This window comes from Cricetulus griseus, chromosome 7 (assembly GCF_003668045.3).
Source record: "Cricetulus griseus strain 17A/GY chromosome 7, alternate assembly CriGri-PICRH-1.0, whole genome shotgun sequence".
In the NCBI taxonomy this organism is placed as follows: domain Eukaryota; kingdom Metazoa; phylum Chordata; class Mammalia; order Rodentia; family Cricetidae; genus Cricetulus; species Cricetulus griseus.
Window position 1 is genome coordinate 69441824 of NC_048600.1, and position 72089 is coordinate 69513912.

The 72089-nt window shown below is 46.9% G+C and overlaps 1 protein-coding gene across 1 annotated transcript; it reads right to left on the bottom strand.

Moving 5' to 3' along the window:
* Window positions 1-713: 713 nt before the first annotated feature.
* Fat2 (FAT atypical cadherin 2) lies at window positions 714-59578 on the bottom strand. Its single transcript, XM_027427455.2, has 23 exons — window positions 56320-59578; window positions 49782-50096; window positions 45661-45719; window positions 44583-44894; window positions 41195-41405; window positions 38700-38839; window positions 36933-37214; window positions 35060-35270; window positions 27733-31791; window positions 25468-25664; window positions 22783-22936; window positions 19918-20151; window positions 17281-17664; window positions 16422-16636; window positions 15402-15539; window positions 14806-14949; window positions 13738-13935; window positions 10206-11016; window positions 6716-6861; window positions 5403-5844; window positions 5011-5164; window positions 2102-2556; window positions 714-1246 (listed from the first exon to the last, which is right to left on the bottom strand). Exons 1-23 carry the CDS (start codon window positions 59576-59578, stop codon window positions 714-716), a joined length of 13053 nt encoding a protein of 4350 aa, XP_027283256.1.
* Window positions 59579-72089: the final 12511 nt, after the last annotated feature.

Below are 72089 nucleotides of genomic sequence, written 5' to 3' on the forward strand. Positions count from 1 at the left end.
ATTCTTCAATGCAGAAGGTTCCGGGCAAGATCCCACTGGCAGAGGTGGAACAAGTCCTTCTGAAGCTTCAGCAAAAAGACTTCTGGGAAATGGAGGGACAAGTGACTCATCTCCCAAGAATGCTATTGCTCCCAGTGCCGGAATGGTGATGACATGAGACACCTGGCGTAGATGTCCCAAATGCATGCACAAAGCCGATACTCAGGTGACTGGAGTACTTGCTGGAGGGCTGCTCACCCTTCAGTCCCTTCGAAGGTCACTGCATGGATCTCAGAAGATCCTGGGTCTTCCCTCCACAGCAGATGCATGCATGGTTGCCTGTTGAGCACAACCTGCCTGCCGAACAATGGGCCTGTGAGAAGCTCCAAGAATGTGGCCCAAATATGCTGAACCAGTGGTTGGATCTCTTTCTTGATGGGGCTGGGAGACCGCCAACCTGAGGGATTGCCCTCCGAGGTCTCATCCCAGCATGCACCCGTCTGGGCATCCCCTCTTTCCTGCGGCCCTACTGCTGTGTTTACAGCTCTACCCTCAGCTTCTCCTCCACCCTTAAGGACAAGCTGGGGACCCGAAGAGCACATTTGAAGAGATGGCCATCTGGACTGGGGATGTGGTGGCTTTCTTCTTTCTCCCAGCCACACCCAACTTACTCCTCATGAGACTAGAAGACAGTGCAGGGCCTGGGACTTGTGCCTTCCTCTGAGAGCCGGAAACTAGAACATGACTTCCTCACAACTCCCATAGTCACTCTCTACCATGTCTGAACCCTCATAATTGGGGGGTGCTCGAGGTTGGCTCCGGTTTGTGGCAGGCCCACCGTTCACCTCACAGTCAGCATAGGAGGGCCCGGCTCTGCTGAGGCGCATGCTCACCCCCTTATAGCCCCCTTCTGCCAGGCAGGGCCCACCTCCTCCCTGGCGGAACTGTGAGTGGTAGTAGCTGATGGCTGTGTACTCATTGAGACAGGGGGCGAGCAGATGTTCCCGGGGACTCGGGGGCCGTGGAGGCATCAGGTCCTCCAGGTTCTGGTTGCTATAACGGGGTGGGAGGGGTGCCCGCTTGTTTTCCAGTTCCAGGGGGAAAGGGAAGCCCCCATAGAGGCCGGTGGGATCTGGCATTACAGCAGGGCTGACATGTCGGTGAGGAGAGGGTGGCAGAGGACCCTGCATTGCTTCGGAGTGTGGGTATTCCCAATGTTCCTTCCGGGAGTAAGTTGGGGGCCAGACCGCAGCTCCACCTGGATATACTGAAAGAAAACAGTAAGACTTGGTGAGTCTGTGTTTCCATGATGGTCATTCCAGAGAGCTGTACAGGGGCTATCAATGACTTGACATTTGGTAGGGATTACCCAGGGAGCTGGTGGGCTTGTGACTGATCTGTGCATCTTGTCTCTGGAAGCTTGAATGGATCTACAATGCAGTGAGGGCAAATTGAAGCCTTGAGGTTAAACTCAAAGCCAGTCCTTCTTGCAAATCTCTACTGCCAACCTGTGTCAGTGAGAATGGAGGACTAGAGAAAAATGGACAGTTCTATGCCATCTACACTGCTCTTGGACAGCTGCCACTCTTCCCAAGACCCATGGAGAGTTTAATTTCTGAACTGAAGGAAACAAGTATACGGTGTGGACTTGACAATGGCATAGTGTCTGTCACAGGGGGTGGTGGAATGAGAGGAGGCTCAGAAGGAGTCCCTATCTCTGCCACTGAGAGCAACTTATTTCATCGGTATGCCCTCAGTGCCATACCATGACCACACCTGCTGTAACTACTGGGAAGCACACCAGATACATAGAAAGTGCTCCACAAATCCACCCCCTTCTGAGCCAAAGACAAGAGGGGCTTTGGTTTCTTACTCTCAGCCTCCCAAGTCTCACTTTCAGATTGAATGGCCAGAACCTTTCCATTTCCAGAACAGCACAAAGGTGCAGACATCTCCCCTTCTTCCCCAGGTCTACCCAAGATCCTTCAAGCCTACGTTCCATGACATAAGTATCAGTTTGATCAGTGGCTGTTCCACTGTATACCAATGTGTATACAGAATATTTTGGGCTCCCACCCCTTTCCGACCATCCCTGAGCCACCTGACTTCTGGTTATACTGACCCAGCTCCTCTCCTGACCAGGTTCTCTTGATGATGGGCTCGTGGCCAGGGTGTGAGGAGACCGAGGCTGGTGGGAGCCTGGGAGGCACACTGCACACCACAGGCCGCTGCTTAGAGCTAGGTCCAAAGGTGACAAGTTCGTTCGGAACTGAAGTCTTGCTGGGCTCTTGGTTCAAGTTGTTGCAGGAGCTGGTGCTCAATGGGTCAAGCTCAATGGCAGGCGGAACTTGGGTGTCAACACCAATGCTCCTGGCTAGGAGGTCTGGGTCCTCCATGGCCACTGGCTTGTGAGACTTGCAGCGGCGACAGTAGAGGAGGAGTCCCACGGTGGCAATGATGATGAGAGGTAAGGCTACTAGGATTATCAGGAACTCCTGTTGTCCCCAGTCCCCTCTCTTAATCTCAGGGGTGATGAGGCAGTGTCCTCCAGAGCAGCCCCTTGCTTCCATCTCACACCTGCAGAGATTGAGAAGTGCTTAGCAGACCTTTGAAAGTCCCTCTTTAAAAAATTATTCATTTAATGTATGAATATCTTGTCTGCATGTATGCCTGTGTACCATGTGTGCCTGATGTCCTCTGAGGCCCAAAGAGGGAATAAGATCCTACAGACTGTTTGTGAGCCATCATGTGCTGGGAATCAAAACCATGTCCTCTGGAAGAACATTAAGTACTCTTAGCCACTGAGCTATTTTTTCAGCTCCCTAAAGGTCCCTCTTCCAAAGTCCTATGGAACAGGACCCTCACCCTCAATCATGTCACTTCCTACCAAAAGTCAAAGGGAATTGTCAAACACACCAACACATTGATAGCAGAACCACCCCCACTAGTGTGTCTGTGTGTGCTTGTGTGCGTGTGCACATGCACACACATTTGCATATGTACAGTCTGGGGGTGGGTACATAGCTCAGTGGGTAAAGGCACTTATTGTTCAAACATGAGGAACTGAGTTTGAATCACCAGCATCCACATAAAAAGCTGGCTATGTTGGTACCAAACTATGAGAGGCAGAGACAGGCAGATCACTGAGGCTTGTTGCCCCATCTCCCCAGCCCAGTGAGACCATCTCTTGAGAATAAGACAGAGAGTGATAGAGTAGAACACCAGGCATCCTCCTCTGGACCCCTACATACACAAACACATGTGCAAGCATACATGTGTGTCCTGCACTGCTTAGCTGCTTTACATGCTATATCTGCTTGGAGGAAGTATTGTCAACCTAGCAGAATCTTGAGTAGTCCAGGAGATAGATGACTGTATGGACATGCCTATGTGGAATTATTATGATTGCATTAACTGCGGTGGGAAGACATGCCCACTGTGGGCAGCACCATTCCCTGGCTAGGATGCTGGCTGTACCAATGGAGAAAGGAGACTGAGCAGCAGCGTCATTCATCTCTCTGCTTCCTGACTGTGGAATTGATGTGACCAGCTGCTTCGAGCTCCTGCCCCTTTGGCTTCCTCACTGGTGGACTGCACCTTAAACTGGGAGCCAGAATAAGCCCTTTCTCCCTTAAGTTGCTTTAGTCACAGTGTTTTATCACAGCAACAGAAAAAGAAACTAAGTCATTATATGATGATGGAGGATGTCCTTCTGTATATATGTTTCTCTTATTGGTTGATGAATAAAACACTGTTTAGCCAATAGCCAACAGAGGCAGGAAGACAGGCGGGACTAGGAGACGAGGAGAATTTTGGGAAAGGTAGGCAGAGAGAGACCGGAAGAAGACACCATGGGAGCACAGGGAGGATAGGACATGCCAGGTGCTCTCCAGTAAGGTAAGGCCATGTAGAAATACATAGATTAGTAGTTATGGTTAATAATTAAGACAGAGCTAGCCAATAAGAAGCCCTAGTCATTGGCCAACAATTTAATAATTAATATAGCATCTCTGTGTGTTTATTTGGGGCTGAAGTGGTGGGACCTGGTGGGACAGAAACTGTTCCTCTACAATATGGCCTCTGGGGCCATCTTCAATTTGGTATTACTTGGTGTAAGGTCCTTAGAGAACAACAAATCCCACTTTGGAGGGATTTGAATGAAAAGTTCCCCCCATCCTAATTGAGTTTCAAATTTATCTCAGTGCCAATAATTTCACCACAAGCAGCTTGTTCTGCTGTGTGAAATGTTGTTTTCCTCCAAGTTCCTCTTTTAAAACATAAATGCCACTTTCCTGGCTTGCTCCCACACACCCTCCAATGACCTTGATGAATAAATAACATTCTTATATCAAAGCAGGCAGAGATCAGGACAAGAATGATAACTGCTGAGAAGGACTTGAGTCATTGACACATTGGGTGATCTTGGACAAGCCTCTTCCCTCTCTGGGTCTCTGTTTCTCCATCTACACAATGGTGGTAGGGCTATGTCATTGACTTTTTTTAAAGACAGGATATGTCATAGCCCAGGTTCCCAAGCTTGGGTCTATCAACACTAGATACCTGTTCAAATGCTTTGTTTCTAGAATGTGTCTCCATCCCCAGCAACTCTCATTGCCTAGCCTAGTCAGGGGCAGAGTGCAGAATTTTGCTGGCAGGTCTGAGTCATAGCTGTTCCTGGGCCCAGGATAATCAGTTTCCTCAAATGTGTCTGGGACACACAGTACAAAGCAAGTGCAGTCATTTCTCCATAGATGTCAGCCAAAGTTGACATGCCCTAAAAAGCTAGTGAGATGTGTATGTAGCTTTCTGGTCCCTCATTTGTGGGTCTGGTTCATAAGGTTGGGGATTGGGTTTGGGAAACAACCTTCTTCACAAGCATCCCTTCCCACAGTGTCCTGATGCAGGGAAGTCACAGGAGAAAAGGGCCCAGAGGCCTGGCTTCTGGACTCCCACTCCAGAGGACAAGAAGCAAAGATCACTCTCTACAGCTCCAGGATAAGAAGCCAGAGTATGTGGCCTCTCTGGACTTACCTGTCACCTGTGTAAGGGTGAGGACAGTTACAGGAAGTGCCTTCAGGGGAAGAGACACATGTGCCACCTTCCTGGCAGGGTGCAGAAGTGCAATTCTCCCTTCCAAGTTCACAGTTCCTGCCAGAGAATGGAGGGGGGCATCTGCACAGGTAGCCTGGGAGAAAAAGGAAGACAAGTGAGCAACCAGCTAGTGGGTAGGGCCCCAGGAAAACTTGCATCTTGGTGCTGTAGTTCAAGAATTATTTGTCTACTAGATACTAGTGGCTTGCCCAAGATCACTCTGGGCTGTAGTGAGGGACCTTACCCTGTCAACTCTACAGTGAGACCCAAGCGCTACACCATAGCCAGGGGTCTTTGGGATAAACCTTGGGGATCACTGTCTCAGTCATTACCTGATCCAAGGGCAGGTGAGCAGCTCCCACCATTGAGGCATGGGTTCTGGCTGCAGGCAGTGCTGGGCCAGCAGCATTGGGTGAGGGCCTGTCTCTCCAGCCAGCCCACCATCTTCTTTCCATGGCCAAGCGGCTCTAACCTCTCACCATTGACCACAACAGCATCCAGGCAGCCTTCAAAGCCCAAGGAAACATTTGAAGGAGAATTTGAGGGGACAAGGCCACCCAGCAGTAGGTGTCTCTCAGTCCTCAGACCCTGACATTCCTCTGGGATGACAAGGGAGGTGTTGTCCGTGGTGTCAACCAACAGATGAACAGAAGTGCCCCTCTCCTCAAACAGCATGGAGTGCCACTCTCCATCATTCATGGGATGCCGGGCAGAAAGGTTTCCATAGAAACCACCTGGGCAGCTGTATTCCAGCTGGAGAAAGCCATTGGCCAGCTGCAAAAAGAGCACAGATAGCCATCAGCAAAACAAAGATTTTTGTAATTCTGCTGACAGGCTTCCAATTGCAAGAATGCTATTGGTGTTTTCTTCCCTCCCCCACCTCCTTTTGCTATGTAGCCAAGGATAACCTTGAACTCCTCATCCTTGTGCCTCTACATCCTAATTAGCTAGCATTTCAGTTTACCACCATATCTCATTTACATGGTGCTGGAGATTGAATCCCAGTCTTTGTGCACGACAGACAAGTGCTCTACCAATTGAGAGCCACGTCCCCATTTTCAAGCATTTTCAAATGCTTCTGACATTGCCTCTGAAGAATTCAACTGCCCTCAGAATCCCATCCAGTCCTTACTATATTCCATGGGATGATCAAGATCCCATTTGACAGACGAGGAACCCGAGGCCCAAATAAACCTTACTGATGGGACCCTGTGTTTTTGATCATTCAAGCGATTGTACATGGATCAGCTAGCCTAGCCTAGGTGTTGAGCTCCAGACTTGCAAGAAACAAAGACAACCAAGGTGGATGGTACCTGAGGAGCAACAGCCAAGGTGGCCTCTGCACATGTGCATGCACACACATCCCTGAAGTTAAAATGATAGAGAACCTCTGGCTTAGAACATTCTAGTTAGCTTTATTCTCAACAGGTAGACATGGCTTATAGAGCACTGGGTCAGCTAGAATGGCTGCAGGGCAGACAGTCCTGGGTCTTGTGTGTTCTGATAGATAGTCACACCCAGCATCCTTGAAAACCATGAGAGGATTCTTTGCCAGGAATTGGCTCAGTAGACACATCCTCATAGCACCCCTCATTTTCCCAGGATGGGGTCCCCATGGCAGCCACTCGGGTGGGAGTCATCTTACCTTCAGAGAAATAGAGATTGTTTCATTGGTGAACATTAGAACGGCCTGTGGCTGGAGGGTCTTCAGGTAGAAGTGGACCTGCCAGTTCCGAGCCTCTCGGGGCCTGTACCGCACATAGCTCTGACCACTGAACCTCAACGTGGTACCTGCAAATGAACCCCAGGTGTCACCATCCTTGAAGTGTCACAGACCTCTTAGACTGACTTTGTCTCATTCAACCCTTGGGTGGCAAACAGGTCACTTCTCACATCTGATACATGAAGAGGCCAGACTGGGTGCGGTAGATTACTTTTCCAGAGCCACACAGGGAGCTGAGCTGTCACCCTGCATGCCTTCCTCTGGGTACAAGTTCCACGGGATCACTCCCAGGCTGAGGGTCAGGAGTGGTGAGCTTCAGCCATAAAGAAAGAAAAACTCAGTGGGGGTAGGGAGGGGGCCCAGGGCTAATTAGATGTGTGAAGTCAAGCTTTTAAATCCTGCACCACCCATATTTTTTGGCTATCACTGGAAGAGGGGAGATAGAATTGAAGAAAATTCTGTAGCTGTGTGGAATTCATTCAGGAACACAGGGGTCTGTGTTTTCCTTGGGTAAGTAGGGAACTTCCCAAGCAAGATGATCTTGAAGGGTCAAGTCCAGCATCCCCCAGCCCCCTTACTGATTAATAATGCAGAGTTGTATAGGCAAGTCTGAGGTTTCACCTGGGCAAGGGGGATGGTAGGGGGAGGTCTCCAGCTTGTCTTGTTTGATCACCATGCACTCTTTTTTTTTTTTTTTGATGCAAACTGCATGAGGCTTTATTATAGTTGTTTAACGAGCTAACCCCATGTTACCTAGGGTCTTTCATCCACCCACCATGGCGGATGGCTAGTAAAGACAGCTTGAATCGGCTGCATAGAGATCTTATAGGGCAGCATAAGGGGAGTGTCTAGGGTTACGCACAGGCTCAGGATTGGTATGCCTCCAGGCTTGGAGGTGTCAACTGTGTTGATTGGTCAACTGGTTGTTATGGCACGTAGGCCCTCCCAGGGTGGTTGCTATGCTCTGTGTGTCATTGCTGTGTACTCACCATGCACTCTTAGGTGACAGTCTTTGGAAGCAGTGTGCTTTAGGAAATGTGGCATCAGAGTAAGCACCTTCTTCCCTAGACATGAACTCAACTATGATGCCCCTAGTCCCCCCAGCTGCCTGTTCATCCTCAGGGCAAAGAGTGAATGGCATAGGCCCCCAATACCCAGGGAGGAGGGACTATAGGAGAGAAGAAATAAAGGAAGCGGGGCTGCATCTTAAAGTACAAGGAATCCCAAGACAGAAAGATTCTACCACACGAAGTCTAAAACCCCTCAACCTGGTCTTTCCATTGTAGTGGACGTTAATGGATGAGAGACAGAAATTGATTCAGATCAAGAACTCCCAAATGTGGCCAGGTTTTAGAATTGGCTGGGGACTCACTAAAAACAGCATCCCAGAGTCCCCTATTGCACAGTCTGACTCAAATGCTCTAGGTGGGGCTGGGAATGTGGCTCAGTTGGTAGAGTGCCTGCAGAGTTCCATCCCTGGCACACAAAACTGGGCATGGTGGCACATGCCTGTAGTCCCAGAACTTAGAAGGTGGGAGGAGGAGGATCAGGAGTTCAGGGTCATGCTTGGCTACTCAGCCAGCTGAAGGTCAGCCAGAATTTTAAAAAATCTTCCCATGGTGGGTGTTGTGGAAGGGAGCCTAAGGGAGGCTTCAAGACACTGGTCACATTCTAAGCCTGACTGAGATTCAGGCTACACTGACATACTGGGTTTTGGAAAACACATTGAGGTGCTTGCATGTGGTGCATAAACCAATTTTCTGCGTGTCCTATTTTTCTAAAATGTTATCAAAACACCCTACCTGCGGTGATTCTGGCAATCGGCAAGCTCAGCTAGGGTTTCTCAAAGTGCAGCCCTGGGACCACGTGCTTCCAGTTGAATGCCAAAGGAAGGGCTCACCCAAGGCTTTGCAACGAAAACTCTAGCAGCACGCCCAGAGCAGTCTCTTTGAGCACACTCTCCCTGGGGCTGTGCACAGTAGGACTGGCTTTTAGAACCTCTGCTGTCTGCTGCCAGATGGTCCAGAGAGAGCCTTCAGCTATTCCAGCTTTCCCTGCAGGCGGCCTTGGGGAGAAATGCAGAGAGGGGACTGACTCCTTACCCACTAGCCTAGGCCCACTGTTCCCTATCAGCCTCTAAATCTGAGCCACAGTCTCCACAATGCAAGCTGGGTGGGTACCTCAAAGGTAAACCAGGCCAAGTCACTTCATGAACGTGTGTGTGTGTGTGTGTGTGTGTGTGTGTTGGTGTTTGTGCATGTGGGGGCCAGAGGTCGACATTAGCTCTCTTCTTCAATTGCTCTCCACTTTGTTTCTCAACCCAGTGGCTCTGGCTGAACCTATTGCTGGCTGATCTAGTGAGCCCCAGAGATCCTCCTGTCTCCACCTCCTTAGTTCTGGGATTATAGGTACATGCTTCTGTATTTGAAGCTAGACATCTAGACTCAGGTTCCCATACTTGAATGAGAGCAATTTACCAACTGAACCATTTCCACAGTTTGTGTCAGTTTCCATTTGACAAAGGTGAGCTGGCCCAGGATGTGGGTCTTCTTGCCTGGGATATTGGATTGCTTAGTATGGAGTTTAGGCTCTGAATAGGGCATACTGGTGCTTGAATAGCCTGGCCTCCATTGAAGGCTGGATAGTTTCTGGCAAAACAACACCCATCTTTAACACAGAAGGGTCTGATGATCCACATGGAGTCTGGCACATAGCAGGCTCTCTCTACTACCGTCTGCTCTCATGTGAGTGACAGCCAGCACCATCTTGGGCTCACTGTGGCCAGCCATGGACTACATGCTATTACATCTATATGAAATTTATTCCCCAAACCAGCTTAAGGTGAGGGGTGCTCTTTATAGATTGGCAATAGGAGTCTGGTGGACTTTACAGAACCCAACCAAGGACACACCACTAGTAAGTGACAGAGCTGGGGTATGAACCTATGTTGGGTCTATTTCTTGAGCTGATACCAGCAGGCTGTGGGGTTGACAGCAGTGGCATCAGTAACTGACATGTCTGGAGTATCTCCTCTGTCAGGCTCTTCTCCAAGAGTACCTGATACGTTAAACTCAATCCTTACAATAGCAAAGCCCACAGAGGTAGACAGATCAAAGAATCCCCTCCAGTCATCTGGCTGGAAAGTGGCAGGGTAAAGATGTGAATAAACTCTGGCAGCCTGACTCCCCTGTCCAGGCTTTTAGCTACTATGTCTTTTGTAATTGATGGTTACTTTCAAAATCCCAGGTAGTGTTGGGAACTTGGTTGGTGCCCCATGACTAAACTGTGACATCACTCCCAGTGTTATGCTGGTCTGTGGCATTTAGTTGGATATAGCCATGCTTGTGAGTTTCTGTGGGAGTTCACATGGATGTAGGAAGCCAGGATCCAGCAATACACCCCCAGGCCTTACCATTGCAGGAACAGTTCCTCCCCAGGTGGTGTCGTGGTGTCAGGATGCTGAGCCTGGCTGTGCTGTAAGTGGGCCCAACCCTGGGCTCCAGGGACACTGTCTCTTGGCAAGTATGATCCTGGCAGCTTGGTCCTTGGCATGGTACCACAGGCAGGGCTGACCTCATCTGAATTCCCACTGAGTGTTCCATCTCTTTGGCTGAATGAACTATGGCAGATGCCAGCTCCTGGAGGTCATAGGAGGTTCCGGAATGTCCCTCAAAGACCAGGAGCACATCCACCCCAGCTGTGATCTCTGCAGGTTGCAGGCTGGCCAGATGGATGTTGGCTCGTTTGATGTCCAAGGTATTGCTCAGGAATCTCTGCAGGTTGCGCCAATGGTCACTCACCAGCTCCTCAGGGGTGAGTTGGTGAAAGCCCAGCCACATAGCTTGCTGAGGAGCCTCCTGACCTATGTGCCACACATGGACATGAACCCCAGTGGTGGTGGTGAAGGTGCCATCACTGACTGTAACATTAAGTGAGTATCGGCCACGAGGCAGTCCTTGGGATGCAATAATCTTGCCATCAGATGCACCCACCGAGAAGTACCTGCCGAGGGTTTCCTCTCGCTCCAGGCTGTAGGTCAGTGTGTCCTGTGGGTCTCGGTCTGTGGCATGGATTTTACCTACCATGCCGCCCTGGAATTCCTCCTCTCCCACTGTGATGAAGATCTCTAGTGGAAGTGTGGAGGGTGGGTAGCGGCTCTGCTCTGTCACATGTACTTGCACCATCGTGGAAGATGACAAGGGCGGGAGGCCACTGTCTGACACCTGTGGGTAAGACAAACAGTGCTGGTACCCACTATGCCCAGCTGAAGCTGTTCCCCCTACCAGCCTTGTCTCCCTCCCCCATACCCAGCGGGACAAGTGCTGCATGCTGTCCTGCTTGGAAAAAGATCAACTCCAAAGCCCAAGGGTGTGCTGGAGAGTTTCTTAAGGTTTTTATAGAAAATAGGGAAACAGTAAAACAACTCAATTCCTCCTCCCCCAAGCCTCACGGGCCCTGAGCCTCCTAAGTCCCTCCAAGCAAGCCTCCATGTTTAAGCAAGCACATGTTTGTGCTTATTTGTGTCCATGCATATGCTGACCGAGCCAGCTCTGAGCCCTCTCTCCACTCTCCAACCTAGACTCTGGTAAGCCAGGGGCACCTCTGACCATTCTTCAGCAGCCCCTTCCAAGGCTGCTACTCACTGAGGGAGAGCCCCTCTGGGGTTCCCTTCCTACATGATAGGAGTGGGATGGGAACTCATTCTCTGGGCCAGATGAGAGCTTCCTGTGGAGGGCCCTCTGCTGCAGTCAGGGAACAGGCAGGGTGAGTGATCAAGCCTGCAAGAGGCTATGGGCTTGGACAAAGTGAAGAAAATAACAGACCTCGGGAGAAGTCAAGTGAGGGGGCTGACGTAGGTCAGGTGAAAGTGAAGGCATCTCTACAGGGGTAGGAGCATGGCAGGGGTGGGAGAAATGGCATGCCCAATTAAACAGGAAGGCACTGGAGCAAACGTAGGGAATGTTGGCATGGGCTCCACAATGGACTGAGGAGCATAAGGCTGGATCTCCCGCCACAGTTGTGGAAAGCTAGTGAAGGCTTTAAACAAGGATAGCATGACCTCCTTAAGTGAGAAGATCGGGGCTGGAGAGATGACTTGGGGCTTAAGAGCGCTTGCTGCTCTTGTGGCTAACCCAAGCTTTGTTCTTAGCACCCACAATGGAAGGCTCATAACCACTTGTGATTCCAGTTCCAGGAGAGCTAAACAAAACATAAATACATGTTTAAAAAAATTAGGGTAACTGTTTGACCTGGCTTGCCAAAGCTGGCTTAGAGTGTTCTCGGCTATGGATCAATTGTCACCGATGCTTAGTGTTTCTGTCCATTCAAAATTCAAATGTTAAAATACAGTCCCCATTGTCTGTAAGGGGGGCCTTTGGGATATAAGAGCATAGCTGTGGGGCCTTTGTGAAGATGATTAGTCCCTTAAAAGAAAAAGCTTTTTTAAATTTTACCAGACAACATCTGGCTACATAGCTCAGGTTGGCCTCAGGACTTAGCAATCTTCTCCTGCCTCAGTCTTGGAATTACAGGTGTGTACAACCCCTTTCTTTCTTCCTTTCTTTCTTTCTTTCTTTCTTTCTTTCTTTCTTTCTTTCTTTCTTTCTTCCTTTTTTTTTTTTTTTTTTTTTTGGTTTTTTGAGACAGGGTTTCTCTGTGTAGCTTTGGAGCCTATCCTGACACTCGCTCTGGAGACCAGGCTGGCCTTGAACTCACAGAGATGCGCCTGTCTCTGCCTCCCGAGTGCTGGGATTAAAGGCGTGTGCCACCAACGCCCGGCTTTACAACTCCTTTGCTTTGTTTTAAAACATGGTCTAGACATGTAGCTCACACTGCCCTGGAACTCCATTTGTAGCCCAGATTGACCTCACATTTATAATCCTCCTGCCTCAGCACCCCTAGTACTAGTATTACAGGTATATAATGTACTATGACTGAAGGGACAGCAGTGCCCTTATAAGCGGTTGGCACCTGCTTCCTGTCTTCCTGCAATTTTAGGAAGAAGTCCCTCATCAGGATCTGCACACAGCTTCATTCTGACCTTGGCCTTCGGCTCCCAGAACTGTAACAGGTCTGATTTCTGTCTGTCCAGTCTGTAGCATTCTGCTATAGTAGCCAGTTGAACCAGATAGCGCTTCTGTCGCACAATATACCACAGTTTGGACCTCAGCTATCAGTCACCCATAAAATGAACGATCTTCCAGCCCCACCATGACTGACCAGCCTTATCTATGCTTCAATTTCCTTACTGATGTCACTTCCTGTTTTTTTTTTTTTTTCAATCACAGGTCACTTCAAACTCTTACCCAACTCCAGTCCTTATTCATCTTACTCTTCCTGCCTCTCCTGCCCACTGTCCTTCAAGCCCCCTCAGGTCTCCACTCAGACATCACCTGTGTGACAAATATGTGTGCACTCTGCCTTGAGTCCCTCATTACCTTAGTTACTTACTTATCATTGTTTATCTTCATACTCAGAATGGAGCACCCACAAGAAAAGGAGCCATCCCTTCACATCCCATGCTAAGGATGTCCTCAGGCCTCCAAATGCATGTACACACACGGATAGTTAAGCACATGTACACACACATATACACATATACACATGCACATACACACAGACAGATACGTATACACATGCACACACAGACACACAAATGTGTCTGTCTGTCTGCCTCTCTCTCTCTCGCTCTCTCTCTCTCACAGACACACAGACACACACACACACACACACACACACACACACACACACACACACACACACACACAGGAGATGAGGATTCATGCCAAATTCAGTGTGAAGTCCCTAGCCCACTGCCAGTTACATAACACTCCACACACTTTCTCCTCACAGCAGAAGCACCACCAGTGTGTCTACCAGCAGGCATCCTGTCCCCAAGGCTATCACCATACACACTAGCTTGGAAGCACACAGACAGCACTTACCTCAATGTGAAGCTGATACCACTCCTTCACTCTCCTGCTCAGGGCTGCAGCTGTCACCAGCCATCCATCTGGAGTCACCCGGAACACAGACCCAGTGTTCCCCCCAGTGATCCGGAAGGAGTAGGGGGGCCCATTCTGTGGGGAGTCAGGATCATCCAGGATCAGCTGCAGGACTTTGTTGCCAATAGGGGAGTTCTCCTGTGACCGAGAATGACAGGAAGCCAGAGAGCAATGTAAGCCACAGCCCCTCAGATCCCTCCTTTGTGGTCCAATCTTCCAGGGAACCAGTCCTTATCTCTGCCCACAGACTGGGAGCAGGCTGAAAGCTAGCCTGGTAGTCTTCCCTCCATGTCCTTGAGTACAGTCCCAGGTCTTAGATACTGAAGGTCAAACCCATATCCAATAGTGGAGGCCATTGACTGACCCCACAGTTCACAGATTGCAAGTTCTTAGTGTCGGTGGGTGCATGGTGGAAGCACTTCCATTTTTAATCATTATTTTTTTAGTTAGAAAACAAAATAATGGGTTTCATTATGACATTTTATGTATGTGCATATATATGCATGTGCACACACACACATAATTTTACTTTATTTTTACACACATCCTCAGACCCTTCTAGTCCTTCCTTCTCCATCTCATAGGTCTTCCTCCTCCCCAAATAGTCTCCTTTCTGTTTTCATTACATGTGTGTGAATATATATATGCACAAATCTACATATATGTACATATTTAAAGCTAGATTCACATATGAGAGTTAACATGCACTATGTCTCATTTCTTCCCCCATGTACCTTCATGTTTGAAATCTCTGAGTTGGATACTACCTACTTCAATGGCCACCGTGAACCTCAAATAGGACAGGATAGTGGTCCTATAAAAAAAAATCTAACAAGAGGCCCGTTTCTTTTCTGTCCCATAACCCACAGCCCCCTTTGGTTCTCTGTGTTGCCTTTAGGGACAGCAGAGGGGAAAAAAAATCACAGCTCATTGGGTGAGCTGATAACCCTGGGAAGCCCCACCCATTGGGAGGGACACAAGAGGAGGGTGGGCTCAGGATGCCCTTACCTGGACAGCAGTGCTGTAGTTGAGCTGGAAGAACCTGGGTGGGTTGTCATTGACATCAACCACCTCAACAGCCACTTCTGTGTCTTTGTGCATTGGGGGCTGTCCACTGTCTGTGGCTCGGAGCTTCAGGGAGTAGCTGGGTGTCTGTGGCAAAATGCACAGTAGGGAATTAAGATAAAGCCTAGTGTCTGCCCCTTGATGTATTGCTTCCTCCCAAGGCCCACCCATAGCACTGGCATTCAGGTGTCAGAATTAGATAGAAAGAGAGTGATTTGCAACCCAGTAGCTTCTCACTATGAGGCCTTGGGAAGGGGACTGAGTTGTGGGAGAGGGTAAAGTCAGGTCATACTTGGATGACTGTGGGCATCAAATGGTGAGATTCACCTAAGACATCCAGCAAAGTGCCTGATGCCAGTAACTGATCTCAGTTCATGTTAGCTGTCACTGGATTGATCCCTTGTCAACCTGCCTCTTGCCTCAGAGTTCACAGAGAAATCATCTTGGGCCTGTCTGGACATCAGAATGGGGTGTGGTTGCCCTTTACCCTCTGGACTTGCCACAGAGCCATGTTTCTGCTCAACCTGGACATGGCTCACCTGTTCCCAGTCCAGCGCTTTGGCCACCTGAAGCTTCCCCTTCTTGGGGTTGATAGTGAAGTGTCCAAGCTGGTTCCCTCCTACCAGGCTATAGGTGATGGCATTATTTATAGGTCCATCCTCATCAAATGCTGATACCTGTAGCAGAGGGGGGATTGTGAATGCAGTCACAAGAGTGACCAGAAAGGAATCTTAGCCCCGAGAGTGATGGCTGTGTCCATATCCCAATGGCTGCCACTGAGTCAGTAGCCCCCACCCCAAGAGGATCTCTTGTGATCTTAGAATTCCATGGATCACTTATTTATCACTTCTCTCACAGTGGCAGGGTATACCAGGGTTGGTTCCAGGAGACCAGGATATGAGGAACATGTGCAATGATCCACCCTTATTAAGTGTTGTGTCTGATGTTGTGTTGAATCGTGGTGGTTTTCATGGGAGTACAGAGTGGGGAGACATCCAGGAAGGTTATAAGAGGATTCAGAGAGCTTTGATGGATGAGGGAGGATCTGGTCATAGAAGAGCCCTCCAGGCAGAGGAAATGGTATGCACAAGGAAGTGTGAAGGTGTGTTCAGAAAGGCAATTCTTGATTTGCATTTGGGGCACAGGATGCATATGGAGGCAGGAGAGACCATAAGGGAGATGGAGAGGAGTCCTGAAGAACTAAATATGAGCATGCTTCATGGAAGGAGGGAGCAACTGTGAATTTAAATGCAAAGAAGTATGATGTGGTATGCCCTCTGTCCCTAGCTCCCATCTACTGGCACTCCATGTCACCATCATGGGAATCGAGCAGACCTCTTTTTGTTCTCCTATTGAATATTGCCAATCCAGTGTCCTTACTAAATGTCTCAGACACTTACATGTGACACAGTTTTGCTGAGAAGTTACAAGTTATGTGCTGTAGAACATTGGCTTGATAAACCAATCTATACTTATGGTGACTAGGGGACCCATAGGGGAGTGAGGGAAGAGCCACCCAGAGCCCACACCCCACAAAGAGTAAAGCTGGGGTTTCTTACAGTCAAGATGGTGTCACCCACAACGGCGTTCTCTAAGACCCTCACAGTGTACAGGTCATGGGTGAATCTGGGGTGGTGTTCATTAACATCGGTGACATTAACCACTATGGTGGTCACGTCACTGAGGGAGGAAGAGCTCTTCCGGCTGCATTCGATGGACAGGAAGTACTTGGGAGTTGTCTCAAAGTCCAGGCTCCCGTTGACATATAGGATTCCTGAGGAGAGAAGAAATGATGAAGGTGAGGCAGCTGGAACCATGAGGCAGAGTTTTGAGGGGCTGGGAGCTAGCTCCAGTGCACTGGGGTGCCTGGGAGGACTCTGCATGAGATGCAGTGAGATCCTTCCATGAGTCCCTGTGGGTTTGACTCAGGCTCCATAGCTAGGAGGAGAAAAGAGAGATGGTTTCCTTATTCTGTCTTTCCTCATTATCATAATGGAAAATTCAGGGGTGTCAGGAATTTGGCTGGGCACAGGGGTGGTTTTAAGATAGGCAGCAAGTTCCACACTACTTGAACACTGAATTTCAGCAAATGTTTGGTTCAGGGAAGGAGTGAGGCATGCCAAGCCCCCTGGGCTGTGCTGAGACCAAGGAAGCCACCAACTGGATTGAATGGAACATGGAAGATCCTGGACAGAGTTCTAGGTGAAGATATGGGGAAATAATGACCCTCTCAGATAATCTAGGCCCACATGGAAAAAGGGCCCATCTTACGGGTCTATGAAGAAATTTGGACAATGTATATATAATTAAAGGATGCCAGCTGCAGGGGTTGGAGAGTATGTGGACAGATGCTGCCTGTACATTAAAAACTCTTATAACCTATGAATGAAGGGCTGAACTGGCTCCTGCCCATCTCACCTGTGTGAGCATCCAGTCGGAACTTTCCCTGCTCATTCCCACTTGTGATGTGGTAACCAGTCTTCTCTGAGCCCGGACGTGTGAGGGTAGCCAGATGTAGTACCTCTGTGTCTATTAGAGCATCCTCGGGAACCTGTGTGCTATGCTCTGCGTTCAGAAAGATGGGAAGGTAGTCCTCCAGGCCCACCACGGAGACTGTGACAGTGCCCAAGGTGGACAGTGGTATTGGGATGCCTAGGTCTGAGGCCTGGACCGTGAGCTCCACAGCTGAGTTTGATCTGACCTGCAGAGGTTTCTCCAGACGAATCACCCCTGAGGTTGCATCGATGGAGAACTGGCCATCAACAGAGTCCGTCAGTGAGTACACTACCTGGGCATTGGCACCTGTAGAGACAGGTAGATGGCAGGCTAATTCACAAACTAGTTGACAACTTCTTGTGAGCCTATAATTAATAAAAAGTTAAGAAAACAGGGCTGGATGGGTGGCTTGTTTGACATTGTACTTGTCACCCTAGCATGAAGACCTGAGTTTGATCCCCAGAATGCAAAAAAGCAAGGCACGGTAATGCATGCTCTTGATCCTAGCACTGGGGAGGAAAAGACTGACAGATCTCCAGGGCTTGCTGGAGAGCCACCCTGATCTAACTGACTAACTTCATGCCAATGAAGGGACCCTGTCTCAGAAAGCAAAGTGGATGGCATCCAAGGAATGATGCCTGGCGTTGACTTTTGGCCTCCAGACATACATGCACACATGTGCACGTGTACCCGCCCACACATGCATGCAACCATATCATGAACATTTCCCGGCTCCATATTTGGATTGATAGTTTATCCTCCCTAGAATACTGCATTTCTTAAAAATCTTGCCTCCTGCAATACCAAGCCAAAATCTAGATGTTCAATTTACATTGCTGGTAGAGTATGATTCCACTTTTATTATCATTATCATCTGGCTATTTTGACCCTTATGACATGTTTTAGTCTACCCAGATGATTAATGATAAAACTTGACTTAGGAAAATGAAGCAAACTAGGATGTTTCAGGATGGCAAATGCTATAATTTGTATGATATGGGACAAACACACTATGATGGATCTAATTCACTGTGGGCTTTGGTTTGAATGTGACCTTCACAGTTCACGCATTGATAGCTTAGCCCTTAATTCATGTGTGTGGATGACGTCAGGAGGTTATTGAGACTAGATGAGGTCATGAAGGTGGGGCCACCAGGATGGAATTAGTGGCTTCATAAGAAGCAGAAGACAGAGCCAAGATATCATCATTGTCCCTGGTCTCCCTGCAATGCCTTCTGTTGTATTGTTACACAACTGGAAGCCCTCCCCAGGTGCTGGTGCCATATTTTTGGACTTTTCAACCCCTATAACTGGAAGCCAGATAAACTTCTATTTTCTTTTTGGTGTGTGCATATTTCTGTGTGTGCTGGTGTACATGGATGTATGTGTATTTGGAGGCTAGAAGTCAATATAATGTGTAATTTCTCACGAACCACCCATATTGTTTCTCTGAGACAGGGTGTCCCACTGGTTGGGACGCACTGACTCATCTAGGCCAACTGCCCAGCAAGCCCCAAAGATCCTCCTGTCTCCCCTGCCCAGCACTGGGATTACAAGCATCTCTCTAGCCCTGAACCTTACCAGTTCCTTACCAGTCACCTAAACCATGGCATTCAATCACATCAACAGAAACCAGACTAAAGGACTTTGAAAATATCCAGGGCAAAAAAAACAATGAAAACAATGTCACTGAAATAAAAATGTAGACTCTTGGGGCTGAGGATATAAGCTCAGTGGTTGTGGTTTGAATGTGAACTGTGCTCCCACAGGTTCACGAGTCTGAACACTTGGTATCCTGCATGTGGAACTGTTTTGAAAGGTGGTAGAACCTTTAAGAGGTAGAGTTCACTAGAGGAAGTAGGTCACTGGAGGCAGGCCTTGAGGCTTTATAGCCTGGTCCTACTTCCCATCTGCTCACCACTTCCTGAATGTGGACAGTGTGACAAGCCACCTCATGTCCTACTGCCAGGGTGGACCTTTCCGTTCTCAAACCATCAAAATGAACTCCTGCTTCCTTAAACTCTTTTTGTGAGTCACTTTTTTGTCATAGCAGCAGAAAAGGAACTGATACAGTGGTAGACAGCTTGCTTAGCATGCCAGGTTCAAACCCCAGTACCCAAGATAAAGGAAAAAAGTGTAAATGGTTAGACTTTACTGTCTAAAATTTGATGAAAGGATTTTAATAAGCATCATGGACTCAGGGTCAAAAGTTTCTTTCTTATATAAATTAATAGATTGAGTAGTTGACTTGTATATTTCTGATTAACTGTATTCAAAATGACCTTGAGAAAAGAGTGCTTTTGGGCATTGGTGGCAACATGAAAGTTCTGAGGGCCCAAGTGGCAGAGGGGACTTTGTGCCTGTCTCAGATGCCACTAAAGCCACTTGTCACAGCTTCAGATATATAGCTGTCTACATATCTTTTCTACTCTGAGTATCCACAGACTCATCAAGGAGTCTTAGTCTATACCCATTCCAGAAGACACAGAGAAAATGGGTCACCCAGATGGACTTAATGGCTCGATAGTGCAGGTGGCCACCAGTCCTTCACATACTCACCCTGGTCAGGATCCCGGGCAAAGACCACAGCCACAGGGGTCTTAACTGTGGTGTTGTCAAAGACAGCCACGGTACAGTGGCTGGGGAAGAACCTTGGGGCATTGTCGTTCACATCCTCAATGTGGAGAGTCACGTCTGCCTGGCATGATTGGCCCCCTCCATCTGTTGCCTTAGCAACCAGGTTGTATATGTCCTTCCTTTCCCGGTCCAGGGCTGTGAGTGTGGTAAGCTCCCCTGCCAGGAGAAATGACAGAGGCTGAACTTTCTCTAGAGGACACTTGTGCTCTCTGGAGAGCTATAGTGACAGTCCTAGCAACAGGTTCCATCACAGCTGAGAAAGGTTGCTCTATGTACACACTGTCAGGGAAGACTCCCTAGCACCTACCTACCTTTCTAATTCTCCCACAGCACTCCACGACCATCACCACCAATCTAAAGGTCACCATCAATAAGATACAGATTTTTGAAGGTCAATTAAGCAACTTATACCATAGAAAATGTTCTAAAAAATTTGGCCCAAAATTTCATTTGTGCTTTAGTTCCAGCACTCTAGAAACAGAACAACAGGGCTATGCAGAGAAACCCTGTCTGGAGAAACAAAAACATAATTTCACTTGTAGGGATGAATGTATATATATTCAATTATATACATACATATCTAGTCCACAGAATAATTAACCCAGTGATAAAAATATATGATGCATATGTGGGTGTGGTGGCACATGCCTTTAATCCCAGAGACAGGCAGATCTCTGTGAGTTAGAGGCCAGACTGATCTACATAGTGAGTTCCGGGACAGTCTGACTTTTTGTCTCAAAAAACAATGTGTAAAGATGTTCTCTGAGGTATTGTTTATAATAGTGGCATATTTAAATCACCCTATATGCCTTTCAAATAGAAATTGACTAATATGTTATGCTTTAGCCATATAGTAAAGTAATATCAGATGGTTAGTTTTAATTCTCAGCTTGACACAACCTGGAATCACCTGAGACTCTCAATGAGGGGCTGTCCATACAAGGTTTACCTATGGGCATGTCTTGGGGGATTGTCTTAAGTTAACTGATATGGTAAGACACAGCCTACTGTGGGAGGCACCATTCCCTAGGCAGGGGATCCTGAGCTATGTAAGAGAGTAAGGAAAGCCAGCTGAGCACAAGTGAGCATGCATGCATCCATTTCTCTTTGCTCCTGACTGTAGATGTGCTGTGACTAGCTATTTGAAGTGTTTGCCTTGACATCCCACAATGGTGGACTGTAATATGGAATTGAGCTGAAATAATAAACCTTTCCTCCCCTTAAGTTTCTTTGTGTTGGGGTATTTTATCACAGCAACAGAAATGAAACAAAGATGTATTATATCATCAGGAATGACTAAAGACAATTTTACATTCTTCCTTGCGAACACCTGCAAGCTATCACTAAGGGGAGAACAGCAAATGATACATCAGAGGAACAATTACAGAGAGGTTTGGTAGGTGTATGGGAAGGTAGGCTGGTTGAATGCACACGGAGTGGGTTGGTGAGGGCTTATTGTGTAGCTTTTCTGGCTCCTGCAGGATGCCTGCCATGCTTTTCAATTTGTAACTGAGCATGCATCATTTTTATATTCTGAAAAAACGCCCAGTTGGTTTTTCTTTTAAGTCCTCATGGGCAGTCCTGCAGCTGAGCAAACAGCAGCAGAAGACAAGCTTCCCAAATCACTTAATGTGCTGGACGGGTCAGGAAGGACAATGTGGTCACTGATCCACCCAGAGGGCTTCCTGGGACATGGCTCTCTCTGCCACCACCCACCCACCCACCCACCTACCCCTCCCTACTCAGGAATCTCTGAGTCATCTGTGGAGCTATGGATTCAAGCCAAGGGTTGGCAGCTGGACCCTGTACCTGGCTGTCACCGGCCACCTGTTTCCCACAGAAACAGGACAGGGTCTTACCTGGGGGTGTTGTTCTTCCCCTACCCATTTCTCCAACAGTCCTCCACAGGTCAACCTTGGCCTGGCTATTCCTGGACTCACCCTGCAACACTTCCACTTTCTGTCTCTGCTTTGTCCCTAACTGATCAAATAACAATATGTCCCGATCCACCAAGTTCTTCCCTAGCCCAGGCCAGGCTTTCAGGATCTCTGTTGCTAGTGGTGTTTGCTGAAGTCCTGGGAGCAGGTATCCTGGTTTGCAATGTGTGTATCTTGAGATTGCATCCTCAGCTTGGCACTCATGTCTAAATCCTCCATTGGCTCCAGAAGGACATTGGCCCATCTGTCTTCAGGGAAGCATCTTCTGTCCCTCTCCACTCTCTGAACACATTCACACATGTGTCCTCGTCCCCAGATAAGACCCATAAGGACATTCTCCATCTCTGCTTTCCACATATGCCCAACTACTTCCTGTGCAGGCTCAAGTTCCCATAAAATGGCTTTTTCCCAAAGAGGTTTTCTTTAACCTGGCTCCTGAGCCTAAATCAACTCTCATCAACATTGTTGTTCCCCTCCATTAGCATCCTCCTATTTTCCTATGTTTGTCTGGGGATGGGTCTCATACTATAGCCAAGGCTGGTCTCGAACTCACTATGTAACCCAGGCTGGTCTTACACCCTCACTACTCCTCACTGAGGTTACAGATGTGAATCACCATACCCGACTTGCATCACTCTTAACTCAGCATACTGCAAGCCACTGACTCAGCAATCAATTTTCCCTCTGGTTTATAAAGAGCTGGGTTTGAACTCACCCATCTTTTTCTTAGGTCCTCAGATACTGGTGACTGCTGGGTGGACAGGTGGGTGAGTGAATTCCTGCTTCGAGGAAGAGCCCACAATGGCAGGGGCACAGGGTCTTGGCTTCATTCCACATCTCAGACACTTACCTGTGTGAGGATCCAGTTTGAATTCCTGGGCCCCGGGTCCATGCAGAGAGTATGTGATCTGAGCATTGGTGTCCATGTCCGCATCTACGGCGGAAACTTTCAAGATGAAATGTCCAGGGGTGACATCCTCATGGACCCTGCCAGTGTAGAGAAGCTGAAGACAGAAAGGTGGACATGAGGAGTCTGAGGCAGTGACACTTGGATCCAGAAGTGGGAGAGTGAGAGAAGGAACTGGGAAGAGAGGTGACTCAAGTGAAAACAGAGGCAGAAGGAGGAGTTCAAGTTCATTTTTGAGTTCTTAGTGGATTTAAGGCCAGCCTGGGCTACATGAATTCCTGGTTGGTTGGTTGGTTTTTAAGAGACATATAAGGAAAATGGAGATTAAAAGCCAGAGACTTGACAAGATGACTCAGTGGGTAAATAGGCTTGCTAAACAATCCTAAGACCTGAATTTTGTCCCTGGATCACATATGAAGGTGAGAAAAATGGCTCCACAAAGTTGTCTTCTTCCCAACTTCCACTGCACCATAAACACAAACACAATAATAATGGGTAAAGTAATTATTTTTAAAGCTAGAAGAGGGATCTGAGGCAGTGACTCAATGGGTAAAGCACCTGTCACAAAAGCATGAGGGTCTGAGTTGAATCCCAAGAACCCACATAAAAAATGGGAGGGGTGCCCCTGCAACCTTAGCACTGGGAGGGTTATTGGAGGTAGGTGTATCCCTGAGGGTCATTGACCACCCAGCTTGGCTGAACCAATGAACTTCAAGTTCACTGAGAGACCCTGTCTCCAAAAATAAAGGTGGAAATAATTGAGGAAAGACACCCAGCATTGTTGATCTCTGGCCCTTACACATACACACACACACACACACACACACACACACACACACACACACACACCAAACAAACAACAATAACAAGTCAGAAAAGGAATGGCAGAGAATAAGTCAGAATATGGCCTACAAATGGCCACCATTGGAAAGTCAATGCCCAGGGCTGGAAGGACCCACCACAGCCAACTTAGCGGGGTCATGGGTCATTGAAGAAGAGTGATGGCTGAGGCAGGTCTGGCAGCAGGTGATGCAGAGTCTCAAGTCAAGCCCTGCCAACCTCTGTCCCTGTCTCTGTCATGATACCAGGCTGCTAAGCTCACCTCCTTGCTCATATTCCCAGGACAGACCACTGGATTTTTAAGGTCGGTAGACCTCAGTGGCCATACCACTGCCTGGGCCTTCCCCCCCTCCCCTGCAGGGCAAACAATGGCTGGGTACTGGAAAACAGCTGGAGCCCTTGAGAACATGGTGTCCCTTTGACATCCTAGTTTGCACCCATGGGGTGCAGGCAAGCATGGGCTCTGGGTATTGTATGGGTGGACATATCATGCCAAACTGGACTGTGTGGGACCCGTTTTCAGCCCTTTCTTCCCTGGCTTTGATGATGTTATGGGCCATCTAGAGAAGGCTAGGCTGAGCCTGATCTGAGCCTCTTGTAACACAGGAGAAGAGAAAGGTCCTATGATCAAATGAGAAAGACAAAAAGAAAGGAGCTGTCCTTTTGAGACCACTCAACATGTGCTCATCTGGGATCCCTGCTTACAAATGTCCCAGGCTCTCTTCTGCTGTATTTTATGTGACAGAAGAGAGGGAAGAAGGAAAAGTGAAAGGGTGTCATGCCTGCTGCATGATATGTGCATTGTGTACGCAAGTAAGTTGAAGTGTGCATGTATGCAACTACATACATGGGTTCACTTGCATAAAATGCATATGTGCATATTGGCAGATATGGTGAACAAATGTGGCAGCTATGTAGGTATGTGTACAAGAGTACATTTGTGCAGGTATTTGTCTCTGTGTGGAGGGGTTGTAGCTGACCCACTGTGCAGATGTGTATCTGTATGTATAAGTATGCACTGATGTGTGTACCATGACTGGCTAGATTTCCAGTAGACATGAATCATTCTAAGTTGAGATGTTATAAAATTAAAATGTTTACAATTTTAGAAATTCCCTTGAAAGTTAAAAATTAGTTGTTTTAAAAAATAGATTTAAAGGGAAAACTCTCTGGCTATTTTATTGCATTTATTTGTATGTGAATACATATGTGTGTATTCATGTGTGTGTCATAGCTTATGTGTACAGGTCAGAGGACAACTTTCAAGAGTTGGTTTTCTCCTTGTACCATGTGGGTCCTGGGGATAGAACTTAGATTGTCAAGCTTGGCAGCAGGAAAATGCATTGTCACTCTACCTCTGGGTTTGTGTTGCAGAAAAGTGACCTTTGTATAATGTGTAAAGAGACTGATATACAGCATGATTTCTGAAGTTTTCTGTATGGATATGGCTAGGATTGAGGAGTTGCCCAGAATGGTTCCTGCCCATGGACACCAGTCTAAGGTCTGCTTAGAAGATGCTGATGCAGGCATGGACAGGGATGGCCAATGAGGGCTTGTCCGTTTTTGTGGGGGGGGGCAGGACTTCACTGTATAGCCCTGGCTGTCCTGGAACTCACTCTGTAGAACAGGCTGGCCTTGAACTCACAGAGATCCACCTGCCTCTGCCTCCAAATGCTGGGATTAAAGGTGTATACTGCGCCGCCAGCAAGGCTTTGCCCCTATTCTCCTGTCTTCTCCCAACCTTCCTTGCCTCCACCTCCCATGCCAACGCTCCCAGGGAGGGCTCACCTGTGAGCATTGTGGGCTGTTATCATTGATGTCCAGGACGAAAACCTCCACAGGAACTGAAGTCTGGAACTTGCCATCTGATGCTGTGACTCTGAGTAGATATTTGGCTATGTGCTCTCTGTCCAGAGTCTTCTTTGAGGAGATCCTCCATTCATCCCCAACTTGATTGATGCCAAACTGACCCAGGGGGTCTCCCTCTAAAAAAGAGAGGTGCAGCTATCAGGAATTGAGAACAGGAATGAACTGGGCTCTGTGTTCTAGATGGCTGCACTCCTGACTCTTCCTTTAGGATTGCTAGGGAAGACAGAACTTTCATCCCTCAACTAGGGACCCACAATTCTACACTGAGTCTCTTTTGCAAAGTTAGGAAGCCTCTCCTGGCTTTAAAGGTCTCCTGTGAAGTGAGATGATTTCTTCAAGAAGCACCGGGACAAACGTGACTGGCAGGGAGAAGGAGGCTTCTATTTCTTGTGATTGGGAAAACATTGAGGGAAGTCAGAGGGAGGCAAATTTCAGATCTGTACAAGCAATGTCTAGGATCTGTTGAGATGCTACAGCCAATTAGGGGAAGAGTTCATTACACAGCTAAAGATACACACTAAATGGAGGGTATATCATTTCTCAACAAAGGTGTGGAAAGATGGAGTCTCCCACAGATTCTAAGATTTACCCGTGATTCTGCTCTTATAAGAACTGACTGTCTGCTGAGGGGTGGTGCCGCAAGCCTTTAATCCCAGCACTCAGGAGGCAGAGGCAGGTGAATCTCTGTGCGTTCCAGGTCAGCATGTTCTACAGAGCTACACAGAGAAACCCTGTCTCGAAAAACAAAAACAAACAAACAAACAAACAAACAAAAAACAGGAAAAAAAAGCTGTCTGTCGTCCTCCATTATTCTCTTACTCTGGGGTTTTAAGACTTTGGTGTTGTCAAGTGTTTGATGTCACAAGATCACAATGGTCTTTTTTTTCCTGTCTGTTTCAAGTGTTTCTGACTCTGTGTGTCTCGGGAAGTCTGGGGTTCTTTGTTAGAGCTTCAGATTCATCAATGCTCCCCTGAACGGCTGTCTTGGCAGAATGAACTGTGTTTATAGAACAGTGGGACATGGTGCTAGGAATTAGAAGAAAGGGACATTCTGTGTAAAGGTTCATCTCCACTGTCATCTTGGCTGGGTTTAGAGTCACCCAGGGAATGGCCCTCTGTGAGTATCTGTGAGAGCATTTCCAGAGAGGCTTAACTGGAGAGGGAAAACCCACCCTCTCCAGTGTGTGTGAGCAGTGTGAGCAGCACCAGCCTGTGGACTGTGTGGGCCTGGACTGAGTAAAAAAGAATCCAAGTGGAGCACCAACATTTGTCTCTCTGAATATGGTGTGATCAGTTGCCTCACACTTCCTGCCACTGTGGAATATATATATATCCCCTTTTAAGCCATGAACCAAATAAGCCTTTTCTTACTTTCAGCGCTTTGATCACATATTTTTGTCATAGCAATGAGGGATGTGAATAATATACTCTTGGTGAAGAACCCGCTCTCAAACTTGTCCTTGGCATGACACAATTCCACAAAGATAGGAAGTTGCCAGAATTCTTATGAGTCACAGCTGCTGGGGACCTTGGCACCCTCAGAAGACACCCAACAGTAATAAGGTGGTTTGAATGAGAATATCCCATATACTTGGAAGCTTAGTCAGGGAGTAGAAAACATTGAGGAGGATTTGGAGGTATGTCTGCATTGGAAGTCATGTGTCACTGGGGGTGGCCTTTGAGGTTTCACACTAAGTCTCCCTCTGCCTGATACCTGCAGAACAGGATGCCAAGCTCTCAGTTACTGCTTCGGTGCCATATCTGTCTGTTTCCCTCCAAAATGATCATGGACTAACCCTCTAAAACTACAAGCCAGCCCGAAATTAAATGTGTTCTTTTATAAGAGTTGCCTTGGTCATGATGTCTCTTCACAGGAAAAGAATAGTGACTAAGACAAGTAGGTATAGCATGATCCTTTGATCCCATCTCCTCACCTAAAGGAATAATGATCACCTCTTTGCAAAGTACTTTCTAATTTATAGGTGACTTTAGGAGTTTCCCACAGCTGAGTTTTCCCAGTATCCCTGCAAGGTGAGTGAGAACAGACAAGCTGAGTTTCTGAACGGGACCACTGAGATCCCAGGGGAACAAGTGACTAAAAAGTGTCACCTTCATCTCAGAGTGCCTCCTGCTAGGCTTTCTCAGTGCATGCCAATGCCTCCAATCCATGATAGGCACCCTTACCTGTGATGTAACAGGTGACCTGCCTGTTCTGCTCAGAGATGTCAGCATCCAAAGTCTTCAGAGTGGCCACAAGTTCACCAGGCTCACTGTTCTCCACCACAGAGCCTCTATAGTCTTCAGAAGCAAACCGAGGGGGGTTGTCATTCTCATCTGTGATGGATACTTCAACCAGGGCCTGAGAAGACAGCTGGATGGTCTGTCCATGATCAAAGGCCACCACATAGAAATGATAAATCTGTTGAGTTTCACAGTCAAGTTCTTTGAGTGTGGTGATCCAGCCACTCTCATTGTCAACAGCAAAGAGTTCATGGATGTTGCTACCAGGCTCCACTGACAGTCTGTAGCTCACCTGTCCATCACTCCCAGTGTCCTGGTCATTGGCAGTGACCTGAATGACCGTGGTCCCTCCTGGCATATTCTCAGTGAGGAAAGCCTTATATGGATCAGCCTCAAATACAGGCCTATTGTCATTGACATCTTCCACTTGAATATTGACAGAAACCAATGATACCAAGTCAGTATCCTCATGAGGGCAATGTGCCATCAGGTCAATCTGGTACCATTTAGTGGACTCATGGTCCATGGCCTTCCTCACCTTCAAGACTCCTGTGTCTTGGTCCAAGGAGAAGACACCATCCCTGTTGCTCTCTGGAGTAGTACCCTGAACCAGACTGTAGATGACTGGATCTTGAGCAGCTACTGCCTTCACAAACCCAATTTCAGAACCTTCTGGAAGGTCTTCAGATGCAGAGAAAGTATACAGAGGTTCAGAAAACTTGGGCAAAGGTACTTCATTAGGAACTACTTGCAGTCGTACTGGTACCAGAGAATCCCAATGAGGAGGACCACCATCCTGGGCTTTGATGTTGAAGTCAACAGCCCTGTTTTCCAGACCTACCAGGCTTTCCTTCACCTTGACCACACCAGTGGTTGGGTTGACTTCAATGATCTCTTCGGCAAGGTCCTCTATTGAATCAACTGAATAGGTGACATCTGCATTCCGACCTTCATCTGCATCATAAGCCAATACCTGGATGACAGGGGAGTCTCTGCTGACATTGGATGGGATGGACACAGTGTACCCAGATGCCTTGAATTGTGGGGCATTGTCATTTTCATCAGTGAGGATGATTTTCACTGTGCAGAAGGCCACTTTCCCCCCTCCATCCCTTGCCATAACCTTAATAGCAATCACCCTTTCAGTTGAATTTTCTCGGTCCAGTTTCTGCAGAGTGGTGATCTGACCACTGGGATTTATTAAGAACCTTTCTCCTGCTAGCTTATTGATGATGGTGTAATCCACCGTGCCATAGGGACCACTGTCTTTGTCTATGGCTAGCAACTCAATCACCTTTGTCCCCACTCGTGCATTCTCAGCTAATTCAGCTTCATAGACATGCTGCTGGAACTCAGGACTATACTTGTTGGCATTTGTGGTGTTGATATATACTGGCACAGTTGCTCGGAAGACCCCATCAGAAGCACCTACCCTCAAGTTGTAAGATGAGTCCAGTTGCTTTTTGCAAAGGTTGAACATAGAAATGATTCCTGATGAGCTATTGATGGAGAAATGTCGGTCCTGGTTGCCAGAAAGAATCAGGTACTCCAAACGGGAAGTATCCCCGATGTCAGGGTCAAGGGCTTGGACTTTTAGAACCAGATGGCCACAGGTTGCTAGCTCACTAACATTGGCTTCATACTGAGGTTCTCTGAACTCTGGGGGGTTGTCATTGATGTCAGACACATTGACAACCACAAGGGTTTCACCAGTGAGCGGGGGATCGCCTCTATCCATGGCCCTGACTTTCACTTGAAAGTGTTGTTGTGCTTCATAGTCCAGCTCTTGGATGGTGAACATCTCCCCCGTGCTCCCGTTGATCCGGAAGAACTTAGAAACATCTGAGCCATCCTCTACAATCTGATAGGAGACATCTTGGTTCTTTCCTGAGTCTTGGTCAGAAGCCAACAGCTGGATCACGGGAGTCTGAGCAGGTAAACCCTCAGAAACCGAAGTAGTATATACCAACTGGGAAAAGGTAGGAGGGTTGTCATTGATGTCCTCAACTAAGACTTCTACTGTGGCTTCAGAAAAGGACCCCAGAGCCGTGTCTGTAGCTCTTACTGTGAACACATGTTTATTTTTAGATTCATAGTCCAGAGGTCCTGTCACCGTAAGGACCCCAGTTTTAAAGTCTGTAGTAAACAGCATCAAAGGCTCTTCCTCAACAATGTTATAGATGAGCCTCAGTCCCTCTGGACTCCGGGCCTGTGTGTGGAGAATTGGGGTATAGAGTGCAATATTTTCAGGGACTTTGACTTTGTAGTAAGGACTCTGGAACAATGGGTTGGATTTATTTCTGACAGTGACATGTACCTCTACCTCAGTTTGGAGAGGTGGGGTACCTGCATCCCGAGCAATGACTTTGAGGTGATACTTATTCAAAGCTTGATAATCAAAGGGCTTCTTAAGTGATATGTCCCCAACATAGGGGTCAATACGGAAATAGGCATAATCTTCTGCAAACCCATATGTGACTGTTCCATTGGCTCCCAAATCCTTATCAGTGGCAGATACCTGAAAGAGGACATCCCCTGGTTCAGTGCCATCTTGGATGACTGTATAATAGGGCAGATGCTGAAACTCAGGGACATTGTCATTGACATCTTCAACAGAAACCCTGACCAGAGCCTGAGCCACCCGCTGAGGGACCCGGTTGTCCCTTACTTCCACTACCACTTCATGAGTGTCCTGCTGCTCCCGATCAAATAGCACCCCTCTGGTTTGCAACACACCTGCTGATTTGACCATATGAAATAAGTCTGTGCCATTCAAGAGGAAGTAGGAAAGGGTGTCATTCAAATGGTTTCCATGGACACCAAGAATCACCAGTGCCTTTTTGTGTGGTATATTCTCCTTCACTCTTGCCCTGTAGATGTCCTGATCAAACTGTAAGCTTTTGTCAAGGACTTTGGTCAAAGATATTTTTACCAATGCAGTATCTTGATACAGACCATCAGAAGCCTTAATGGTGAGCTTCCTAGAAAACCCCAGAACAGCAGGATTAACCACAGATATGTGGCCTGTGATGGGATGAATGGCAAAGGCTTCATCAGTGTTGCCTGTTTTAATGCTATAGATGACTTCTGAGTCATCATCCTTGGCCTGCACTGTGAGAAGCTTCATGCCAGGGTGGGTGGGTCCCACAACTGCCACTTCATATATCTGCTCTGAGAACCTGGGGGAAAAGTCATTCACATCTCGGACATGGATGATGACCTTGGCAGGTCTGGGTGCAAATAAGAGGGGTGTTCCTTGATCATGAACATAGACGTTGAATTGGAACAAGGGTGTGTTCTCATAATCCAGCTCTTCTGTGATAGTTAGGGTTCCCATGCTGGGGTCAATTTTGAAAAACTTCAAGGCCTCCGGTTCCAAGATTTTATAGACCAACAAGGAATTAGCTTCCTGGTCACTGTCAGAGGCACGGATCACTAAGGGGCTGTTGTCTTCATCTAGGATCATGCTGTGAGGAGGAGCTGCCTCACTGATGTGCCCCACAAAAGTTGACTTTAGGAATGCAGGAGCGTTGTCATTCTCATCGATGATGTAGACAAATGCCACCACCTCCGAGAACACACCAGCCGTGTTGCTGCCTCGGATTTTCAGTTGGTATGATGAGATTTTCTCATGGTCTAAGCGCTTCTGGGTGGAGATAAGGCCGGAATAGGAGTTCATGGAAAACACACCACCCTTGTTCCCCTCTCTTAACTCATAGGTGACTTCAGAGGAGCTTGTAGCAGAGATGAGGAGGATTGGGGAGCCAACAGGGACTGATTCTGGAATCTCTATGAAATACTCATCTTTTGAAAAGATGGGAGCACTGCTGTCGGAGGGGTGGACACGAATGACTACCATAGCCAGGTCATGCCTCCGTGGGGAGCCTTGGTCTTCTGCCTTCACAGTTAACATATGCTTAGTGTGATGAACATGATCTAGTTTCTGGGCTACTGTGATGGTGCCGAAGAGGGTGTCAATATTGAAGAAATCTTCACTGTTGCCTGAAACAGAGAACAGGACAAACTGAAGTTTACTACATTCTCAAGAGACACCAGCCAGGCTTCTTAGGTCAGTCAAGAGGCCATGGCACAAAACAGGGACAGGATAAAAGCTACATCTCAGTTGGCCTGTATTTAGTATATCATATATAGAGTAAATGCACACTACACAGTTCTGAATGCCATCCACTGCAGTTGCTTTCTAAATTGAACTGTCAGGATAAGAAAGTGTCTGAGATACAACTTACACTACAATCCAAATCTGTCACCAGTAAGTCTTTGAAGCCAAGAAAGAGGACTTGATATTTTGCAAGGAGACATGCTTGCCCCTGAACTTCACTTTTGTTTTGTAGGAAGAGCTTCAGTTGTATGGTAAGCATTCAAAGGCCACCTTTGAACTACTTTCAATAGCTCTGCCTACATACTTAAAGCATGGATCTGCAATCATGGAGTCAGGCTGCCAACACTGATGGGGACTTTAAAAGCCACTCTTCCCTTTATGGCCTCCCATTAGAAAGTCTCTCACCATGCTTGAAGAATAAATCAGGAGGTGGGTGGGGAAGAAATTCTCAGTAGCCAGACTAAGAGGCTCCTGTATCTGCACCTCCCACCACACCCATATCTCCTAATCTTGGCCGGGCTCACATCATCTTGATAATTTCTTTTCAATATTTAGCCTCTGGTCAATTATTTTATGATAGTGCTTCACAAACACTTTTCTTTAAATATATTCACTCCAGATTTGACATGTTTTTAGAAGGCAACTTCATACTGAACTTTTTAAAAAGAAAATCATTCAGGCTATAACCCAGATGGTTATCATAAAAACAACTCAATGAAAAAATTCATATTAAAGTCTATAAAAAAGATATTCCTTACTATAAAGTATTTGGCCTGATAACTATCTTCTGCCTTTGTTTAAACAAAACAAAACAATAACGACAACAAAAACCCAAGTGTTAGATATGGGCTGGGGATTCTCAAACCTAACTGAGGCTTGTAGCAGAATTTGATCAGGAAGTCTGAGTGGGAGCCAGAAATATGTGCTTCCTCCCTGCAAGATTACCTGAGTTACGGGGCTTGGTTTGGTCACCACCAGAAGCACAGGTCCCATGTGGAGACAGGGAGGCACCTCCCTTTCTTTATATCATATACACTTTATATGGCCAAATAACTGAGCTTTGTCATAAAACCTCCCAGATGACTCTTCCACTCTTCAGATCCTTCTCACAGGATGATAGGTGGCTACGGGGTGCATGAGTCAACAGCAGGCTTAGGTAGCTCCATCAAATGTACCTAGGTTAGCCAGGCATGGTGGTGCATGCCCATAATCCCAGCACTTCAGAGATGAAGGCAGGAAGATGAGGAATTCAAGATCATCCTTGGCTACATAGTGAGTTTAAGAGCAACCAGGGAAACATGAGACCCTGTCTCAAAAATGAAACAAAATTAAAAAGTTCCTAAGTTAACTATCTAAATATAATTCTAGCTATTTCTTATATTATACTGTCAAGATAGAAAAGTCAAGGCACAAAATTATAGACTCATTATGATCTCAGCACTACCAAAGATGCTTGGGAAAGGTGGACAGGAAGTACATTGACTGTTATCTCTGGTATAGGCATTTAGGGCTGCACCTTATATTCTTCGTGCATTCCTGTATCTCCTGTGTTTTCAAAAATGAACATGAGTGGTTTCTATATTCCAAAGACTATTTAAAGCAAATATTTTAACATTTTATTGCATTTATTCATTTTGCATATGCATGACACTTGAAGGTCATTCATATGGTGGAGGTCACAAGATGACTTGTGGCAATCAGTTCTGTCTTTCCACCCTGTGGGTCCCAGGAAGTAAACTCAGGTCATCTGGTTTAAAGACAGTATCCTTACCCACTGAGCCATGCCACAAGCCTCTTAAAACTAATCTTTATCTATAGAATAAATCTCCATCACAAGGGATGCCAATGAGATGAATTGAGATAAACTATGTGATTATATTTCATAAATAGTGTTTACTTCAGAAATAAACAGTGAATGTGTCATAATTTGTATTCTTCTTTATAATGGTCTTCTGATATGTGGGTAACTACTTTTCCCAAAAAGGGTGTGCTAAAATCTCTGAGTTTTTGAAGATCCACTGAACTAGCAATATGCTCTGAGAGGGTAGTAAGTCTTGATCATCTTCCTCCTTCCATAGTGTTTACTTCTATGAAATATCATCATGAAAAATAATGATTGAAGTGTCATTAATTATGCATTTTATCTTATAAATGATCACTAGCAATTTATAGTATACTGGATATTATTACTTTGTCACATCACATGGATTTTTTTAGTGTGTCTATGTGTGTGTGTGTGTGTGTGTGTGTGTGTGTGTGTGTGTCTCGCGCACGCAGTGCCTACTGTGGCCAGAATAGGATTCCAGATCCCCTCTCTCCAGCTGGAATTATAGGTGAGAAGCCCTATGTGGGTAGACCCAAACCTGGATTCTCTACACAAACAATATGCCCACATTAACAAATGATTGATACTTCTCGGTGACAGTGAAACCCATGGCATTGGCACATTGTGTAAATTATGACACATACACATTTTTCTTTGGGTTCTTTCAGCAAGGGTGATATTCCAAGTTTTTTGTTTGTTTGTTTGTTTTGGTTTTGGTTTTGGTTTTGGTTTTGGTTTTGGTTTTTGGTTTTTGGTTTTTCAAGACAGGGTTTCGAGACAGTTAGCTTTGGAGCCTATCCTGGCACTCACTCTGGAGACCAGGCTGGCCTCGAACTCACAGAGATCTGCCTGCCTCTGCCTCCGGAGTGCTGGGATTAAAGGCATGCGCCACCAATGCCCGGTGATATTCCCAGTTTTTAAAGGTAGAAAATCATATAACAGATGCCAAGTCAATATGTGGTCTGAGCAGAAAATAAAAGTTTCTCCTAAAACAATGTCATGAACCTGATAAAGTACTTTTGCATCCCTTCTCAGACATGTGCACGAAGCCATTACATTCTAACACATTTACAGGCTCTATTAACACATTCTGTATGGTCACTGGTGGCTTGTATCATATTCACAAATTTCCCCATAACTTGAGAGCACCTTTGCTATTTTTACTACCGTTTTTGGAAGAACATTGACACATGGAATGTTCTACAATGGTCATCTGTAACTGCTTAGAGAGCTGGTACTTGAGTAATTTGTGGAGTTGTGCCTCTACTGCTGACCCTTATCCCAGACCCTTGTCTCATCCCTTAAGCTCAGAGCCAGGCCCTCACCTTTTAGAAAGGAATAATGGACTTCAGCATTGGCTCCCCGGTCAGCATCCATGGCTCGGACCTGCAGCAGCTCTGTGCCAGGGGCGGTGGTGTCAGGAACATTTGCCTCATAATGGAGCTGAGTGAAGTGAGGCGGGTGGAGATTTCCGTCCTCCACATGAATGGTCACCCACACGAAGTTCCTCTTGATGGGCATCTCTTGGTCTCGGACCTAACACAGGATTTAGCCAAGTGAGCAGCAAATAGAATTGAAGGGGGTAGGGTCAGAGTCAGGTCAAAGAGACAGAATGCCAATGACTACCTAATTTATGTGGATTCCCTTAAATCTTTCTCCAGTCTGTATTTTTTTTTTCTGAGACAGGGTTTTTCTGTGTAGCTTTGGAGCCTATCCTGGCACTCACTCTGGAGACCAGGCTGGCCTTGAACTCACAGAGATCCACCTGCCTCTGCCTCCCGAGTGCTGGGATTAAAGGCGTGTGCCACCAACGCCCGGCCAGTCTGTACTTTTATAGATGTCTCAGTTATTGCTTGTTTGATTTAGCTGTTTCTATAGATATTTCCATTTTAGGAGAAAGGTATAATAGGCAGAAACACAGCAGGTCTCAGACTATGAGCTCTTTTGTTTGTTGTCTGTTTTTCAATACATGCTTTCTCTGTGCAACAGCCCTGGCTGTCCTGGAACTCACTTTGTAGACCAGGATGGCCTTGAACTCACAGATATGCCTCGGCCTCCTGAATGTTGAGATTAAAGACATGCACCACCACCACCCAGCTTATCGGCTCTTTAGGATGCTAAGACATTAACGTGTTCTGTGGTCATGTAGATTTGGGAGGCAACTGAACTAAGTGAAGTCACGGGGCTTTCTTGGTGGTAGGAATTCTCAAATCCTTTGATGTACATACATTAATATCCCCAGAAGATGATAAATTAGCCTGTAAGAATCCTGACCCTGAGACAGGAGGTGAAATCCTCACTCCAGCTTCCCCAAAAATAACTGTGTGGTAGTTAGCAAACTTTTCTACCCCTGTGGGCTGCAGATATAGGTGAGAAGAATGGGCAGGGTCAGAGGGAAATATAAGTGGGGTAAGTGGGAAATGTATGGTGCAGAATTCAAGGAGGTTCTCACTCTCAGAGTCACAGAAAGCTAGGTGTCTGACCTAGACGGGGAGTCCTCCTTAAATGTTTCATCTAAAGGTTTGCTTGCTTGATTCTTGTCTCTGCCTTGGGCTACAGCATCGCTGGGTCCCGCCCAGATCTGACAATATTTGAATCTATAGCCATAACATCACAGGGTGGGCAAAGATCCGTTGCAGTTATTTGGGGTGAGTCCTTGCCAGCCCACCTTTCTACCTGCATCTTCACTTCAGGCATCCCACAGAGAGAGTACCTCTGGCCAGTTGTGAAATATTTCACCTCTGTCCCAGGGGTTATGTTATGAATGTCTATATATCTGCCCCATCAGGGACCAGCGTGTCACCACTCTACTTACATGCAAGCTCGTTGTGGTTTGAATGTGAAATGACCCCACAGGCTCAAATGTTTGAATACTCCGTACCTAGACTGGGAAGGTTGTGAAAGCTTTAGGTGGTGAAGGCGTGTTGGAGGAAGTGGGCTGTTGTGGGTGGGTCTTGAAGCTTTACAGCTTGGCCTCACTTCCTGTTCACCCTCTGCTTCCTGATGCAGATGCTATGTGGCTAGCCAGCCTCCTGCTTCTGTTGCCTGCCTCCCCTGCCTGCTGTCATGTCTTCTTTACTATGATGGACTGAATCTTCTAGAACTTTCTCTTTTAGGTTGCTTTTGTTAAGATATTTCATTACAGCAAGGAGAAAGCAACTAAGATTCCAGTCCTCATCTGTTCCTGTGTTTACTCACCATAACCACCAGAATGTGCTGAGAAGGCTGGGAGTGAAGGTCCAGTCTCCCCACTGTCACCAACACGCCACTGCTCGGATCCAGCTGGAAGAGGCTGGCACTTCCAGGGTCCTGGCTGCTGTGGATGGTATAGATGAGGCCTTTGCCATTGTCTTGATCTGCGGCCTGGACTCTGAGGAGTTCAACCCCAGGCAGTGTGTCCTGCGGGACCCTGACTTGATAGTGATCCTGCAGGAACTGAGGCCGGTGGTGGTTGATGTTAGCAATCATAAAGATGTGGACCTGAATAGGGGGACAGGAGACGAAGAAGCCGATTGTGGACTGCATAGGCACAGGGCTGGTGCCTGCTGGGACTTCACTGTCCCATCCATGTTGGCAGTGTCTGGCAAGCAGCCGCCATTCTATTCAGTAAATAGCTATTGAAGGTGTGATAGGATTTCAAAATAACAAGACTCCAGATACCAAATTGCCTAGTAGATTTTGTTTGTTTGTTTGGTTGGTTGGTTGGTTGGTTTATTAAGACAGGGTTTCTCTGTGTAACAGTCCTGGCTGCCCTGGGACTTACTTTGTAGACTAGGTTGGCCTCAAACTCACAGAGATCCACCTGCCTCTGTCTCCCAAGTACTGGGATTAAAGGTGTGTTACGCTATAGCGGGTGCCTAGTAGATTTTTTTTTTGAGACAGGGTTTCTCTGTGCAGCCCTGGCTGTCCTGGAATTTGCTCTGTAGATCAGGCTAGCCTCAAACTCAGAAATCTTCCTGCCTCTGCCTCCTGAATGTTGGGATTAAAGGCATGTGCCACCGGATCCAGCTTGCTACTAATTTAAAAGATACCTATATTTAAACTGGACATGGTGGTGCTCACAGGTAAATCCAGTAGATGGGAGTCTGAAGCAGAATTACCATGAGTTTGAGGCCATCTTGAGCTACTTGGTGAGTTTCAGGCCAACCTGGGCTTGAGAGAAAGTCCCGGTGATGGTTAGTGTTAACTGTCAACTTGGCTCAAACTAGAATGGCACGGGAAGGGAGTCTCAAGGAGATGTTTCCAGACTAAATTGGCTTGTAGACATGTCTTTGAGGGATTATCTCGATTATATCAGTTGAGGTAGGACGACCAACCCAATATAGCACGATGCCCTAGGCAAGGGATCCTGGACTGTGTAATAGTAGAGAAAGCAAGCAAATACTAGCATTCGAGTGTTAATTAATTGCTTTCTTCTCTTGAGTTGGATAGAATGTGACCAGCTGCTTTAAAGTTCCTGCACTGGAGAGCTATAACCTGGACCTGGGAGCCAAATCAACCCCATCTTTCTTAAGTTCCTTTTGTCAGGGTATCTTAGCACAGCCACAAGAAGAGACCCTGTCTCAAAAAAACAAAACCAAACAGAACAATTTCATTGGGCTATTTCTTCAAGCAAAATGTCTAAAATCCCTGCATATGAAATGGCTTTATTCTACAGTGGTCAGAGTAGAAGCTGAAAGTCCCATGACCTGTCATTCCTCATACCCACTGTAGCTCTTATGCAGACTGTCTTTAATTAAATCTGTTTGTTTGCATAAATCCTCCCAATATATGGAGATATAGAATGCTGGGGGGATTCTCCCACAACCACAGTAATGGAGTATGTATCAAGTAAGACTGGTACCCAGAACCCAGATTCCAACTTTTTTGAGGAATCACATATCAATCAAAAGCCTTCAATAACCATACTCCAAGTTCACTTCTCATTTCCTCCCAAACCAGGAGTTCTTGACTAAGGTCTCTCACCTGGGTGGCAATGGTGTGGAACCCATCTGTCACCTCCACAGTCAAGTTATAGCTTGACTTTCTCCTTGTATCAAGAGGCCTGGCTATGACAATGCTGCCTGTGGTCTTCTCAATGTCAAAGTCCATGTCTTTATCCCCATCTGGAGGAGGGAAGGAGCAGATATGGCATCAGCGACTTAGGCAGCTGTAGCCTAACCCGAATTTGGTCACAAACCTAGAGCACATGATAAATGTAACCTTAGCTGACTTTGGCTGGCAAGACTGTGGCTATCTGAGGAAGAGGCTGAACCAGAGAGTCTAAGACTATTTGGGAATAGTAGCTATCTAGTGACAGACTGGTGCTTATTTCCTTAGGTGACCAAAAAGATGTTACATTATCGGCCCAATTATCAAATGATCTAGAGAAAAGCAAGTCTGAGGGGTCGAAGAGTCCTGTAGGAAAAACAAAAGCTGCTATAGAATTTATTCTGTTTCTGGGATTGTTATGGCTTGAACATATAGTGTGCCCCATGACTCATGACTTGAATGCCTGGTCCTCAGGTGGTGGCACTCTTTTGGGAGGGTGTGAAAACTCAGGAGATGGGTCCTTGAGGGAACCCCTGAGGACTTATTGTCTCACTCTCCATGATGCTTCCTGGTCATCCATAAAGTGAACAGCAGCCCTGAACCACACATTCTTGCTGCCATGATGGTCTGCCTGAGCACATGGGTCCATGCCACCCTGGGCTGAAGACTCTGAAGCTGTGAGCCAAAATAATTCCTTCCTCTTGAGATTTTATCACAACAGGAAAGTCACTAACACGGGGATTAAGACACAGAGACAATGAAGCCAGACTTCATAGCTTTGTATTGGACTGAGAAAACTGCCTGTGACAGACACGGGACAAGTAAAAACAAGTCTGACCAACAAGAAGAAATTGATTTTTTTTTTAAAAAAAAAAAAATCCAGATGGAAAGGTTTAAGGAGTGGAACAGAAAGATAGGATATAAACGGGTTCAGGGTTAGATAACAACTAAACATGAATGAAATGCCAGGAGGGCTGGAGAGATGGCTCAGCACTTCAGCGGTCTTGCTGCTCTTCCAGAGGACCCAAGTTTACTTCCCAGCATTCACGTTGAATACCTTACAAGTATCCATAACTCCAGCCCCACAGTTCAGAGGTCAAATGGCTTCTGCAAGCACCCATACTCACCTGGCACATCTACAAATATATACACACATCCACATCATTAACAGTTAGAAGATTTTTTAAAGGTTAAGAAAATGTCATAAATAAACAAAATATTTTTAAAAAGGACATGAAGTTGCAATGAATAAAATTCAAAATATTAAAGATAACATGAGTAAATAAATTATAGAGCAGCATGGAATTCTTTAAATGTCTTCTAAACAGAATTCTGTTTAGTTATGTAAAACTATGTTCACAATGTATTACAGCTAAAATATAAAGTAATATTTTAATATAGCCCTATGTGTGTTCATAAAGAAACACATCAAAATTATAGCAGTAGATTATATTCAGATTGGTAGAACTTTCAGTGGTATTTGTTTTCTTTGCACACATTTCTGTTTCCTAAATGTTATTTTGATTCATGCATTAATTACATATTGAAGGGGAAAAAACCCCAAACAATTAAAAGAGCTGAGAATAAGAACTGGAAGCAAGACTAAGAAGATGTCAAAGGTCTTGGGCCAAGTGAGTATCCTACCCTGCCTCTGACTGAAGCTGAACCCCACCGCAATAGGACCCATAGTCCATGCAAGTGCTGAAATGGAGATCTTCAAATTTAAATCTCTGGACAGATATCAGAAAGTCTAAAACACCTCTACATTTATATGCAGATTGACATCTGAGAATGTGCCCATGTATACACAAGTTCCTGGAAAGGAAACCTAAGCATTCCTCAATTTCCTAAAGGGTTCTATTACTTCCAGGTGTTTTTCTTTTTTTTTTTTTCCTTAAACACACAAACATCCCCCTCAAAAAACAAAACGAAAAACAAAACAACAACAACAAAAAAACCTTGACAGAAAGGAATGCTAGAGCAGAGTCACCCACCAAAGCATGGATCCAAGAGCCATTTAAAATGACAATGAGAGTGGATATGGATCATTGACAGAGAATAGAGTCTTGGATTCAAATTCATACAGACACACAAATAAGAATGGCTCAGCCAATACAGTCAGTTCTGTACTGACTTGGTGCTTTCTCTTCTGAATCTTGCTGGACTGTTCACTTTAGATCTCGTGGGCATTTGGCATAACTAGGCTCCCCCATAGGATCACAGATGGTCCACCTGAGGTCTTGGCTATAGTGGAAGAGGCTTAGCAGATGTGTTGTTCTTTCTACACAATGTCCCAGAGGATCAGGGAAGAGGTGATCCCCACTCAGAACAAAAGGAGGAGCTGTCAGGGGGCATGACCTCGAGGGGGAGAGAATATTATACCAGGAGGAATATTTAAAAAAGAGGGATTCGTCCTCCTTGGTCCTCACCTGAGATGTGGAACCAGAAGAGGCCAGGCCGTCCCTCTACACTGATGACTCCCACCATGTGGTTCACAGGGTCCGTCTCCATGACCGTAAAGCTGTAGTGGGGCTCATCAAAGGACAGTGGGATGGAGGATGGCCGAGGCTGGGGAATCCATTCAATGTGTAGCCGGACACTGGTGGAGAGGGCTGGCTGCCCACTGTCTGTTGCCTTGATCTAAGAAGACACCAAAAGCCAAGTTGAGTCACCATGAAAGTGGCCTTCCACTTGCTCACTCCTCTATTGGGCACATGCTTGAATGGCAATGATAGAAAAGAGCTCTATTAGTTACTAGGCAAAAACATCTAACCTATATTCTAGAATCTCTTGATTAGTGGGGGAAAAAAACAAAAAGAAAACAAACACTGGGACAGTTAATATTGGTTGTCACCTTGATTGGTGTGACAGCTTGAATGAGAAATGTCTGCCTTTGGCTCAGATATTTGAACACTTGATCCCCAGTAGACAGCACTGTTTGAGAGGTTATGGGACCTTTAGGAGGTACACTCTTGTTGGAGAAAATATGTCCCTGGGTGTGGGCTCTGAATTTACTGCTTGCCTCACTTATTGTTCTCTCTCTCCTCTCTCTCTCTCTCTCTCTCTCTCTCTCTCTCTCTCTCTCTCTCTCCTCCCTCCCTCCCTCTCCTCCTCCCTCCTCCCTCCCTCCCCTCCTCCCTCCCTCCCTCCTCCCTCCCTCCCTCCCTCCTTCCTGTGTGTGTGGATGATGTATGACTTCTTTGCTTCCTGCTGCCATGCCTTCCCAGACATTAGGAATTTTATATCTCTGGAATCATAAAGCAAAACAAACCCTTTCTTCCTAAAGTTGCCTAGGGTCATGGTATTTTTCTCACAATGGCTTGATCGATGCTTAGAAGGGAAGTAAGGCTTGCGCTTGGGCATGTCTGTGACAGCATTTCCAGAAAAGATTAGATTGTAAGGGAGCTGACCTAATCAATGGGTCAGTCCCTTGTTGGGTCCTTGGTATAAAGCTTGGAATGATGTTTGCTGGTGAGAGGTGGGGAGGACTGAGTCGAAGATCACTAGGGGCACATCTCTGGGGACTATATCTTGCCTTGGCCCCCACCTGAATCTCCTTTTCTCAGCTCCCTGGGAGACATACATACAACAATAATTTATCTCCCTTTGTAGGCAACGGGGACTCCTTGTAATGAATTCAAACCCTGAGTCATGTGACTGCCAGCAACAAGGCTGGGCTCAGTTTAGTGGTGTGGTGTGAGACCTCATGACCTGCCTTTTGACACGCGGCATCTTAGCCACAATTTCTCTCTAGACTTAAATGACTTGTCTGAAGAAGGGGAAGGAGTCCAGGTCAGCGTCTCCAGGCAGAAGCTTCTGCCCTTCTCCCAAGAAGGCCCATGGTCTAGTTCTCAGAGACAATGCATTTACTTTTCCTCATGATTCTCAGAAGCCTTTGCCTCAGCACTCCTCTAGCTTCTCAAGGTGAGAGGTTACTTATGCAGGAATGGTTGGAACCTACTGGGTTAGATGTGAATAAAATCTAGGGTGAGGGAAATGCACCACGATAGGTTCAGAATGAGGACTTACTCTGTGGAGGGGCCAACAGGTCCTCGAATCCACAGCCCCAAGGGTGTGGTATCAAACAGGTCGTTTTCAGTCGAAATGGTTCAGGATTTTCAAAGGATTTTAGGGGTTTGGGGATGTGGCTCAGTGGTAGAATGCATGCCTAACAGATGCCACATGGCTGTAGTTGGGTGAAAACCCAGGCGCTGGGGGATACGGAAATGGATCAGCAGTGAAAAGCACCTGCTGTTCTTGTAGAAGACCCGAGTTCAGTTCTCAGCACCTAGGTCAGGTGGTTCCCAGTCACCTGTAATGCCAGCTCTAGAGACATTAGCTGCCTCTAGCCTCCACAGGGACCTGCATTCAGGTGCACACAACCCCACACAAGTACACATACTTTTGAAAAAGAATAATCAATTTAGACCTGGGAAGGTGGATCCTGCCTTTAATTCCAGCACTTAGGAGGAAGAGGCAGGTGGATCTCTGCGAGTTCCAGGCCTGCCTCATCTACTTAGTGAGCTCCAGGCCAGCCAAGGCTACATAGTAAGACCTTGTCTAAAAACAATTTTTATAATTAAAAACAAAATACATAAATCTTAGAAAAAAAACAACCAACAAATGTATATTGATTCTGAGACAACAGTTAATTTTGCTAATTTGTTACCTGTAAGAACAGGGGATGTCAAGGGACTTTATTGCCCTCAAAGAGAAAAACCCACAGTCTACAATTCTGTCCCCAGGGTGAGAGTAGGGACTTCCTGATTCCTTAAGGAAAGGCAAGGAAGGGGACACTCCCCTCATGTTACTAGTGGTCTCCCTCCTCTGTACCCTCACAAAAATTCCCCAACTACCCTGTAGGTTCTTCCTCTCCCGTTTCAGCCTGCTAGGAGGGTCTAGAGATGGATGACTTACATGTGTTCCTCAAAGATTTGTGTACTGCAAGCTCGGTCCCTAATGAAATGGTATTGAGGTGGGGGGGGTCTTTCTCAAGAGGTAAAGTCTAAGGGGGTGGGGAAGTTAGAGCCCTGGCTGCTCTTCCAGAGGACCAGGGTTCAATTCCCAGCACCCACATGGAGGCTCACAACCAGCAGTTACTCCAGGTCCAGAGGATCCAATGCCCTCTATGGCCTCTGTGGACACCAGGCATGAAGGTGGTGCACACACATACATGTAGGCAAAACACCCATAGAACATAATAAATTAATAGTTAAAATTTTATTAAGAGGTAGAGTCTAGGGGCAGGGGAGACTGCTCAGTCAGTAAAGCGCCTGCCTTGCAAGTATGTGAATCAGAGTTCTATCCCTAGAACCCAGTTTCCTGGTCTACAAACTTACACAGAGAAACCCTAACTCAAAAACCCCCCAAAACAAACAAACAAACAAACAAATAAATAGTGATAATGCATGTGCATACCCACACAAATGAGTACCTACTCCACAAGAGCATGCGTGTGCGCATGCCTACACACACACACACACACACACACACACACACACACACACACACAAGTGGAGGTTAGTGACAGCCTTTAGGGGCACAACTCTCAGAAATGTATTAATGCTGGTCCAGCAGATCAGGCTGTGAGTGTCTCTCAGGAGTGAGCCTGGCCCATCCTCCACCTTTTTAAGTAAAGCAGGCAAAAAAGAAAAAGAAGAAAGAAGGAAGGAAGGAAGGAAGGAAGGAAGGAAGGAAGGAAGGAAGGAAGACAGAAAGAAAGAAAGAAAGAAAGAAAGAAAGAAAGAAAGAAAGAAAGAAAGAAAGAGAAATCACTAGCCACTTCTCCCTCTGACTCTGCAAACCTTGGCCACTCACCGTTAGGATATTGTACTCTCCTGCTGCAAAAGTACTGCTGGAAGACACAAGCCCCGTGACAGGGTCAATTCTGAAGCCCTCCTCATCACTCTCCTCAATGCTGTAGGTGATGCTGCCATTGAGACCTTCATCTGGGTCTGAAGCCACCAGCCTGTACACAGGCCCTGCGGACAATGGGCTCAGTCTCTCAGGAAGGCGGACATTGAAGAGCTTGTGGGAGAACATGGGTGGGTTGTCATTGACATCCAAGATGCACACCACCACTCTGGAGGTGGACTTTAGCGGGGGCTCCCCATTATCCAGCACAGTCACCTGTAGACAGAATGGTGTGTGAGCTCCTGTGATGCCACTGGAAGCAGTGCCTAGTACTATCATGCTGTTAGAGCTGATTGCTGTTACTGCAATAATCTGACTTTGGGGCAGCAAGAACAGAAGTGAACCAGAGAGAACCAGAAGACGTCATTGTTAGAACCTGCTGTGAAAGCCTCACCTTCACATAGAACAATCATGGCTACTACATTAACAGGAAGCTGGAACGGAAGGAATTTCGAGATGCTGTCATAGATATTTTGTCCCCACATAGCCACTTTAGCAATGCTGGTAAAGTTGTCATCTGTGAGATGATGCTTCTTTTACTATCTCAGTTCTAGCAATGCCCATAGCAAATCCAACATAGATCCAGGAGACAAAAACATTTATCCCGGCCCCACATGGATCATAGTAAAGGGCCATTAAGTGGTTTGCTCTCCCCAAGTCAGGAGGAATGAGCTAGAAACTAGACCTGAAAAGCAAATACTCCCACTCCCAATACTTCCTTCAGGCATTACTAGTTAACCGAGACTTCCTGCCCTGCCTGGATATGGTTTCAGATTCCTTCCCTCCTCAGCACTGAATAGCTAGTGAAGACCTAAGAATCCTTACCACCAGCCACAGGAAGACTCAACTGAAATAGGTCATCCTGTCCTCCCTCAGCCTTACACCCCAGTCCTAGCCACTGTGCTGGAGCCATGTAGCTGGCTACCTACAGCCCAGTCTCCTGGGGTTTCAAAAGGCAGTACCTGGCCTCCCCACCACTTACCTCCAGGACATGTTCATCTTTGTTCTCTCGGTCTAGCTGTCTGGCAGTGGTCAGGACACCTGGAAAGGGATGGATGCAAAGAGATATAAACAAGGGGCTCCTAGGGCCTTGTTACTATGTTAGGCTCAATATTACACACAACTCTCAGGTGGGAGTCCTGGTGTTTTTGGAAACTTTTAGAGCTCTGGAGAAATGGAAGGGATGGTGATGAGGTGGTGGACATGAAGAGGGAATTTGCTAACTGAAATTCCCACCTAAGTCCACTTTCACCATGAGGCAGGGGTGATGGGTCCAAAACTCAGCAACTCTTCCTGCCTCAGCCTCCTGAATGCTGAGATTATAGGCATGCGACACTACACCCAGTCCCTAGCCATAGAGAGTGGGATTTGTAGATGGGCTTTCAGGAGGTAACTAGGGTTAGGTGAAGTCATGAGAATGGGATCCCCATAGGCTATTAGTGGCTTTTTAGAAAGAGGAGAGACTTGACCTAACACACTCTGTTTTGCTAGATGATGCTCTCCACTAGGATACCATGCAGCAAGGTGTCCCCACAAGATGCCAGTACCATACAGCACCTGGATTTCTCAGTCCCCAGAACTAAATAAGCTGTGTTCTTTAGCAATATCCAGCCTGTGATACTCAGTTATAACAACGTGCAATGGTCTAAGACAGAAGCCCAGAAACCTTCCCAAGACCTCACCAGTTACAAATGGTGGAAATGGGGCATCTCCAGACCATGGCCTGTATCCTCATCTTCCTCCCACCTGGAGGTTCTCCGGTAACCCTCTCTGTCCTTGTGCCCCACAAGACTGCTGCTTATAACCACTCCCTTCTACAGTTTGGTTACACCCAGCAGCTTTTTCCCTCCCCTGAGCAGCCACAGCACCTATCTAACTGCATACACTTTACTCTTTTTGTGATGTTCCTACAGTATTTATCCCTAAATGTTCATGCTCCTGATGGGCTGATTCCCCAAGGTCTAGAACAAAATCACATTTCTCTTTGCATTTCTCTACAGCTTTAAGGCCTCACGGGGGCAACCTCTTTAAGCATTTGCTGGGTAAGTGTATGGACCACAAACAAGAACTCATTCATCCATTTAACAATTACTAAGTGAGCTTCTGCTGTATTCTATGGTACTGCCAGGTTCTAAAAATACTAAGGCAGGCAAAAAGCAGTCAGCTTTCCTTTTTCAGGATCTGTGGAAGACCAGTGGACATGGAGAGTTAGTGGAACAATCACTTGAATGAATACAGTGGGCTGTGTGGTATGTTAGCAACACTAGTGGGTATGTTACAATATTAGGAAATACAGCTGGCTGGGCTCTGTGGGAGACTAGAGGCCACACAGACAAAAAGAGAGGGGAAGCCTGACATGTAGCCAAGCTTTTAATCCCAGAACAGGCTGATCTCTGTGAGTTAAGGCCGGCTTGGTCTATTTAGCAAGTTCCAGACCAACCAGGGCTATACAGTGAGACAGGGGGTCGTGACTCCTGACTGGGACAGCAGCATGTGCCAAACCCCATTTTAAGAGCCTCTATGATCCAAAGCAGCTAGGAACGAAAATTCCCGAATAAGCTATGTCTGGGTGTGAACAACAACAACAAAAATCTCCTGGAAGGAGTCTGTCTGCATAGACTGATAGACAATTGAAATTTCAGTCCTGTGGGGAGACTGGAATTTGGTAAGTTCACAGGTGAATTACTTTATCTGGGGCAGGTTTTAGCTTCTGGAACAGCCATTTCTTGCTTCACTCTGTAGCTGAACTATAACACCTTGTGATAATAAATAAAAAACCACTTAGAAGCGATTAGAAGCAGAACACTAGCTTCCACCAATCCAAGAGCTAAGAATGTTGTCAGACAGCATCTTAGGTCTATAAAAGGTTCCCCATCTCGATGTATCTGTCTCTCTGGTGTGCCCACCAATATACTTTATAGCTGCCTAGATTTATGGCTATCTTTGTTCTGTAAAACTATATAAAAAAAAAACAAACATGAAACTGCATCTGCATTGGAATGTGGAGTTTGACTGGGGTAACCTAAATCTGTGCTCCCAGGCCATGGCCACTCAGAATGGCTCCAGAATAAACTATTGATTATTCCCTTTAAGATGTGAGCTGTGGCTTTTATGTTGATAGCCATGGGGCTAGAGGTGCCGTGGGAGGGGTAAGGTAAAGCCTGAGAGGTCAGTGGGCCGGTTTAGGCACCAGTTTGTGGGTATAGGGGACCCTGACTTCATCTCAAAGACACAGAGAAACCATCCAGGCTTCTGTGGTGGAGATGTAGATGATATGATGGCTTATGTGGAGAAGGTGGGGCTAGGGATTGACGGCAGATACAATAATCATGTTAAAAGGGAGACTTCATGGTTCTTCTTCCTGGCTGCAGGAAAGCCAGGAGCACTTCTGCCTGCAAGGGCATCTTGCCAGGCCTGCTGCCAGAGGACTGTTGACAGTAAATAGAAGAAGGATTGGGAGAAGCTGAGGAGCTAATGCCTTAGGGGAGGGTTCTCCTCGCTCTTCTGAAAGGAGTAGTATGGAGTAGAGATGTGGGGGCAGGACACTGGGCATATGGGGTGAGCCTGAGTGGTGAACTTGCTTAGACTTATTTTCTAAAAGAAAAGCTCTCTCAGCTCAGAGAGAAAGGATGTAGCTACAGCCTGAGGTCAGAGGTTAACCCAAAAGGCTCTCACTAGTCATCAGTGTCAAAGACTCTAGGCATTCCCTACCTATTGTTTGCCTCAGGATCCCTGGGAAAACCTATAAGCAACCCCCCTTTCCCCTCTACAGTCCGTCCTTCTGGGACAAGAGAACATGGTGTGGTAGAAAAAATGGGATCACATGGAAATGTCAGCCTTCCCTACAGCAGGCCCTTAGCATCTCTCAAACTCTGTGGAACAAGAGTAGCAGGTAACATAACTGGAGGAAGCAGGCTGGGAAGGGACTGTGGGGACCAACGAATGTACATACGATCTGCTATCAGCCTCTGGTATACTGTGGCCCTCTGGGAGTGTGGGGAGAACTTTGTCAGAGCATGCTGTTTTTGAAGAACATCCAGAGATCTGGAATGTTCTGTGGAATTTGCCAATATGGACTACAATTTGGTAAATGTGTGCTTAAAGTTTGTATGAGTCAAAGCAAATCTCTTTGGAGGGCTCTCCCTGGCCCACTGCTGCAATGGGGAGACCCTGGATTCCTCTGAACCCTCTTCCTTGGCCTGTGAGAAGGATAATGGGTTGTAGGTGGGATCACAATTGTTACTGTTTTGTGGGCAGATCTTAGACTTATCTGCAATAAGTGCTGTCATAGTTAGCTTTAGTTGTTGACCTGGCACAGCTTAGAGTCATTTGAAAGAACATCCTCAACTGAGGAATTGCCTATTGGCCTATGTGCATGTCTGGGGAGAGTTGGCTTGACAGATACTTGATGCACAAAGACCCAACCCACTATGGATGGCACCATTCCCTAGGCAGACTGTCCTGGTCTGCATAAGAAAGCTAGGTAAGCATGAGTCTGTGAGCCAGCCAGCCAGTAGGCAGCATTCCTCCTGTTTCCTGCCTTGGGTTCCTACCTGACTTCCCTCAGTGATAGACTACACCTGGAAGTATAAGCCAATAAAACATATTTATTGAATAAGCCCTTTCCTCCCCTAAGTTGTTTCTGATCATAATGGTTTTTTGTTTTGTTTTGTTTTGTTTTTTTTACCACAGCAACAGAAAGAAAATACAGCAAAAGCTAATTGTGGCTCTGGCTGTGACTGTGACATGGGGGAAGAGTCAGTTTGAGAGCATTTGAAGAACTGAACTAATATCAGCTTGACTTCTGGGCCACCTGTTGAATCCCAGGGAAGAAAGATTTCAATAAGTTCCCATTGTATTGTGGAGACAGACATTGTTGGAAAGTATATCATCTTTGGCACTTATGAGAATACTATGCTTGTGTTGTTAAAACATACTTTTCTGAGTCCTCCCTCAGAATATGGATTTAGCAGATCTAGGGAGGGGCCTGAGAATTGGAATTTCCTACCTGTCTGCAGGTGATGCTGATGCTGCCCCAGGAACACTCCAAAGAACCACCTTGTAGATTTATATATCCTGTCCATCCAGCTTTCTGGGCCTCACCTGTGAATGGATGAATGACGAAGTACCCCATGTGGTTCCCACTGGTGAGGTTGAAGGTCAGCTTCCCTTGAGAGCTGGAGTCTGGGTCCCAGGCCTCCAGCTGAAGCACAGAGGTACCCAAAGGGACATCTTCCTGGACACAGGGGTAGAACACCGGTCGAGACATGCAGGGTATGTTGTCATTGATGTCCGTAACCTCAATGTAGACTTCAGTGACAGCAGAGAGGGGAACAGAGCCCCTGTCCACAGCCAGTACTGTCAACCAGTAGTAGGGTGTGAATTCTCGGTCCAGAGGTACCAGAGTCTCGAGCATTCCTGGGGACAGCAAGTGACAAAACTCAATATACTCAGATCTCAGAGAGGTTTTTAACCACCCTACCTGGGCTGGGGAGATGCCTCTGTGAAATCCCTGCTGTACAAGTATGAAGACCTGAGTTCAGATCTCTAACACCCACATAAGAGCTGTGTATGATGGAGTGCGCCCCAAACCCCAGCACTTGGTTGATAGAGGCAGAAGAGTCTGGGGCTTGTTGTCTGCCAATCTAACTGAATCAGTGAGCCTTCATGTTCCTTAACAGACTGTCTCAAATAGTTAAGTGGAGATCAACAGAGGATGAAACCTAACATCAACCTCTGGCCTCTATGTGCCTGCCCACATGTCTATGGGCACATTCACACATGTATACACAATGCACCCACACATGAACATGTATTCAGATATACATACACAGATACACACACACACACACACACACACACACACACACACACACACACACACTGAATAAAAATCACCCTAATAGGTATTATGGAAAGGATGTTGACAGGCAACCCAGGTGAAAGAGGATAGGGCTGTCAATATGAGGTAGGAGATGCTGAGTTGGACATGGCAGGAGGTGGGGGGGAGATTAATGTAGGACTTCTCAACCTTTCTCAACTAAAACAGCCCCTGTTTCTGGCATGCAGACATATACAAGGCTTGCAGAGACAGTGGAAGTTTATCAGCTTCTCTCAACTCCTTCAACCCAAGTTCCAGCTAGTCACCTCACAGTCTGTAAGTGGGATGTCCTACAGTTGGCCTTAACCTGAACCTGATAGTCTTGCAGTCCTGGTGGAGCCTCACATTAAAGGTTAGAGGTTTGAGGGATACACTTCTGCCCTCCACTTCATCATGGTTTTAGGGACTTAGCTCCATTCTTTAGTTCATTCAGTCTAAAAACTGCCTATGAGGGCCAGCCCTGTTCTAGAACATGAGGCTCTAACGTTGGGCACAAGAAGCGTGTACCTTAAGTTCTGGCTGGTCACTCTCAGCTGACAGGCTCTGCATGAGGGGGCAGGGTTTAGATTCACAATCAGAGCAGAGCAGGCCAGAGGTGACAAATGGAGAAACTGAGGCCCAGATAGGGAGTGCAAATTTGGTCAAATTATATAACAAGGAAGAGGAAGAGCTGGGGCTGAGCATGGTGCACACTGTTAATATCTCAGCACTTGGGAAGTAGAGGCAGGTAAATCTTTGTGAGATTAGGGCCAGCCTAGTCTAAATAGAGAGTTCCAGATCATCCAGGGATATGCAGAAAAAGCCCTGGAGAGAGAAAGAGAAGAAGGGTGAGGGAAGGAAGAAGGAAGAAAAGGAGGAGGAGGAAAGAAAGATTGAGAGAGCTGGAGTCTACTAAATGGAATACTCTTTTTTTTAATACTCTTCCCACAACACTACCTTGTCTTTCACCCTGGAAACAAACTATGATTCCAGACCATAAAACAGATTATAGAGCCGGGCAGTGGTGGCGCACGCCTTTAATCCCAGCACTCGGCAGGCTTAGGCAGGTGGATCTCTCTGAGTTCGAGACCAGCCTGGTCTACAGAGCTAGTTCCAGGACAGCCTCCAAAGCCACAGGGAAACCCTGTCTCGAAAAAACGAAAAAAAAAAAAAAAGATATATTACAGAACCATAGTAGTAAAACAATATGGTATTGGCACAAAAGCAGACATGTAAGCCAAAGAAACAACATCAAAGACACAACCATGAATACATGTAACTTTAGATATTTAATATTTGACAAAAATGCCAAAAACATATGCTAGAGAAAAGAAATCATCTTCAATGAATGGTACTGGGAAAACTGGGGGTGGGGGTCCAGATGCAAAGGAATGAAATTACACCTGTGTCTATTACCCTGCACAAAAACTAACTCCAAAACCTAAATTTGAAACCTGAAACTCTGAAACCATCAGAAGAAAGCATCGGCAGTACCTATAGGGTACAGGTGTAGGACAGGACTTCCCAAATTAAGACCAACAACTGACAAGTGGGACTTCATAAACTACAAAGATTTTGCACAGCTAAACAAACCATCAACAAGGTGAAGAGGAAACCCACAGAATGGAAGAGAATCTTTGCCAGCTATACATCTGACAGAGGATTAATATCCAGAATATATAAACAACTCAAAAAAAAGAAAAAAGCAAAAAGAAGATGAACAAGAAGAAGACAAGAAATATCTCAAAAAAATATTTATCAAGAGGAATCTGAAGTGGCTGAAAGACACTTGAGAAAGTGCTCAAAATCCTTGGCCATCAGAGAAATGCAACTCAAAACAACTCTGAGATACCATCTTACACCAGCCAGAATGGCTAAAATCAAAAACACCAATGACAATCTATGCTGGAGAGGATGTGGAAAAAAAGGAACACTCCTTCATTGCTGGTGGGAGTGCAAACTTGTAAGACCACTTTGGGAATCAGTATGGTGGTTGCTCAGAAAAATGGTAATCAGTGTACCTCAAGATCCAGTAATTCCTCTCTTAGGCATATACCCAAATAATTCACGTTCATACAACAAGGACATATGTTCAACCATGTTCATAGCAGCATTGTTTGGAATAGCCAGAAACTGGAAGCAACCTACATGTCCCTCACCTGAAGAATGGATAGATAAAATGTGGTACATTTACACAATGGAGTACTACTCAGCAGAAAAAAAGCTATTGAAATTCGTAGGCAAATGGATGGAACTAGAAGAAACCATGCTGAGTGAGGTAACCCAGTCACAAAAAGATAAACATGGTATGTACTCACTCATATATGAGGTTTAGACATAGAGCAAAGGATTACCAGCCTACAGTCTTCTTCACCAAAGACACTGGGAAACAAGGAAGGACTCTAAGGGAAGAATGCATGGACCCCAGGAATGGGAAGGGGCAGGATCTCCTGACCTAATTGGGAGCATGAAGGTAGGGGAGAGGGAGCTGCCAGAATTAGAGAAGTAGAGGGGAGAGGAGGAAATGGAGTAGCAGAAATGTTGGGTTGGGGAAAGAATAGAGGAGAGCAGGATGACACCATACCAGAGGGAGCCATTGTAGGTCTGAGGAGAGATCTGGCACTAGGGAGATTTCCAGAGACCTACAAGGATGACACGAACTGACAATCCAGGCAATGGTGGAGAGGATAGCCTAAATACCCTTCCCCTATAATGAGACTGATGACTACTTTCTATGCCATCCTAGAGCCCTCATCCAGTAGCTGATGGAAGCAGAGGCAGACACCCACAGATATACACTGAACTGAACTCTGGAACCTAGTTGCAGAGAGGGAGGAATGAAGATCAAAGAGGTCAATACCAGGCTGGTGAAACCCACAGAAACAACTGGCCTGAACAAGGAAGAGCACATCGACCCCAGACAGCTGTCTGGGAGGCCAGCACGGAACTGATCCAGACCCCTGAACATGGATGTCAATGAGCAGGCCTCTGCACTCTAGGGGGCCCCAGTAGTGGATTAGTATTCTTCCCTGGTGTAAGAAGGGACTTTGAGAGCCCATCCCACGTCTTGTCCTGGATACATGAGGGAGGGCCTAGGCCCGGCCCAAGATGATGTGGTGGACTTTGGGGATCCCCCGTTGGGGGCTCTACCCAGCCTGGGGAGTGGAGGGTGGATGGGTGGGGGGGCAGGTGGGAGGTTGGGGGGAGGGGAGGGAGAGGGAGGAGGGATTGACATGTGAAGCAAGCTTATTCTTAATTTGAACTAATAAAAAATATTCATCATCATCCCTAGCAATTGGGGAGATGCAAATCAAAATAACTTTGAGTTTTCATCTTACACCACCCAAATGGCAAAGATCAATGGAACAACTGACAACAAATGGTGGAGGTGATGTGGGAGAAAGGGAACCCTTATTCACTGTTGGTGGCATTGCAAACTGGTGCAGCCACTATGGAAACCAGTATGGCGAATTCTCAAAAAGCTAAAATAAATTTACTCTATGACTCAGATATATGACTCTTGGCATAGGCCATATTCTATTCCACAGATACTTGCTCAGCTATGTTTATTGCTGCTCTATTCACAATAGCTAGGAAATAGAAACAACCTAAATGTCCTTCAACTGATGAATGGATAATGAAAATGTGGTACATATACACTACAGAAAACTATTCAGCTTTAAAGAAAAATTAAATCATGAACTTTGCAAATAAATAAATGGAACTAAAAGAGATCATATTGAGTGATGTAACACAGACCCAGAAAGACAAATGTTGCACGTTCTCTCTGATTGTAGGCTCTTAGATCCGAATCTTTATATGTGAGTACATAGCTTGTAGTAACCACAGAAACCATGAAAGTGAAACAGGATTGTTGCCAGGATATGGGACTTGGGAGCAATAGAGTGGGGAATAGCAGTGTACACATGATCTGATCCAGGAAATGGAAAAGGGAGGCTTATTGGGGTGAGGAGAGGGCATAAATACCAAAGAAGGTGGAAGGAGGGCAGAGGGGAATAGCAGGGTACAAGTGATCTGGGGAAGTGGAAAGGGGGAACTTTTGGGGAAGGGGGAGGGAGATTAATCCAGAAGAAAGAGGGAAGTGGGTAAAATAACAAATAATGATGTCTGGAAAAGCCACAGGGAATCGCACTATTAACTATTTACCAAAAACAAAACAAAACAAAACAAACAAAATACCCAAACACCTATAATAGATGTAATTCTGTATATAAATATTCATGTAGGGTTTTAATAAGTATTTGTCATCTAGACTGATGGTGCTCCCTCTAAGAGCCAAAGACCTCTAAACAAAAACCCTAACACCAGACATGAGAAACCCTCTTTTAAGTTGTTGGCCAGGGTTGTCCAAGAGATTCTCAAAACACACACTCTATTGCTGTTGCCATTGGTTTCTTCCCAGAGGTGGAATGTGAGTCCCTATTACTGAAGACACCATGCACTTCCAAAACAGGGCCAGAGACCCCTGAGCTGGAACTGACCTGAAAGCCCCCTCCCTGAGGACTAGCTTTCATAGTACCAGAAGGCACCACGTAAGCTCCCAAAGGAGGGAGGCAACCAACAGTCCTAACCAGCTATGGTGCCTATGAACCACATCAGCAAACATTATAGCACAATAACCCTAGTAGTGGCACGCATACTTTGGTGGTAACCAACAGCTCTCTAATTGCACTTAAGACCTGCTCAACAAGAGGGAGACCATGCTTAGTACTGGAAATCTAGCTGACTATCCATTGCTAGTGAAGTCATGGTTACTGGAGGAGAATCTACAACCACTAATTTACTAATCCGACATAATCCCTAACAACAATCTATGCATTTGTCCTTTTATCCACAGATATGTATAGCCTCCTTCCCTCATCAACGAAGCTTCTCTTTGCAACAGATGGGGACCATTACAGAAAACCACAACCAATCAAAATGCAGAGTTGTGGAGCCCAGTCCCACTCGATACATCTACAGAAACTCCTGCACCTAAAGCTCAGGGAACTTTGTCAGAGAGAGGGTGGAAGACTGTAAGAGCCAGATAGTCATAGAGTTTGCTGTGATATTAAGTTTCTTAGTAATATCAGAAGCTACACCCAGAGTCTCACCAGTGTGACTGCCCAAATGTGATCTGAACAAGGATACCAATGAACATACATGCCAACCTGGATGGAGAGAAGGCCAAGAGGCCTCTACACACAAAACTATAGGCAACTAAGGGAGGCTGGGAATGGGAGAGGTGGCCTTCCTCAGGGAAGAGAAGACCAGCTGGTTGTCCAGTGACAAATGGTCAGCCCTGAAAATATACACACATACATTATAGGTAGCATTATATGGACTGGATGAATAGGTTGTATTTAGGAATATGCATGTATGTACACATACATATATGCATGCAATAATAATTAGTTTTTTTAAAAAGATTCCATGAATTTGAAGGAAAGCAAGGAAGGGTATGTGGGAAAGTTTGAAGGGGAAAATGTTATTAAATTATAGTCTCAAAAATGAAAAAATAAATATGTAACCATCATCTATCACTTTCATAGATGGAATATATATATGTTTGGCATATGCATATGTGTTTTACACACACATGTATGTGTGTGTGTGTGTGTGTTTGTGAGCCTAGATTAAAAAAAACTGTAGTAAAAACTCTCATAAAGACAAATTTAAAACATAAGGATCAAAAGTGTGAATCCCCACTTGCTGTCCCTGTGTCTCCCTTCAGCCCACTGTTCTCTAGGTCCTAGCACCCCATGTACCTCATTCCAGTACCTGTGTCTTGGTTGATGCTGAAAGCTTCCAGGCCAGTGCCAGCCCGTAGGAAGTACTGGAGCTCTCCATCCAAGCCACCATCTTCATCCTGGGCTGTGACTACCATCACCTGGGTCCCTGCAGGGCTGTTCTCCTGCACCTGGCCCTGGTATACGAAGGATGAAAAGTGGGGAGAGTGGAGATTCTCATTTACATCCAGGACTAACACTTCTACGTGGCAGAGGGTCCTTCGGGCTAGAGGCCTCCCACTGTCACTGGCCCAAAGGCTCAGATTGTAACCAGCCCTCCTCTCAAAGTCCAACTCTCTTTCCAAACTCAGAGCTCCAGTCATCGGCTCCACCCGGAAGGTTCCATGGACATCATCCACCAAGATGTATCTCACTTCACCTGCAGGGCCCAGGTCAGGGTCAGAGGCATCTAGGAATGTCAAGACTGTCCCAAGGGGCAGGTCCTCTGGCACCTTCAGCCTACTGTGCTCTGTGATGCACTGGGGAGCGTTGTCATTGGTGTCCTCTAATGTGACTATCAAGTCAGTGACAGAGAAGAGCTGGTGGCCCTTCATGGGCTGGTCCCTGGCCTCTACCTTGAGTATGTACTGAGGCTCTGATTCCCGGTCAAGGTGTCCTGTGACAACCAGCTCCCCAGTGAGTGGGTGGAGAGAGAACTTCTCTGTGGGGGTTAGCAGGGAATAGCGAACCCTCCTGTTGTCTTCTGAGTCAGCGTCTTTTGTCTTCAGCTCTGCAATCGTGGTCCCAACTTCTGTGTCCTCAGAAATGGTGAGCTGGTACCCACCTGGAGGAAACCTGGGTGGGTTATCATTCCAGTCTTTCACAGTCACTGTCAACAGCTTCCAGGAGGACTTCTGGGGAGTTCCCAGGTCGTACACAGTCACATTGAGGACATAGAGGCTGGTGGTCTCATAGTCCAAGGCTGCTGCCACCGTGAGCAGCCCCGTCTTCAGCTCAATGTCAAAACAACCTTCCTCATTGCCATCTGCAATTACATAGACCAGACTGCCATGAAAGCCAGCATCTGGGTCAGTGGCAGCCAGGCGGGCCAAGGGGGTGTTGATAGGAACCTGTTCCAGAATGTCAATGGTCTGGGGGAAGTGGTCCTCAAACTGGGGAGCATGATGGTTGATCTGATAGTTGCTGAGGGAGGTGAATTCCTCTTCACCCAACTCTTGGCCCTGAAGCCCAGCAGACTGGAGGATGGTCTTTGTGATATAGGTCAGCACTCCTGTTTTATCACACTGTACAGGGACCTCAGAGTGAGGATCCTTCACCACAGTGACTTTCAGAGTTGTGGGGGTGGCATAGTTGTTGCCATCAGAGGCTGTAATCTTCAGAGAATAGATGGTGGGTCGAACAGCAGTGGCATTCATAAAGGAGCGTTTGAGAGATATCACCCCCGAGAAATGGTTGAGATGGAAATAGTCTTGTTCGTTGCCAGACACAATTTCATATCTTAGGTTCTGAAGTTCATCCATGTCTATGGCAGACACAGCCATTATCGATTTCCCAACTGGTGCATCTTGACGAAGGGACACAGTACAGTTGACTTCCTCAAACATAGGCTGGTTGTCATTCAAATTCTTGAGCCTCAGAGAAACAGACACCTCCTTCTCCTGGCGAAAAGGAGACCCCCAGTCTGATGCCCGGACCCGGAAGGTATATATTCTTCTCATGAGTTCATAGTCCATAGGTTTAGTGGTGGAGATGACCCCCAAGTAAGGGTCAATAGAGAATGGGACAACTTTGGGGGAAACAATAGAATAGCTGACACATCCATTGTCCCCATGGTCCTGGTCTGTGGCTGTCACAGTCAAAACACTGGTACCAGGAGGGATGTTCTCATCCAAGGTACCTTCATAGGAAGACCTATTGAAGACTGGGGCATGGTTGTTACAGTCCACAATGTCAATAATCACGGTGGTAGTGGCCAGGCCCAGGGAGGTTTTCACATGGAGCTGATACTGGCTTTGCTCATGGAAGTCCACAAGCTTCATGGTGGTGATTAGGCCTGTGCGAGGATTGAGCTTGAATACTGTGTTCCCAGAAGATGGCTTTAGAGTATAACGCAAAGTGGGAAGGGCAGTCGTGACCTTTACCAATGCCACACGACTTCCGGGCGGAGAGAATTCGCTGAGCTTTACTCTGTAAACAGCCTTCTCGAATCTGAGGTTGGTCAGCCTGGAGGGTGGGAAATGGAAGGCCCTGATGGGGGAGTGGGCAAGAGGTCTGCTCCTACTGTGGGCCTGGAAGCTGAGGTTGAAGCCATGAAGGTGTTCTGCCCAGTTAATGTCCCTGACTGCCACCAAGTTGAACTCATTGTCTTGGGCATAGGACTTGAGGGCTTTGAAGTACTTTCCAGGATCACCACTAACCACCTCCAAGGAATCTACTTCAGCTCCGGAGCCATTTGTATCCACTGTGACAGTGGCATAGATGGCACCTTCATCACCATCTGGTGGAGTCATGACCACGGAGGTGATAGCTGGGGGCTTCCTGTGCACAGGCTCCACATGAACTACCAATGCAGCCAAGTTGCCAAACCCGTTGCCCTCTGAGATTTTCCTCATGCGGTCCACAGCCAGCACCTGGAGCTCATACTTCCCTCGCCATGTGACATTCAGTTTCCTGGCCACAGTGACCACCCCACTAGTGGGATGGATGGCAAACACCTCTGACCTGGCATTAAAGGCATAATAGAACTCAGAGTTCTGGCCCAGATCGGCATCCGTGGCAGTCACTTTGCAGATGGGGCTCTTGAGGGGCACGTCCTCAGAGATGGTGACTCTGTAGGAAGGTGGGGAGAAGAGGGGCTTCAGGTCATTCTGGTCCAGGATGTGGACTACCACTCGGGTCAGCGCTTCAAACTCCAGGCTCTTGTCTGAGGCTTGCACTATGAGCGTATAGCTGTCTCGAACCTCCCTGTTGAGAAGCGCTGTGTTGCTGCTCTTGGTCCTTATTCTAAGAAAGCAGAAGTTGCCCACCACATACTCCTCAGTCTTGAACACTCCAGCTGCATCTCCAGAGATGATCCGGTACTTCACCATCCACTGGGGATCCGCCAGGTACATGCCCATCTTCACTGGACTCTCCACATAGGTCTTGGGAGCAGAGTTTTCATAGATGGTGGCATTGTACAGGGAATGTGTAAAGCGCCAAGCCAAGGGAGGAATGGTTTCTTCTAGGGGCTTTTCACAGACCACATGGTGGAGCAACAGAATGGCTAGACCCAGCAGGACAAGAGTCATGATGAAAAGCTCCTAAATAAAAAGAGGGAAAAGGTTCAAGTTGGTGAGGAAACAGCTCCTATCGCTGTGGTTCTTTCTATTTAAAAAGCATATATTAATTGCATTTAATAACTGGTTTGATTATGACAAAATTTTCATACATAAATATAATGTATGTGAATTATGTTTACCCTCTTTTATTCCTTCTCTCATTCCCATAGGTCCTCTTCCTCAACAGTGCAAGGGAGGATGCAGAATAAAAAGCATAGCTATACCTGCTCCCCACCCATTGCTGTGGACAGAGCCTCCATCTGACTTATCCTGTGTCAGAACACAGACAGCAGGAGATAGCCTCTCAGGGGCCTCCTGTGGATATATTCTAGTTCTGACACTCATTGGTCCCCCCAACCAAAACCTCTGTGGATACCTTGCGAAGGTAAAATTGTTCCAACTCTTAGCCAAGGATCTAAGCTTAGCAGTTTCTCTTGATAAGACCCCTCCACTGGTGCTGAGCTAGAACCAAACTATAGTGCATCTGTGTACACAGGGACTACAGGAAAGCACCACCACCAAAATCTCAGACCTGGCACTAGGCTACCTAGATCTCAACCCCAGCTCCCCATTTGCTAGATGGGTAGCCCTCCAGCAAGTCCCTGACCTCCATAAACCTTGATTCCTTATTCTATGACATAGGCCTAAAAACAGTATCTAGATGGCACTGGAGAAGATGGCCCAGTGACTAAGAGTACATACTGCTCCCAAAACCCACATTAGGTGGTTCACAGTTCCATCTGTCTCCAGCTCCAGGGAACCCAACATCATCTTCTGGCCTCTGCAAGTACCCACAGTCACTTGCACAAACTCACACAGACACATACATACACATATAGAAAAAAAAAACATTTAATATATATGTTAGTGTATTATTTAGGGTTGAAGAGTAGAGTGCTCATCTAACATGCATGAGTCTCACTCAGGGGTGGGGTGGTGCATTCCTGTAATCCCAACACTGAGGAGATACAAGCAGGAGGATCAGAAGTTCAAGGTTCTTTACATAGTGAATTTGAGGCCAGGCTGGGCAACATGAAACCCTATCTTTAAAAACAGTGTGTGGGTGGTTCTATCTCATAGCAGTGTTGTGTAAATTAAAGGGAAAAATGAAGGTGAGTGATCTATCGGGGAGCCAGTATGTAGTAAATTTTGACAAGATTAGCCATTATTAATGGGAAGGGTGAATTCAGGGACTTGCATAGATCAGGAAACAAAGCAGGAGTTAAAATGGAGCTCCTATAGTCACAGGCTGGGCTGCTTCCTCTGTCCCAGGCTTAGGGACACCTAGCCCACCCCTACTCACTATGGACAGAGGTTTACTGGAGATAGACGCTGGGAATGTCATATCCCAAATGGACCTCAAAGGGGCTCTGTCTTCATGTGCAAACGGGCAAGGAGTTCCATTCTGGGGATGGGTCTTACCCCAGCTCACATGGCAAAAAAACAAAACAAAGAAAAAAAAAACTATTCTGGGGGTGCAGCTTGCCCCAGCTCACATATGGGTGGCCAGGTCTGAACTAGTCCAAGAAACTGGTTCTCCTTAAACTAACCTCCTGGATCCTCTGTCTTCTCCACTGACTTGCCGTGTCCCATAGACCTGAGCCTGCGCCAAAGAACCAGGGGTAGAAGCCGATTTGGGAGCCCAGTGAGAGGGCTGAAGTCGGGTCTGCCCCTGGGAACCCCATTCCCAGGAACACCCTGGCTGTGGGCCATGTGTGAAGCATTCCAGGGTAAGACGGGACAGACTCGTTTTTCTGGTTATCTCGCTCTTCAAAGGCACCGAATAGTTAAACTTCCAGGGCAAGGGGGAAAGGAGGAGGGAGCCAAGTCATCTCAGAGTCCCCAGTGAACAGGGCACAGGGTTCCCTGACAGCCTGCAGGAAATGTTTTGAGATGGGAGGCGGGAACGGAAAAGCCCACCTGACCCGGGTTCTGGAAGCCTGGGGCAGAAGAGGGGCAGAATCTAGCCCACCCTTCGAGCTTCACCACCTCAGTCTGTCACTTAAGAGCTTGTTGGGGTGCCTAGAGCCCAAGCATCTCTGCAAAAGGACACCGGACAGAGGTATCCACCCATACTTGGGGGTCCACAAACCAGTGTTCCTCACCCTCCTGGCCCCCATTCTTACCTTATTCTGTCCTGCAGCCCCAGGCAGAAGCCATACAGGACTACCCTCCAGCCCCGCGAGCAGGAGGAGAGCCCGAATCACGCAGGTCCCTGCTCTCACAGGATGGCGTGGTCTCTGAAGTTGAAATGCCAGAAGGAAGGAACCCTTACCCCAGTATCGGATCCTCAGCTCAGGCAGCCAGGTGCTTGCAGCCCGCCCTGGCTGCTCTGCTTGCCCCGCTGTGCAGGGCGCTTCCTGTTCCCCTGGGTCAGCACCAGCAATGGGCAGGTCCCAACAAGAGCAGGCTCAGCCAGCATAGGCGCCAAACCGACCCGTTAAGATGCACTGTACGGATGAGGTGGCCACGGGGTCTCCCTGGGGGATGACAGACAGAGAGATGCACCCTGTGGGCTTGATGCATGTGCCCACATGTAATGTATAGGACCCACAGAGAGCCACGGTGGGCAGGCAGCCTGTGGAGGAAGGGCCCTGTGCCTACAGGGCGGTTTCCTGGAATCTGGTCCCAACAGGTGAGCATGCTCGCAGGGTGTAGAGGCACCCAGGCCTCCCTGTCGTACCCTCCAAGCTTCTCATACCCAGGAGCACTACATGAGACTTCTTGTTAAAAAAAAAAAATACACAGCAATTCATATCTTCGTATCATTTGCCAGTTAAATTTTTACAGTCAATTTTTTCTAATTTTCCCATAAATCTTAGATTATGATCTAATCACCTTAGGATGGCTTATAATGTCCTGGAACCACCTGACAATGTCGTCACACCATTCCCCGAGCTATTGCTATCCTGGCACTGCCTTTTCCCTTTGCAAACACATTAAGTGGGGAGCTGCCCCAAGACCTTTGATTTTTGTGGCTTTTTTTTTCTTGGAACTCGCTCTGTAGACCAGGCTGGCCTCGAACTCACAGAGATCTGCCTGCATCTGCCTCCCGAGTGCTGGGATTAAAGGCGTGAGCCACCAATGCCCGGCGATTTTGTGGCTTCTTAAGCCTCTCACTTCTTGACATTTGCTTTTCATCTCATGTTGCCTCCTAACCTCCGTTTGAAACAGCCAGCCCATACCTCTTGTTACTTCAGGGTCTTTATCTTCAACCTGTTTGTCCAGTGACTATCCTCACCCACTGAACACTGGGCTCCACAAAGACCAGGGCTTTGTGCTCCTTGTTCGGGGTGGGATCCCCAGTGTGTGCAGAGATCAGTTCTGGGTGCACACCAAGTTCAATTGCTATCAGCTAAAAATGAAAGTTCTGGACCTAGGAAAAATCATGAGAGAAGAAAATGGAACTAATCTTTGGAGATGGTCCCCTCCTTTCAGAAGTGGGAAAATATGGGGCTTGAGAGACAGCCTGGAAGTTAAAAGCACTTGCCAAAATTCCAGGAGACCAGGGTTTGGTTCCTAGCTCTCATAGCTGGTGGCTCACAAGCACTTGTAACTCTGGCTATAGGTGACCCAACACTGTCACCTGAACTCATGAGAACAAACCCACATACAGACACATAATGAAAAATAAGCTGTCATTTTTTTTTAAAGGAGGGGGAGGAAAATAAAGTCCCAAAGGAAGAAAGGGATTTGCCCAAAGTCACAGAGTGAGGATGACAGCCAGGGACTTTCCTCCATCTGGGCCACCAGAAAGTGATGCTGTGTCTTCTGAGGGCCCCAGTTCCAGCGCCATCCCTCGGCCAAAGGTATTGCTTTGAGTCTTCTACTTGACCTCTGGGAACTTGTTCTCCCTGTCTGGAAGATGAGCTGGTAAGAACTTCTTACCCACTGGGTTTTATGAAAAGGAAGGAAAATTGTGAACATGAATGCACTGACCACAGTGCCTGGTGCCTTCATACAACCTGGTGAGTGCTTCATTCTCAATGAACCAAGGCCTGGGATGGGGAGGGGTTGGGGCCCACTGACATCTCTGGAGAGAGTCCAGCCTATGCCCCATTGGAACAGGATGCAGGTCTATGCTCGGCTCTCAGCTTGCTGGCCTCAATCCATGCTGTTCTGGAAGGTTGCTAGCAGGTACTTGTCTGGGGTGGGGCCTGACGCTCCCCAGCTGCCCAGGCCCAGACAGACAGGAAGGGAACACAGGCTGAGGGGCTCACTTTGGACTATCATGTGGAGAATGTCAAGTCATACACATCTGTTCATGAATAAAACCCTGTGAGGATCTATGTACAAATCCCAGCCCCACTTTGCAAAAGAGGGCCAGCTGTGTGGCCTCAGGTGATGGCTTGCCTTCGCTGATCCTCAGTTTTCCCAGTTTATGAGAATGAAGTCAGGGAGAACACAGCTGTGAGACCTGGTTTTCCGTGCCAGCACATCTCAGAAACAGGCTCATCCTATTAACAGTGGGCCTGGAGATAAGGAAGACTTTCAGGTACTCTCCTGTCCATATCTGATCTGAATCTGCTCATCTGCAACATAATGCCACCCGGTTGTTTGTTTGCTTGCTGGTTTTAGTTTTCAGATTTTCACTCATCCTCTTACATTTATTGATGACAGAGAGAGAGAGAGAGAGAGAGAGAGAGAGAGAGAGAGAGAGAGAGAGAGAGAAGAGGGGAGGAAGGGAAGGGAAAAGAAGAAGCTATAGCACATGTGTGGAGATTAGAAGCCAACTTTCAGGAGTGGGTTCTTTCCAGCCATGTGGATTCTGGGGAACAAACTCAGGTTATCAAGCTTGGCAGCAAGTATCTTTGCATGCTGAGCCATCTCACCTGCCCTGGCTTGTTTTCATGAGACAGGGCCTCATGTAGCCCCCAGGCTGGCCTCAAACTTACTCTGTAGCCAAGGGTGGCTTTGAACTTTCGATCCTCCTGCCTCTACCACCCAAATTCTGGGATCATGAGAGTGCTCCAGCACACCCAGTTTATGCAGCATTGGGACTGGAACCAAGGGCTTTGTGCATGCTAGGCCAACACTCTTCCAACTAAGCCATATTCTCAGCCCTGCTGGTATAGGATTTTAAGTAGCCATGACTCTGGTCATCCTATGATTCAGCTCCCAGGTCCTCAGAACACTGCTTCCAAGGCACTAAACTGGTCACCACTGATCCAGAGTGTCCCAGAAAATGAAGTGATCCCTGTCCCTGGGGAAAGCAAGCAGTCTGAGCTGCACTTGTGGAGAGCTGCAGAATTGTAAAGTCCCTCTGGTTCATTCAGGCATGGCTCTTTGAACTACACACACAGAGGCAGCTCCCCCCCCCCCGCCCCCGAAGTTAAATGAGCCTCCCAGAGTCTTGAGAGATATCTCTGGCTATGGGTCTATCTATGCACCCACCAAATACTGCATAATACTTAGGTCAGATCTCAGAGAAGGCCCCCAGAAGCCTGGAATCTGTCACCCAATCACTGTGTGGCCTCAGCCACACACATCAGCGCCTCCCCACAGACCTCTTTGTAAGTGGTATGCATATTAGGGGCAGTGAGGTGAGTGTGGCTCTATGGTTCCAGAGTTGTCACTTACTTTGAAGGCAGAACTTTCTTTTCCTAATAGAATAGGGCTGGACAGGTGAATATAAGCAGACTGAAGATGACGGCATTGTTAGAAACGAGGCTGTTGCCTGTGCCCTGCCTTCATCCTTGCCCCTCATCCAATAGGGAACTCCGGGGCTGAGCAGCATTCTGGAGGACCCCTAAGAGTCCTTTACACTCCAGCAAGCTGGCTGTGCTTGCCCAACATCCTGGGTCCTGTCAAAAAATGTCTGGGGACATCTGGTCAGGTGTGCTGTGATCTTCACGCCTGTCATGGCAGATGCAGCAGCCCATGTGTGGTGTGTCACTTTAAACTCCAGGAGTCTGTGACTCTGACTAATGTCTTTTCTATGAGGTGATTGATGGATGAATCAAAGCCAGACTGAGCCTCAACTGAAGGAGCACCAGGAAGTGGTCCTGCCATTCCCAGAAACACCCAGCATGGAGCAGAGGGACATCTGTCCCTGGCCAACACCTCCATTTTATAAACCTTAATTTTTAAGTTTTCATACATGTATGCATTCTATGTGGAGGTCCTCCACACCTCCTACCTCCCTTATTCTCACCCCTTTGACCTCCAGACAATTTCATTCCTACTTTTATGTTATATGAACATAGATGGTTTTATGACTACATTAAAATCTAAGAACCACAAAGGAGAGGAAAAACCTAATTTTTCATACGATTATCTCCAGTTTCATTTATTGTCCTACAAATGCCATAACTTTGTCCTTGTTTGTGACTGAAAAATCATCCCCTTGTGTGCACACATTTTCCTTGTCCATTCTCTGTTGACAGGTGACAGGGTTGGCTCTCTATCTTATCTATTGTGAGCATTGCTGCAGTGAGCGTGGTGTACGAGGGTTTGTGACATGTTGACTAGGTCCTCTGGGTAAATCCCAGGAGTGGTAAAGAGCTGGGTCATGTGGGAAATAAAACTGGATGTCCATGTGCAGAAGGATGACACCACATTCCTCACCGTCTCTCTGAGTGAAAATTGTTTCCAAATGGATCTAAGACCTTAGCCTAAGAACCAAAACTCTGAAACCATTAAGGGGAAGGAAAAAGTGTTGTGATGTAGGCAAAAGTAGAGATTTTCTGTGTAGATCTCTGATGGCCAACAGCTCCCTTTTCTCAGCACATGGCTGATGCTAGGGAGCCATGTCCTCCAGCAGGTAAAGCCACTCATTGCCAAGCCCAAAAACCTAAGTTCAGTCCTTGGGACCCACACAGCAGAAGGAGAAAGCTAACTTCCATAAGTTAGCCTCTGATCTCCACACGTCTCCTGTGGTCTGCACGCTTGCGCCCGCGCGCGAGCGCGCGCACACACACACACACACACACACACACACACACACACACACACACAAGCAAATACAAATATGAATAAATGCTATGAATTGAAGGAGGAAGGGAAGGAAGGTGGGCAGACACTTGCCTTTTACTCCAGCTCTCAGGGAAGGGAAACAGGCTGACATGGCTGCCCAAGACACACTTCCCCCAGTTGCAGCAGGGGCTGGCCCCTGAACAGACTCCCCACTTCTGGAACCTGGTGTATCTATGTACCCAAGCTGCAGGAGTGCTGGCTGATAGCTCAGGTGCTGTTTAAACTTGAAGAGCCTTTCAAGAAAGGACAAGTCCCCCTCAGGCTTCACTCCTCAGCACCATCAGAGACTATCTTCCTCTCACCAAACCCAGTGCAACAGCAGTGAACTCGGTGTTGCCAGCATTCTTGGTCCTCCTCCTCCTGCTGCCTCTTTTGCTCTGGACATTCTGTGCTTGGGATGGTTCTAGTGGCATTCAAGAGGAAATCCTAAATGTATTGTTTGCTATAGTGGAGGCGGGACCGATGAGCTGGGAGCGTGCCTTCAAAACAGACTGGAATCTCTAAGTTCTGCATAGCTGTTATCCAGGAAGGCTAATTTTTTCATCCTTCCTTCCTTCCTTCCTTCCTTCCTTCCTTCCTTCCTTCCTTCCTTCCTTCCTTCCTTCCTTCCTGTTTTTCCTTGGTAGTAGAGAGCCATTGAATATGTTTGAGAACAAGCAGGAATATGTTTTAGGAAAACTAATCTACCATTAGAAGACTCTCCTTCCTCTGAATGCTGGGCAGGAGCTCCTGCTTTGTCATCTAAGCTAAAGGGAATTCTCATCCACAAAACTCAGAGGAACACTAGATCCACCTGTCATTTTGCAGGCAACCACTACTGAGTGTTCTTGTAAAACCCAAAGGCCCTTCCTTGCCTTTGTGTGTGTAGAAGACAGCCAGTGGTTGGAACCACACAGACGGGTCACATGACCTTGAAAAAGCCACCAGACCTGTCATGGGCCTTAGTTTATGTGTAAGCTGGTGATGATAAGAGCTGTTCTGACCCACTTCTCAGGGCTGCAGGAGGACAGATGGAATGACAAGAGATGCACAGAGGGAAGGGGCAGGTGGCACCCCTTAGGACCAGCAATGTATGGAGATTGCAGCATGCCCAGAGGCTGTTTCAGGGTAAGATCCATAAGCATCGGATCCACCCACCCCTGAGAATGGAAGGAAGAACAAGCACCCAAAAGGAAACTGGCAGAGTAGGCAGCATGCTTGCCTCGCTTGTAAGAAGGCCTAGGTTCCATCCCCAGAACCACAAATGAGCTTTTTTATCATTTGAAGAAAAAAATCTATTTATTATTTATAGAGATAGGGTCTCGTATATTCCAGGCTGGTTTTTAATATACTACATAGCCGAGTATAACCATCAACTTCTGATCCTCCTGCCTCCATCTCCTGAGTTTTGAGAGTACAGACACACACACCCCTAGTTCTATGATGATAGGGATTGAATCCAGGGCTTTATCAATCCTAGATAAGTACTCTACTATCTGAGCCCCATTTCCCAAGCCTCTAAGACAGTGTGTTAATAGACAATAAAATGCCCATCCTCATACTAATGTTATGCTAAAGTATAACAGTTAGTTTATAACTATACAGTTATTGTAAATTTTTTTTTACAGAAAAGGCCCCCAAAGGATTTATACCTGGGATCCCCAAGAGTTGGATTGCAATGGGGGACATATAAAGGAGGCTAAGCATTCTCAGGTATGAGAGTTTGGGAGAAGAAAAAGGATAAATGGGAGATGGCATGACTGTGGATTTTTGTATGGGGGTTTCTGTTGCCAGATTCATTGACTGGGTCATTCAGTGCTCATGAAGTAGAACCCTCTACCTGGAGTCCTGGAACAAAGGATGAGAGGAGCTGAACTTCTGCCACGGGGGACTACATTCTTGTGGGGGCAAATGCCTTCTTGTGGAAAGGGTGTAGGGAGATGATATTCATGTATCATTCTGCGCTAGTGAGGTAGAGCCATGTTGGGTGGGAGGAGGAGACTTCTCTCCTTGGAATTTGGAAGGACAAGTGACCTGGGTGCAGGATGCTGTCAGAGTGGGGAGGATAGCCATGTGGCCATCTTAAGGAAGAGAGTTCCTGGACAAAGACACAGGTGATGCAAAGGCGCCGAGGCAGGAGTAAGGGGGCATGCGGAACACTGGAAGGAGCATGGAATGAGGAAGTCTATGTAAGCAGAGAGGTGGTCAGAAGCCTTTGAATCCAAAGAGAGGAGAATGGCACTGTGGGACCTGAGTAGTAGTTACACAGACAAGAGAAAGCAGGGACAGGTGGTGAACCAGTGCCTTGACACTGTGCAGGGGCTGGGGAGTTGGTTCAGGCAGTAAGGTGTTTGCTATGCAATCATGAGGACTTGAATCCGAACTTGAGAACCTATATAAAAAAGCTGGGAATGGTGGAGCACACCTGGAATCCAGCTCTGGGAGGCAGAGGCAGGAGGATGAAGCTCTGGGACTCACTGGCCAGCCAGCCTGGTCTAATCAGTGAGCTCCAGGTCAATGAGAAACCCTGTCTCTAATGATGCAGATGGTGTCCTGGGGAATGACACCCAAGATTTTCCTCTGGCTTCCATATGAACATGTATGCAAACATGCACACACACAGATCCCATGACGCCAACTAGTGGGATCCAGTCCCAATTTTGGCCTGTGACAGATCATCCTGTTGTTTTGTAGTTTTTATAATCCATCATTTTGTTGTTTTATGGTAAGTTATTCACACAACAACTCCAGAAAACTTTTCCCCAAACCTGAACCCCAGCTGCTCTTTCCAAAGCTGGAAGACATGGCCTTGGGGTTTTGGGCGGCTCCAGTTGGCTGGAACTAAGTGGTGAATGCTTCTGGTGGCATTTACAGTTGTCCCTCCTTAATTCCAGTTTGCATGTGGAAGAGAAAGGAATTGTGTTCCCATGTTTCTCTCCAACCTAAGGAGAGGGAAGAGCCCAGCTACAGCCACGCCACCTGAATATGTCCAATCTCATTTAATAACAGAAGTTAAGCAAGGCCAGACCTGGTTAGGACTTGAGTGGGAGAAAGCCAAGCCCAAGAGAGCCACCCATTTTCCCTGCAGCAGCTAGACACCCTCCCGTCCAGGAGCCCAACTGAGATTATTGCCTCTTAGGGAAGAGCATCTGTGTGTGAGCTAAAACTGTCTGAGCCAGAGAAAAGCCTGAGCTAGCTGGTCTGCTGAGAAGGGGAAGGACCCTGGAGAGCCAACCATCCCACTCACTGGCCACCAACCACTTTGCCCTTCCAGGTTCTTCTGGCCATCCCTGCCCCTTCAGGTCTCTGTGAAACTCCCGCTGACAGTGATTTTTGAGGTCACACCTTGCAGAGCCCTGCCTGGGATATGCAAACCAAGGCTCTACAGACAGAGCCCCCTCCCCACGAGGTCTGAGTTTGAACTCAAAGACACATCTACAACTTCAACTGTGCAGCATCTGACCAAAAAAAAAAATGACCAGAGGGCCCAGGACACGCCAAGGTCTTCCCCTAAAATTATAAGATAGACCAACTCTGTAGGAGTGGGAGAGCTTTTTCTTCAGGGGTGGGGTGGGAGGGGGGCTCATTATGTAACCACAACTGGCCTGGAACTCACTACACAGACCAGGCTGACCTTGAACTAACTCCCAGAGATCTGCTTGCTTCTACCTCCCAGTGCTGGGATTAACAGCATTCACTGAGAGCTTTGTAAAAAAGAGCACAGAAAGTTGGGTGATGGCGCATACCTTTAATCCCAGCACTCAGGAGGCAGAGGCAGACCGATCTCTGTGAATTTGAGGCCAGTTTGGTTTACAGAGTGAGTTCCAAGACAGCCAAGTCTACACAGAGAAACCCTGTCTTGAAAAACAAAACAAAAAAAGGGGCACAGAAGCCAGGTGTGATGACACACACAAAGCATTCAGCTAGAAGGACTAAGTTCAAAGAATTCATTGCACAGCACAGTGGCACCCCAGCACTTGGGAGGTAAAGGCAGGAGTATCAGGAATTTAAGGTCATCCTCGGCTACATGGTAGTAAACTCAAAGCAAACCTGGGCTACATTAGACCCTGTCTCAAAACAAAATAGAGAGAGGAGAGTAAGAAAGAAGGAAGGAAAAACAGGGAGAGGGAGGGAGGGAGGGAGGGAGGGAGGGAGGGAGGAGGGAGGGAGGGAGGGAGGGAGGGAACAGAGTAAAACACAGAGGCCAGCCAGCCCTACTGTACAGGCCACCACACATCCTATGCTTCTCACGTTTGATTCAGCAAAACCCTTGGCAAAAGTGTTGAGTCTCAGACACACAGACCTCAGCTTCTGACCTGGGTGGCCTTGGATAACTTAATCGGCAGGCCTGTCTGTCTTCATCTCTTAGGATGGCTGTCATCAAAAAGACTAAAGACAACAAGTGCCGGTGAGGGTGTGAAGGAAGAGAAGCTCCGTGCACGTTGCTGGTGATGTAAGCAGCCGTGATGGAAAACAGCAAGGAGGTTCCTCAAAACACTGCAAATAGAACCAACATATGGCAACCCACCTCTGGGCGAGTATCCAAAAGAAACGAAATCAGTCGGCCCACCCACATTCACTGCAGCACGTTTGGGACGCCCAATGGAAACAACCCACGTGCCCATCTCATGATGAGTGGGTAAAAACAATGTAGTCTGTATACATGATGGAATACTACTCAGACTTTTAAAAAAAGGAGGGGGGGGTGGCAAGCTCACTGACCAGGTAAAGGTGTTTGACACCAAGCCTGAAGATTTGTGCCAATGAAGTGGAAGGAGAGAACTGACCCCACAAAATTGTCATCTGACTGCCACATACTTCCTGTGACATGCATGGATACACAAAATAAATAAATAAAAATGTGATTAACATTAAAAATAAATAGATAAGATAAAACAAAACTTTATGCAACTGTATTGTTGAGATTTCATGGGCTCAGCATCCCTGTAATGTATAAAAGGCTCTTGTCTCACAAGTGTGACCTGTATAATGACAGCACCAGTTGATGTAACAACACGGATACAGGAAATTTCACAAGGCCCCAACCCCTAGATGAAGAGCTACAGGCTACCAATGGCAGATGAGCGAGGAAGAATTAATTTTCTCCAGGTTATCTTTTCTGACAGGCTATCCAATCCCAGTAGACAGCCTTACATGCATGTACAAACAGGCAACACTAGATAGATTCAGTAGTGTGTGTGTGTGTGTGTGTGTATGAGTGTGTATGCATGGTGTGTGTATGTATGTATGTATGTGCCTGTGTGTGCGAGCACGTGTGTGTGTGTGTGTGTGTGTGTGTGTGTGTGTGTGTGTGTGTGTGTAATTAAGAAGAGGTCATGATTTTGAGAGGTAGTGGAGGGCACAGAAGCAGTCAGAGAAGGAGGATGGAAATGATATAAAGTACTCATATGGAATTCTCAAAAACAATCGAATTAAAAACTAAGATTTTTTGCTGGGTGTTGGTGGCGCACGCCTTTAATCCTAACACTAGGGAGGCAGAGGCAGGTGGATCGTTGTGAGTTCGAGG

Excerpts from the sequence above, each read along its gene's own strand:
- Fat2 (XM_027427455.2), bottom strand. The coding sequence starts at position 59,578 with ATGACTCTTGTCCTGCTGGGTCTAGCCATTCTGTTGCTCCACCATGTG. Across the intron at positions 45,720-49,781 it reads CGTCATTCATCCATTCACAG|GTGTCCTGACCACTGCCAGA; the intron begins GTGAGGCCCAGA and ends ATCCCTTTCCAG. Across the intron at positions 25,665-27,732 it reads GGTCACCTGTTACATCACAG|AGGGAGACCCCCTGGGTCAG; the intron begins GTAAGGGTGCCT and ends TCTCTTTTTTAG.